Source organism: Poecilia formosa, unplaced genomic scaffold (genome assembly GCF_000485575.1).
Source record: "Poecilia formosa unplaced genomic scaffold, Poecilia_formosa-5.1.2 Scaffold231, whole genome shotgun sequence".
In the NCBI taxonomy this organism is placed as follows: Eukaryota; Metazoa; Chordata; class Actinopteri; order Cyprinodontiformes; family Poeciliidae; genus Poecilia; species Poecilia formosa.
This window is the reverse complement of record NW_006800170.1, coordinates 562,332-626,727: the sequence shown is the minus strand read 5'-3', so window position 1 is coordinate 626,727 and position 64,396 is coordinate 562,332. Positions and strand designations below refer to the sequence as shown.

General features: G+C 37.8%; 5 protein-coding genes and 1 long non-coding RNA gene across 15 annotated transcripts; 2 read left to right on the top strand and 4 right to left on the bottom strand.

Moving 5' to 3' along the window:
• Positions 1 to 7,613: 7,613 nt before the first annotated feature.
• Positions 7,614 to 13,655, top strand: grxcr1a (glutaredoxin and cysteine rich domain containing 1 a). The gene is made up of 4 exons (XM_016680046.1): positions 7,614 to 8,149; positions 11,345 to 11,584; positions 11,664 to 11,729; positions 13,315 to 13,655. The coding sequence occupies exons 1-4, from the start codon at positions 7,751 to 7,753 to the stop codon at positions 13,489 to 13,491; spliced, it is 882 nt and encodes a 293-aa protein (XP_016535532.1). The 5' UTR covers positions 7,614 to 7,750; the 3' UTR covers positions 13,492 to 13,655.
• Positions 13,656 to 14,396: 741 nt separating this feature from the next.
• On the bottom strand, positions 14,397 to 16,359 carry LOC107838249 (uncharacterized). The gene is made up of 2 exons (XR_001664317.1): positions 15,564 to 16,359; positions 14,397 to 14,935 (listed from the first exon to the last, which is right to left on the bottom strand). It is a non-coding gene; the product is annotated as an uncharacterized LOC107838249 (long non-coding RNA).
• A 2,428-nt stretch (positions 16,360 to 18,787) lies between these two features.
• Positions 18,788 to 30,535, bottom strand: slc30a9 (solute carrier family 30 member 9). 2 transcript variants are annotated; one of them, XM_016680064.1, is made up of 18 exons: positions 30,425 to 30,535; positions 29,862 to 30,004; positions 28,497 to 28,690; positions 28,321 to 28,366; positions 28,110 to 28,209; positions 27,824 to 27,916; positions 27,587 to 27,669; positions 27,068 to 27,126; positions 24,675 to 24,742; positions 23,680 to 23,838; positions 23,022 to 23,157; positions 22,879 to 22,918; positions 22,721 to 22,792; positions 22,391 to 22,498; positions 22,096 to 22,261; positions 21,057 to 21,186; positions 19,903 to 20,016; positions 18,788 to 19,803 (listed from the first exon to the last, which is right to left on the bottom strand). In XM_016680064.1, the coding sequence occupies exons 2-18, from the start codon at positions 29,959 to 29,961 to the stop codon at positions 19,759 to 19,761; spliced, it is 1,713 nt and encodes a 570-aa protein (XP_016535550.1). In that variant the 5' UTR covers positions 29,962 to 30,004; positions 30,425 to 30,535; the 3' UTR covers positions 18,788 to 19,758. The 2 variants fall into 2 exon arrangements, with proteins under 2 accessions (XP_016535550.1, XP_007568878.1); XM_007568816.2 differs by having other exon boundaries at positions 28,321 to 28,362; positions 28,493 to 28,690; positions 30,425 to 30,534.
• Positions 30,536 to 31,466: 931 nt separating this feature from the next.
• Positions 31,467 to 38,997, bottom strand: gsr (glutathione reductase). Of its 4 annotated transcripts, XM_007568813.2 has the most exons (13): positions 38,685 to 38,997; positions 38,138 to 38,306; positions 37,126 to 37,152; positions 36,946 to 37,034; positions 35,632 to 35,701; positions 35,310 to 35,457; positions 35,180 to 35,234; positions 35,000 to 35,099; positions 34,665 to 34,916; positions 32,753 to 32,864; positions 32,537 to 32,668; positions 32,265 to 32,398; positions 31,467 to 32,113 (listed from the first exon to the last, which is right to left on the bottom strand). In XM_007568813.2, the coding sequence occupies exons 1-13, from the start codon at positions 38,729 to 38,731 to the stop codon at positions 31,964 to 31,966; spliced, it is 1,485 nt and encodes a 494-aa protein (XP_007568875.1). In that variant the 5' UTR covers positions 38,732 to 38,997; the 3' UTR covers positions 31,467 to 31,963. The 4 variants fall into 4 exon arrangements, with proteins under 4 accessions (XP_007568875.1, XP_007568874.1, XP_007568877.1 ...); XM_007568812.2 differs by lacking the exon at positions 38,685 to 38,997 and having other exon boundaries at positions 38,138 to 38,449; XM_007568815.2 differs by lacking the exon at positions 38,685 to 38,997 and having other exon boundaries at positions 38,146 to 38,231.
• Positions 38,998 to 39,569: 572 nt separating this feature from the next.
• Positions 39,570 to 44,566, top strand: znf518b (zinc finger protein 518B). Its single transcript, XM_007568811.2, has 2 exons — positions 39,570 to 39,661; positions 40,094 to 44,566. Exon 2 carries the CDS (start codon positions 40,244 to 40,246, stop codon positions 42,695 to 42,697), a length of 2,454 nt encoding a protein of 817 aa, XP_007568873.1. The 5' UTR covers positions 39,570 to 39,661; positions 40,094 to 40,243; the 3' UTR covers positions 42,698 to 44,566.
• On the bottom strand, positions 43,188 to 59,981 carry clnk (cytokine dependent hematopoietic cell linker). Of its 6 annotated transcripts, XM_016680054.1 has the most exons (18): positions 59,622 to 59,981; positions 58,625 to 58,743; positions 56,581 to 56,621; positions 52,130 to 52,283; positions 50,169 to 50,221; positions 50,029 to 50,080; positions 48,699 to 48,749; positions 48,559 to 48,605; positions 48,440 to 48,450; positions 48,277 to 48,360; positions 47,934 to 47,958; positions 47,337 to 47,361; positions 47,175 to 47,259; positions 47,075 to 47,091; positions 46,905 to 46,996; positions 46,731 to 46,808; positions 45,974 to 46,129; positions 43,188 to 45,884 (listed from the first exon to the last, which is right to left on the bottom strand). In XM_016680054.1, the coding sequence occupies exons 3-18, from the start codon at positions 56,581 to 56,583 to the stop codon at positions 45,732 to 45,734; spliced, it is 1,086 nt and encodes a 361-aa protein (XP_016535540.1). In that variant the 5' UTR covers positions 56,584 to 56,621; positions 58,625 to 58,743; positions 59,622 to 59,981; the 3' UTR covers positions 43,188 to 45,731. The 6 variants fall into 6 exon arrangements, with proteins under 6 accessions (XP_016535540.1, XP_007568870.1, XP_007568868.1 ...); XM_007568808.2 differs by lacking the exon at positions 58,625 to 58,743 and having other exon boundaries at positions 47,934 to 47,955; XM_007568806.2 differs by lacking the exon at positions 58,625 to 58,743 and having other exon boundaries at positions 59,653 to 59,981.
• Positions 59,982 to 64,396: the final 4,415 nt, after the last annotated feature.

Genomic DNA, 64,396 nt, shown 5'->3' with positions numbered 1-64,396 from the left:
TTTCTTTGATAACCTACTTTTTAACCCTTGTGCGTGAGAGGACTGAGGCAACTGATACAAGTGATATGGGTGTGGACCCCATTTGTAAACACAAGGGTTAAGAGTTAACCAGACTCACTAGTAATCTATGATTTTTGATTGTTTGTTTATTTCCTGTATTCAACTTGGACATTGCACATAGGTCAATTTCTTTTTGGCAGTAGTCACTAGTCTACAAGAGACTCCAGGTTTATCTTCCACGCATAGAGGGCAGTATGTTTGAGGAGCAAATGCAAAACCAAAGTTCACTTATGGAGGACTGCAGCAAAAAATGTCATCTTAAGGTCACCAAGTCTGAATAATATCCATTGTACACTATCGAAATACCAATCAATTGTTTGGGAGTGATGTCGGAATCTAGCTTTTTCTTTTCTGACCGTTCATCAAAGACAAAATCAATCTCCTTCTACAGCCATCTCATTTTCCAGACCTAATTTCTGTAGAAAACCTGTGTGGTGAACTAGAGAAGACAACATAAGACCAACCAGAACCCTGAACAACAAACAAAAAACATAATACGATAGTGTCATAGTTAATTTATGCATTATATAACATTATGGATATCCAAGTTCTTATGAAAATACATACAAATAAAGCATGTGCATTTAGTTATGTCTTAAAATATGTACTCACTTAAACTTCTATGTTAATCTGTGCTTCAGAGCACTCTGGTGATTTGCACTTAGCCCTGTGTTGGTTATCTAATCTCTAATGAAGATAAGTAAGCTATCTAAGTAATCTTGGACTGCATACATTTCTATGAATTCCTATTAATCTTTAATGAATAAAATTGTTGGTTAAGCTTTGTTTCGACTAGGACATCAGGCCTAGTAGTAGTTTGCTGTTTTTTTTTTCCCATATAAGTGAGTTTAAGATGCTTTAAAGCAAAAATAAAAAAACAATCTACTAACTGGGTTCTGACAAAGCTCTGTGATTAGTATCCTCTCTACTTCACGTTTCCCTTTTTCTAGCAACAAGTATCTATTTCTGGTAACACTTTATTTGAAGGGGGTTGAATAAGACTGTCATGACAGTCTTATTCATGACTGTCATGAATAAGACTGGCTTCATGGCTTCATGAATAAGCCTTATTCATGAAGGCTTATTCATGAATAAGCCTTCATGAATATTTATGACTGTTGTCATAAAGCGTCATTCGGTAAATTGAATAATGTCACAAAGTTGACATTATTCAAAATGTCTTTGTTATGACAACTTGACATTAACCAAGAAATCATTACTGTTCAAACTTTACCTTTAATAACATAAAGTTACCTAATTTTTAAAGTGAAATCAGTAATTATTTTATAACAAATTTATATCAGTAATGATTTCTTGGTTAATGTCAAGTTGTCATAACAAAGACATTTTGAATAATGTCAACTTTGTATTGAAAGTGTCATAATTTACCGAATTACGCTTTATGACACCAGTCATAAATATTCATGAAGGCTTATTGATGTTCATGACATGTGTTATGTCATATTTATGATGGTGTCATGACAGTCTTATTCACCCCCCTTCAAATAAAGTGTTACCCTATTTTTTTGACCTTCACCTGCCTGGTGAAGGTCGTTGCTTATACATTAAACATGAAGTTTTGGAGAAAATGTTGCTTAGTCAGCCCCTTTTACAGATGATGATGCAAAACCCATAAATAAACCAATTGAACGATCTTTTCCATAGCATAACTCACAAAGTATAGTGCATAACTGCGGATACAGACCTGGATACAGACCACAATAGCAGCACTAAGCAGCTGTAAGCAGACACTGGTATCAGTCATTGTGTTATTATGTGATTACTGTCTGGAGACGAGCTCAGCAGAAGATGTAATCCACAGGTGATTTACTCTGGCCCACGGTTTCCTTCATATCCCCTGTCAGTGTGTCACGCTCTTGTCATGAATCGGCTGGGTGCTCAGTGGTCTGAAACTAGACACTTAAAAGATCTGCATGCAAAACCAGAGGGAGTGAGAAGCAACCACCCCATCTCTGCTGCCTCTCTGCTGTGCATTGCTTTAGCACTCATTCACATTGCGGTTAAAATGTTAATCACAGCTCTGACGCCATTTGTGCAGCAGCAGCTCCACTGCTGTTGCTTGAGAGAACTGCAGATACACTACAGATGGATTGTTTTTTTGCTGTTTTGTTTTGTTTTGTTTTACGATGCTTATGTTAAGCATTGTAAAACTCTGAATGTTCACCATCTATTTTTGGAAAACATTTAAGATAATCTACTTCCTTTCTTGAAATGCTCCTAGAAATCTTAAAGATTTGCATGAAACAGCCATAAAATCCAAAGCAGCCGTGTTTTCTAACGGAAGGTCAAGCTTCATCCCATCTAAAAATAATCAGCAAACACCAAAAACGTCCTTGCTTTCCCATTTGCCTGCTACAGAAACATCTCCTCTGCAGATTTCCTTTCTTTCCCTCCCCTCCACCTAATTCAACATCAGCCCACCACCACGGGGATTTGGCTCTTTAGCTCCCACCGTTGCTAAGAAACAGTGACAGGAAGCCTGCCTTTTCGACTATGTGCGAGTTGCTCTGGTTTTCTGTCTTATAGCATTCCCAGCCCAAACAATGACGCATTCAGCCAGCTATCCAGATTCCTACTGCTGCTAGTATCTGTGTCAGCTGTAAACAGCAGGAGTGATTTCATCAGCTTGTTTTACAGCTTCACCGGACCTTTTATGAGTCCGCTTCCTGGAAATTATTTATTTAGACATTATTGCTGCAAGCGAATTCAAACTCAAACCTATGACCTATTTTGTCTTCTTTTAAGCTGTCAGAAGAAAATAAATCAGCTGTAAATCTTTTGATAAATGCCACATTTAGGTTCGAGATCTTCAGATTTTCTCCAGAAGTTTTCAGAAGTTTTAGTGTAGGTTTTTTTTTTTTTTTCTAATCCTAGCAGTTTCTAAATTATATATCCAGGTTCAAATATGTTCACCTCCCACAATTATTTGGATATATTTCCATTTTTGTAGCCATTAACGAGACACTTTTCTGAGCAGAGGTCGTCTAAATGTATAAGTCTGGTGGTACATATCCACGTTTTAAAAACATGGTTCACTTTTAAGAAGCTTAATATCGTCCTGCCTCGTCCATCCTTAAATGCGTTTTCATGTGTTTTTTGATCACTGACGGCATGATGCTACCATTACCATGCTTGACACCTTGACTCCAAACATACTAAATGTAGCTGTTGTGATGGTCACTGAACCTTTGAGTATCTGTACTCATTTTTATGTGCTATACTCTTAAAGATGAAAATAAACCGATCAAATCCTAAAACAGACAAGTGGTGGTGAGGTGTAACTTCTCAACAGGTCAAGGAAATGTTTAAGGAGAGTGAAATCCTTCCATCAGTAAATAAATCAGAGTTATGCAGTTGAAAGGAATTTAACTGTCTGAGTCTCTGAGAACTGTCTGAGAATACTTCACCACTCTCTTTTAACCTCCCTTTTAAGTCCCTGCATCAAACGGTGATATAGATTGTCTCCTCCTTCTTTTAGCCTTTCTTTTGTCTCTGTATTACACCACCTGAGCCACTTTACTGCTGTTTAGAAAGGCAGCATTAGGAGGAGACAGTAGATTAAAAACAACTTTACTGGATCCATACTCAGATAGATTTTCAATCTGCTTTCAGAGAATTATGCACAAGGTTTTCTGTTTCTTCAGTGGCATGAAATAGAACTGAGAGTTTATTTAAAGTAAAAACAAACATTTTTTTTTCAACCGATCACAAGGACGAAACTCAGCTTCTAAAAATGTACATGACATGTCATCATATCTGTTTTCCCTTTTGCTTCTGAGTGTGTTTTTAAACTGAAAGATTCTTCTGAGGTGTTGAGAGAGGATATGCAACCCCTTAGAAATAGACTTCTTTTGCAAGGGACAGTTTGGGATGTTTTCTTTGTAAAAAACAAACAAACTAACAGATAGACCATATAACTGGTTTATTCAACAATTACAATTATACCAGAGGTTTTGGTTTATGCTTGAGCTACAGCACCTTCATGCCACTCGAACTGCTTCACATTGTTAGTCAAATCAGAAACTATATTGTATTTTATGGCTTGAGTTTTCAGGGTGATGTGCAATCATAAGTGCTCACCGTGTTTTATGCAATCAAATGTTTAATTTTAGCCTCATCTGACCCAAACATCTTCCACGTGTTTGGTATGCCTCCTATGTAACCAGGGGCAACAGCAAAAGAGGCTTTTTATAGCTTTCTATCAGCAATGGCTTTCTTTCAGGTACTCTTACAAAAAGAACAGATAATTGTCAAGTCAACACCTTCTCCAAAAACCTGAGCTGCGGGTGTCTGCAGGTCTTCCAGTTGTTTTTTTTTTTTCTAACGTATGTGCCTATAAGGGAGCAGTTTGCTTCTCTTTTCTTTAAAACACTCTTGATGGTTTATAAATCAGTGAATGGCTTGGCACCACAGTACAATAATGTTCTGTTGTCACAGTATCAACTTTCCAGACCACTCAGGTCTTCTGCTTCAATGTTTCAAACTTTGAAATGTTTGAAATGTCAAAGTGTGTCATGCAAATAAACTTGATTTGACTTGGTGATTTCGACTACTTCTCTAATTCATTCTCTTACCCAACCTGTCTATCAGTGAGGACCAGCATGTTTGCAGTTGACCTCATTTTGGGAGCATCAAGCTGAATAAATGCACCCGAATAACTAAAATCGCTGATTTTAGTTGTTAACTAATTGTTGACTACCCGTCAGATAATTATTTCAATTTATTTTTTTCTTTTTTCATGGGTTGATTATACCTTCAGCTAAAAAAAAAATCATATGATGTAAGCTTGGAGGTCTTGAAACAGAATATTTTCCCCTTTTTGTTTTTGCTGGTCCATGTTGTTCCCTTGAATAACCTTGCCGTCCATTTTGCCATGAATTACAGTTTCCCTCAAGCCTGATTAAACTAAGATGATGATCCATCCTTCTGGCCTGCAGCTGCATCTTGCACTCGTTTCCTACAGCTCTGCAGGGAGTGGCCGCTGGTGTAAGGTTCAGTTTTGATTGAATGGTATTCTGCCCCCTTGTGGACGCCGGCCTGATGTCGGGGAGGGTTGAGGAGGTTTAATGGGCAGCTTACTCATAAACACGAAGTCACCTTAGAGTCATTAGATCACATCTAATTCTTTTTTTATTGAGCTATGGTTCAGTTTAAGGGCATTTCATTTCCTTTTAAGATCTAATTTATTACAAATTACATTTAAATAATTATAATTTTTTTTCTGATGGGTCCAAATCCAAATCCTCCATATCGTTGCTCTGTTTACAGTCAAGCTGTCAGTCAGCACTAAAATTAAAAAGCCTTTCTGCATTAACCCCTGTCCTCTAAATTACTTCTTAAAGCACAGCTGCAGTAGCCTCAGAGGCCACATTAGCCTCACTTATGGGAAGGACAGGCAGATAAGCTCCTCAGGTTGCTCTCTTGTCTAAATGTGTTAAAGCGAGATAAAATGGCTGCTGGATGCAACGTGGACTGGGTACATTTAGCTGAACTCCAGATAAGGAACCCTTTCTGTCTGCAGGAGGCCAAACGAGATGGTGAGCCTGCCTCAGTGTTTTCATTTTTACCCAAAGCTGCACGGTGGCTTCACTGCTTCTGAACCATCAGTGTCAGGAAGAGAAAACATTCTTTATGGAAAGACCATAATTAGAAAGATCACAATTATTTTGTTGTCATGTATTAATCTATTAATCTATTCTACAGACTGATAAATAAGTAAATAGCTTCCACATTAACAAGGAAACGTCATTAGAGTGATTTTGTAACAGCAGAGAACTGGTGGCGACCCAGAGTCATACTTACACTAAATGTTGACTCATTTTAGAGAGAACAGCAACCAATCAGTCTCAAAGAATGAAGCATAAAGAAGCTCAAAACACATTCCCAGTAGAGTTTGTCTTTCTGTTTGGGGCCATAATGCTGAAATCTCGCTGGCCGATCATCAGCTGCCAGAAAGAGGAGGAGCTATCACCGCTCTAAGATGACATGTCACATCTCCAGGGACTCGCTTCATCACCTGTTGAGCAGAGCGTGGGCTCTCATGCAGATGCTGTCCTGTATTGTGCTTGTGTGACACTTTATATGCCCCGGTCCTGTTTGCTCTCCCCCAGTAACCTCAGAGAACAGCTGCACTCTCCCTTCAGTTGTATACTATTGAAGAATATCACCTTACTGTGAGTTATAAGTTCAGATACAAGGAGCAGCTTCCTTCACTTTAGTTTTCACATGAAAATGGAAACTTCCTACTTTAAATGTAAAAAAAAAAAATAAATTAAATATATATATATTTTTAGCAAAAGATAATGAGCTATACCTCATCAGTAAATCAAATATAATTGTTTTTGAAAAATTGTCACAGTTACAAACAGCCATTGTTAATTACAGACAGAAAAAAAGGAACATTACATCATTGGTTCCATTTCTTGAACACTCAAACAAGCCCACACCATCACACTACCACTGCCATGTTTGACTGTTAGCACCATGTTATTTTTCTAAAATATTGTTAGTTTTACACCAGATGTGATGGGGCAGAAACATTTTGTAAAAGTTTTGGGGATCATCAAGATATATATTAATTAAATCAGTTCAATGTATTTGATTTTAAATGTCTTCAATAAATAATTGAAAATAAACTGAATCTGTTATTTTTGTAAAGTGACTTAAGATCAGATTCTTTGTGAACTAGTACTTCACTGAATTTAGATAGGAAAGGTTGATAGAGCCGCTGCCTTGCAACAAGAATAGAAGGTCCTGGGTTCTAATCCCATGCCGAGGTATTGCTGCCTTGGCATGGAGAATATGCCATCACCATGGTGATGGCATATTCTCTGTTGCACAATCCGTAATTTAATGCAGCCAGTAGGCAAAGTTTTAACTATACTGATGATGTAACCTTCCAACCTTACCTTACATACAATGATCTACACCACCAGTGTGTTTGTGCATGGTTGTCTTGTGGCGACCTGTCCAGGGTCAAGCCTCTCACCCGATGACCTTTGGAGACAAACACCAGCACCCCCACGACCCTGCATGCATAAGAGGGTATAGACAATGGGTGGACGAATTCTAATAAACTTTCAGTTTAAAAATGTTCTATGGTAATCAATTTCCAACAAAACTGCACTCAAATTCAGCGAGTAAATATTTGAAATAAAGTAAGATAAATACCTCAATTTTATTGCATAGACAAATTAAAGGTGTCTGTCATGCAGCAGGAAATAGAAGTTGGCTTCATATTGGTAAAAGATTTAAAACTGCTGCATTCACACCACAAAATTACCTGAGATCGTTTTATAATCTTCTTTCAAGACAGCTAATTATTTGCTCTATTGATTTAAGGACGTAAAGTTTCTGTCAAAGCTTCAGTGAAAACTCCGTGAACTGTGATAAATAATTCAACGAACACTATCACTTTACTTGAGATAAACCTGCTGGGTTACCATGGTAGGAACGCATACATTATTTACTGGCTGAGTCAATGTGACTGCAAGGCAGCTTACTGGCTCCCAGTCGTTTTTAGATCCCTTCACACAGCGAGGATTAAACGTGGTATTAATCCATGGCAAACAAAATACCGTGTCTGAGCTGAATGTTCACCTCCGAATGAGAGGGAAGGAGCTGAACTGCAGTGTGCTGCTGGACCATGTAACGTGGCAGAGAGGTCGCGATGGAGGGGACAGTAGTGACCGCAGGACCGGAGAAGCCACAGAGGCGGGTGAGGTTCCGGGTGGCTTCAGGGAACAGTGGCCGGGTCCTTAAGGAGATGTTCAAAGATGAGGGGCCCTCAGACTCCCTGGATTCAGATTGCACCAGCAGCTCGGATGCCGAGCGGGCCAGCACCCCTTCTACATCTGGAGACGTCCAGGGAAACCTATACGGATTCCTGGGCTCGGAGCTGGACGACAGCGAGAGTGAGCCTGATGAGCTGCTCATGTACGCCGGGGCCACCAAGGACTGGACGTTCACCACCAAGAGGGTCAACATTCTCAGCAAGAACGGGACGGTTCGAGGGGTCAAACACAAAGTCAGCGCAGGTCAGGCGCTCTTTGAGAACCTTCCTGACGGTGTAAGTACCGGTTGGCCATAATCACATTATTGCCTTAGTGGTCTTAAGACTTTCTTTCTGAGCTGCATATAGAAGCTGCAGTGCCTCTGAAAAAAACATTCAAATGTTGCTAAATTACAACCTCAAAAATTCATGATATTTCATTTATTTTTATAATGGACTAACAGTAGTAGTAACAGAAAGTAATGCACAGTTGAGGTTTACTGACTTTTAGTGCCTTTTTTTAGAAAACAGTGTATTCGACCTCTGTTACTCTGACGCTCCTAAATAAAAGTGCTGATCAGGTGAGAGAAAGATTGACCTTTGAATCCTTCTGCAGGAGAAATTCTATGTGTATTGGAAGACTGGCACAGGGCATCACTATCCCCATGGTGAAACAAAGTGGGGGCACCATGTTGCTGTGGGGAGGATTTTCAATCTTGGAAGAAATTGTAGTAGTGGCTGAAAAATTGTTTAAGATCCAGGTGGAGGTTTATGTTTGGACAGGGTAATGAAATAAAAAAATAATAATATCTTAGAGTGGCCTAGTCAAATCTGATTTAGAATCTCTTGTTAGACCAAAAAGTGCTGTAAACAGATGGTCTTTATGACGTCTCTCTGAGTTTGAGCTTTGTTACAATAAAGAGTGGGCATAAATTTTAGTCTATATTAGCGAGACTAGTAGATTCATATCCTACTCAAACTACCCTCAGCAGCTGAGGGTAGTTTTACAAAAATATTTGACTTAGTTGTGTTTAATACAATTATTAGTTAAATTTTGTTACAGGTAGCACTGTTTATCTGTCACAAAAAAATTCCAACAAATGTACTGACGTTTGTGGTTTTAAAGTGACAAATTTGAAGTTGTAGCTGTATAAGTACTTTTAAAAAGCGCTTTTGGAGCGGAACCAGAACAAACGCTCCCAAGCTCACACAACAATTAAAGATTAATGATCCATTTCATCAAGTGTTTCAGGAGAAACTAATCAGGTTAATGAATTCAGCACTGCTTTCTAGTATCACAGCACCGTCTGCTGCACGTCACTCCAAGGCAACACTGAGCCTGTGTGCTCACTAACTGAATGATGTCATGTGAATGTCTGAAGCGCCCAATGCAAATTATTTATTTCAAACATATATTTACAAAAAATGGGGAAAAACCCCATTTGAAAAAGATGGTAGATATGTAATTATCAAAAATCCAGTTAGAAAATCACTTCATTTGGGTCAAATCATAGCCAAGGACTTCCAAACAAGGATAATGGCATTCAATTAATTTTGTTAAACTAACTAACTTGTAAATGTTTTTAAGGGCACAAACAAGGTCAGATTTAAACAACTATTGAATTCCAATAATTACATTTTTTATAAGTATAAAATATTTCATTACACAAATAAACTAATCTGCATAAAGAAGCTCTTTTTACAGTCTACACATCTGTCATCTGTCAAAGTCTGTTGAAAGTACAGCTGGCAAGCTGAAAGTCCTTCACTTCCTGCACAAGGAAGGTAAACCATGTTGTTAAAGAAGCTGCGAGTTGTGTCCATGCATTCTTATGTAACAATTTTGAGATGACATTGAATTAAAGCCATCCCAAGGGCTAAAACCACTACATTTTTTGAGTTAAAGCTGCTGATTTTTAAACATTTTTTAAAAACTGTCACCATGTTGTGAAGATGTCTGATGAAATACACAGCTCCCGGTCAAAAACAACCAATCAGAGCCAGAAGGAAGGTCTGTCAATCATCCTCGTGTACACATGGCTAAATGTGCTAACGGCAGAGAAACAACTTGCTGCTCCAGGAAAACCATTTATCCTCCACATCAGTGGCTATGCTAACTAGGCTAAGCAGAAATGGCAGCCTGTGTTTTGATGAACAAGCTGCAGCGTTGCAGAGAACACGGGGCAGGATGCAATGGGCGCATACACTAGTATGATTGATAGTGGTAAGACCCTCCTCCTGAGTCTGATTGGTTGATTTTAATTAAGTGGCCTATTTCTGGAGTTAGTATTGGTGATCACCAGAGGAGCTCATTTTCCCCCCACAGATTATATGTCTTATTACCACATAATGATAATTATAACAAATATGTCAAAAACATATATTTAAAAAAAATAAGTTATATACTGCAGTTTTAACCAAACCCAATGTCATAAGTGTTTTACTGTGCTAAGGAGGGAAAGAACTACACATTTGCTCAAGTTTTCTTTGGGGATGAAATTAAATATTGTATTTCATTTTGGAAATCAAGATCACAAAGTAACAGAACACAAGCTGCTTGAGATCCAGTTAGAAGTTATTTACCCCATCTGCTGACAAGGAGAAAAGGAGATGAACTCTAAAGATCTTTGACAGAAGTTGAGGGAGTTTTTCTATGTAAATTAGGCAAACCTGGACTTCCTTCTGCTGCAGGACCAGGATTTAATGAAGGTGACAGTGGAGGTGAAGAGTGTACGGATTTGACATGCTGCTGTGTTGGAATGAGGTGCATTTATACTGTGATATAATGAGTGGGAGATTTGTTTAGAGCATTTTTATTTACTTATTTTTAATTCAAAAACTTACTGATATGAAGCTTATTATATACCTTTTAACAAATAGATAAAGCCAGACGATGATGTTACAGCTTTATAAGCCTCTGACTGGTTGATTCACAACTTATGCATGTATTTGAGACACAGCTATGGAGTTCTGAGTTTTTAATAAGGTTAAAAACAATTCTCCAAAAAAAGCTTTTATTTCACTCTTCAGGTCAATCAAAAATAATTTCATCAGTCCTAAATAACCTAAAGCAGCAATCATGACTAGATTCAGGACAGCAAAGGAAGCATTTTATTTCTGAAGGGTGTTTTATGTTCAGATAAACACACACTGTTTACAATTCTTTAATTTTGATCGTTTCTCTGGGTTATAAAAGCCTGCCTTTTATGGGTTCAAGTTTCTCAGTTAGTTTTTGATGTGATATTGAATTCTCCAGATATTAAACGCATAATTTGGTTCCCTCTTTAAAAAATGTCTCAATATCTAAAACAACTCTCGATGAATGAACTCAGTGCTAAAGGCGAAAAAACCCCCAAACATGTTTACTTGTATTTTAATTAGCTTGGGGGGGGACAACAGTAACACAATCCATAGTGCAGTACAGCCAAGGAGCAAAGTTTCAACTTTACTCATGATGCAACATTCTCACGTTTCATTTTCGACTTTCCTCAGGTGCATTTACCTCTCGAGTTTGGACGCATAGTGATCTACACCACGAGTTTCCGTGTGGTGAGGACCACTTTTGAGCGCTGTGAGCTGGTCAGGAAGATCTTCCAAAACCACAGGGTGAAGTTTGTGGAGAAGAACATCGCTCTGGACAGCGAGTACGGGAAGGAGCTGGAGGAGCGGTGCAGACGTGTCGGTGAAGCCCCCTCGCTGCCAGTCGTGTTCATTGACGGACACTACTTTGGGGTTAGTCCCGCGTACTGCTTTGTAGCAGCTCCAGGCATCGGTCTCATGCGCGTCTGATGGTTTGCAACTTGTTTTGCAGGGTGCTGAGAAAATACTTGGCATGAACGAATCAGGAGAGCTGCAAGATCTACTGACAAAAATCGAGGTTAGGTTTCCCCTGCAGCCATATTTGAAAATTATATTATTAGTTATAGATTGTGGGCAAGTAGATGAACTAGCCAGAAGTGTGTTTTCCCCTCCAGTTTCAGTTTGATGCAGACAAACAATAAATAATTCGTTTGCTTTGAGATTTATTGGCATAATCATTATACCAGCAAAATGTCCATGTCCCAAAGCAAACAACTGAATTGAGTGCAAACAGGAACAATCAGCTCCTCTCACTCACTGTGTCATCAATAAAGCATGTGGAAAGGAACTAAAAATTTCATGCACATCAATATCCAGACATCTGTAATGGAGGGGCCGTTATTTATTGATTTTACACAATGCAATTGGCTCCATAGTGTGAACTACAATCCCTAAAAATAAATATTTCAGCTTCCCCCTCAGCTGTGGTTGGCCTTTCTCATCCTTTGCTTTAATTTTGAATTCAGATTCCCTCCAAAAAGAAACTAAATCTAGATCCAAAACTACAATGACATTTAAGTCATAGTTGTTGTTTTTGTTTTTAGCCCCCGAGGGTAATTAGAAGGGTGCCGCCCTGAAAGGTCATGCATGCAAAAATTAGCCTGAAACTGTCCAAAAACATTGGTGATTGTGTGTTTACAAGCATGAACACCAAACTATTTTGAATGTTAATTTTGCGAAACAACAGGAGACTGGCATTTCGGGAAATGCACTCATTTTCTGTGTAGTGGATGAGAAGAGGATCACAGTGTACTCTGTCTTTTAAATGTTAAACTAAGGAGAGAGGGGGGAAAAATTACTTCGAGGGCCTTGAAAATAATAAACCCCTTCCAACTTTTCTAATTTTGTCACATTTACCTGTTTGATAAACTTAAATAGTTCATAATTGTGAAATGGAGGAAAGGGATACTTTGTTTTAAATTAAAAAATAAAATACTTCCAAGAATGTGGAATTTTGTATTCCATCTTCTGAGTCTGTATTTTGAATATCTGTGCCTGTTAAAGAAAATCATTCCCCACAGGATGATACTGCCACTACCTTTATTTATAGTGGGGACAGTATGTTCAAAGCAATGCAAAGTGCTAGCTTTGTGTCCACACTGAGTGGATAGAAAACTAGACACACCTCTGTTAAAACAAAAACGTATTTGTTCAATTCAAATGAAAAACAAATTACAAACGGGCAATGAGAACGTGCCCTACCGCTTCCCTTCAACCTTTGTGTTGTTCTATCAAATGAAATCCCAATAAAGTACTCTTTGAAGTTAGAGTATGTAATGTAACAAAATGTGAAAAAATGTACAGAGTGTGAATACGTTTGAACAACTAAAAATGAAAACCAAATAATTTGATAGTCCAGTTTGCAAAAACTGCCTGAATTTAAAAACAATGAGCATTGAAAGAAATCAATGGCCTGCAAAAAGAGATGTAAAGTCTGCCTTAGAAAAAGCAACACCATAATTTTAAAGATTGCTTTTCACAGATTTGATTACATCTTGTTAAAAAGTTTTTCCATTCTTTCTTTTAAACCTGGACTTTATCTGCACTGTTGGCATTTGAAGCCTTTATCCAGAAACTAAAACTACATTTTCTCCGTCTCTCAGAGGGTTCAGCATCCCCAGACGTGCCAGACCTGCGGAGGCTTCGCCTTCATCCCGTGCTCAATGTGCCATGGCAGCAAGATGTCCGTGTTCCGCAACTGCTTTACGGACTCCTTCAAAGCCCTAAAGTGCACTTCCTGCAACGAGAACGGCCTGCAGCCCTGTGCTAGCTGCAGCTAGTGAGGACGGTGTGATGCCTGGACCAAACATCCCACTTCAGGACCAAAAACAGGAACCTGAAATGGACAGCAGCACGGCCAGTGAAACACGACACAGCAGGATCCTTTCTCCATGGCCATTATTATTGTGAAAACTGGAATTTCTAATAAAATCTGCAAACTTTCTGATTGTCTCCGTGTCAGTTGGATTTCCCTGAAACATATTTGATTTGTAAAAAAAAAAAAACATCCACTGAAGGGTTGTGAACCAGCTTGCCCTCTGGGAAACATAAGCTTGTTAGTCAGGAGGCGTCGTAATTAACAAATCTCTCGTCACTAATCCTATATCAGACACGGTTGGATAACAGTCACTCGGGACAAACAATGAAAGTCAAGGGCTCAATTTTCAGACAGTCGAAGGCAGCAAACTGGAACTTACAGGGAAGCTGTGCTCACAGGGAAGCACAGAAATGAATTCAAACAGTAACATTAAAAACCCTTCAAAAAGCTCCTTGTCGATGCAATGCTTAACCACCAAAAACAACATTTAAACCCTAGATTTTGTTGATACAATCTCATCATTGCCCAAGTTGTGCCTGGGCACACTTGGGCAATTCAATTAAAATGTGAAGCTCATATTTCACACAAATCCTTGTATGAATTTAGTCTTGATTTAACACAAACAAAAAACAAACAAACTTAATTTAGACTAAAGTCATTCTAATAATGTTTAGGCTCCATGTTTGTGTGTTTAAATGCCAAAAATAAGAATACTTTTAAAAATATATATATTTTCTCTAACTTGTTTTTTCAGGCCTTACAAGATCTTGTGTTCTTGTGAATGACTGTAGCTCTACTCTCTTGACCTGAATTCTTGATCCAGGTATTATTTGAAGATGCGGGAAGAATGAGAGCAAAAAATATAAGAAAATTTAAATACATTATGTTTAATTTTATTAACTGTTTTATATTTCTTGCTGAACATATCATGCATTAAAGACCATCTGTCCCAAAAATAAGGGAAACACAAAGTCCACATTTTCACACTGTGGACTTTGTGAAGAATGCAGGAAGAAAAATACAGTTCAGGTCATCAAAGGTTTACAGACATTAACTATAAGATACTTTTACAAAGGGACAACTATCGTCTGAGTTTCAAGCAGACTCAGTTTTTTTTTTGTTTTGTTTTTACAAATAAAATTATTCTTATCATCTATACTAGAAGTAAAGCGGTTTTAGGCGCAGCAGCGGCTGATTTCGCTTCTGCTCCTGGCCGGCTCTGGTTGGCAGCAAATGTGGGGTCCATTGAGGAAGCGCAGCGCAGCGCAGCTCTCTACGCTGTCATAGCCCTGTACAATGCTGCTTGAACATTATTAGACAAGGCAGCACCGTAAAGAGGCTAAAAGCGTAGAGCAGGGTGATGGTGATCAGCAAAATGATTCTCCTTCAAGATGCTCCTCTTCCCCCTGCGATTCAAGCCAGATAAGCGACCGTTATTAGAACAGTTTAATTACTGAAGGCTGGGTCTCTTCATTGACAATAAAAGATGATGACAAAAAGCTCGCAGCTTTAGTTTTGTCAGGTGTTATGAGATTCTGGGCTTTGTGATCACAGGCTGGACGTGATGGAGAAAATCTGAGGTTCCAACTGTGAAGGTTCAGTGCGCCCCCATCTGTGGGGTGATTGAGATGAAAAGACAGGAGAGGGGGGGTTGAAACACAAATGGAAGATGCATCGAAGATTTTTTTCCCCACCCCCTACTCAATCACATTTATAAAAGCCTAAAATAAAATGTATAAAGGGATAATAAAAGCGTCATTGTTAGCGCTCAGTTGCCGGAGATGGGATGATGTATGAGGCGATCAGCAGACCCGTGTCTCGACGCTCGTCTAAGCTATGATGAACCTGGTGATCCGGTTGCTATTTTTTTTCTTTTTTTCTCTCAATGAGCATGTATTGTGTGAAGATGGGGCGATATGATCGGAAACGAGATGGGCAGTGGCGGAGCTGACCTAGGAATGGGAAGACGAGACATGACACTGATGATGCGCGCAACACCCAGAAATGTTCAGACAACATTCAGTGGTTAAAAACCTGCAATGGTGGGATCGTCCGCACTGCGTCCGCTCTCCAAGGATCTGCGGGGGGGAAAAAAGGTTATTTCAGTCGAGTAATCGAGCGTGGTCCGGCCGCGGTGCTGTGCGTAATGTTTTTGAATGGTCGGTCAATGCGCAGACTGGTTGGAAATGACTGTTTTTATTGACGTCAGCGTACAGGCTAGTGCCCCCCTCTCTCATCCCCACAACTGCACCATCTAATGACTTTACATTCCAGTCAACCATCTGGGGTTCAAACAGGAAGCAGGCCCCCGATCTGCTAAAAGAGAGGCTTGAAATTTGACTTAAGGGGCCCCAAGATGTAAACATCTGCAGAGCACAATGTCACACAAACAACCAAAGATATTACTGATAGTCTGCAGGTGCAGATTTAACATGAGTTCGACAGTACAATATTGATTTTTCTCACTTTAGGCGCAAAATAACCCTGGACTTCTTGAAAGGGACCTATAAATACAACCCATGTTGGTAAAAGCTGAGTGATTAAAAAAAATAAAATAAAATAAAATAAAAAAAGCCTAAGCTCTAAGCTGAGTGTCAACTTACTTGGCTAAAAAGATGTTGCGTTTTGTGTTTGTGTTGCTGATATGGGTTGAATTTAGTGAAGAGGATTGTCACCCTTACAGAAAACACGCTGTGAAGCCAGAACCATGGAGCATGAGAAAAGTCATCATGGGGGTCTCAAACACATTAAAGTTGGGCTTAAACAGCTTAAACCCAACATTTAATATTTCAGTGATTTTTGAGAATAGGGACAAAACAGGTCCTATGGATAAAGCGCCAAATTTGAATAAAATATACACGAAATATAATTTTTTCAAATATATGACTATACTAACCTGGGTCATGTGAGCACAACAATGTATATTTTTCTTGTGTTTGCTGAATATTTTTTTATTTTAAACATTGTAGTCGGTGGATGATGCCTGTAAAAGCCCTTGTCCAGGAGCAGAACTCAATACATTATAATAGTTTAAAACAATTAAAGAAATACTAAAATTATATATTATGACAATTAAGTATAAGTAGTCATATAAATGATTATAAAAGTATCGATAAATTGAATTAAAAATAATTTTTAGATATTTTCCAACTCCGTTGAAATTTGTCCCTAGTTTTGGCAACACCGTCAGGCATGAGAAGAATGTAAAAAAATCAGGCATTATTGGGGGACACCAGAACTTCTTAGGACCCCATGACGTCGTCTTTTCTCTTTCTTTGCTAAGTGGGCTAGTTAGCTCTGGTTAACTTGTTATTCTTTAGTTTTTTCTTCTGTTTTATTCCTAAGTTGCTTGTCACATCCATGATGTGTCAATTCTATAACTGACAATTTTCAAAACTTTGATGAAATTTTGTGAAATAAAAGCTTAATTTTGGTAAACTGTAAAGATTTCATGGACCTGATGAGCTACAATATGGCCTCCTTCAGAATAACATCCTATAAATTGAGGTAGTTTGGCTTTTTGTCAACTCCGTCAGATGTCAACTCCATCAGAGTTTTTGTGACTCTTTCAGTGAAATTGTTATCAAATCTCACTTAAATGTGCAATTAATTCATTTTAATGTATTTTACATAAATTGCATTACTTCACATGTATCAAATTTTTCATTTTACTCACTAGTTTGTCGCCACCTTCAGTTCTGTGTCAACTCCGTCTGATGGACTTTTTGTTTTTTGTTTTAAATAATATTTCATCTGTTTCTTGACAAGCATTTGTCTGTAAAATGAGTAAAAATATAACTAATAGGGTATTTTGAAAATTATTTTATATTTATTTTTGTCAGATGGTGATGACAAAGTTCTGGGTCGGGTCGATTAAAAACGTAATTTTAAAAAAATGTTGCAACTGGGCGCCTGCACCTTAGCATCTTTACATTTCCTAAACATTATTTGTCATATTTGCATACATAAGGTTGAGAAATAATTTAAAAAAAATATATGGGAAAATTAAAACCCATTTTGTCCCTATTCTCAAGAATCACTGATTTGTGTCTTTCTGGACTTTAATAAATTCTTGCATATTATATGATGTTCTCCACAGGTTGCATTAGAGCCACATTTTAACTGCCTGTATAGGTTTCATTCCCTTCAGAGTTGGGCCCACAAGGTACCTAGGTGCCATCTACATGCAACCTGTGGTGACAATGTCATGGTCAGTTTTTTGTTTTTTTTGTTGCTTGTTTCAAAGTCCCAAAAGACTCACACATTAATCAGATGACTGTCTTGCATAGTTTTTACTAATCTAAAACATATGTGGGCCCCAAATTAATTTTGCTCTGGTTTAATAAACACTAAATGGCCCTGGGCAGATCATGGGTTTCTTTTATGGGTCTCACTTTTGGGTTTAATATAACTTATATCAGAAAACCAGTTAAGTACTGTGTAAACAAGGTAACAACTTCAAATTTACACAATCAATCTAGGGCCCATATAGGCCCCACTTTGTACTCAAGAGTTGTTTTGCATCAAATTAGTATCGGCGATTAAAAAGGACCCAACTTACACGATTGAACCACAGCTTGATTCAAAGTTCAAAATGACATTAAAAAGCTGACAATGACTTACACAGGCAGAACCAGTCAACATGTGCATTGGTAGGGGACTTGATGTACCTGAAGACCCATTTGGGTTTATTACATTTAATTCATATCGGCAAACTCAGTCGTACAATCTTTATAGATATAAATAGCAAATAGCCCTGTCATTCCGGTCACATGTGTTCTATTTTTTCCCTTAGATTTCTTGAATCAAGTTGGCAGTTTTACATAAGGTAAATATGTAAACTTGTAATCAGTGCACATATGGGTTCCGTATGCAAGTACTGACTGATTAATCACACAACTTGCATGAGAAATGTTACCAAAAGTAACAGAATGAAACACCATGATTCAATAAATTATTTCAAATTTATTCTAAGTCCTTCAGCAGCAGAAATATTAGTAAAATAACTAACTATTGACACCTTCAAAAGAAAAAAAATGTATATAAACCCATCGTCCATTCGTCCATGAACAGAGCCGTACGACTACGGCCCACCTCCTGAAGCAGAGAAGAAGCTTGTGGCAGGTGTTTCTGAGATGCAGCTGCAACTGTGTGCTGACAGGGAATTTAAAAAAGAAAAAAGAAAATGCGCATTTATGCTGAATTGTTTTCTCTTTTTAAGAATAGATCAGCAGACATACTAAAATGGGGATTGATTCTTTTTTTTTTTTTGATAATTCACTGTAGAAACAGAAATGATCTGTTGTCTGGAAACCTGTCAGGAGGTTTGCTTTTGATGAAATCTGGAAAAGATGAAGTGGTTTTGTGCTTTTTGTTGAAAAAGACAAGAAGGGCTAAATAATTCCATCCCCTCTGAGGGTTTAATCTTTGGAGCAATACATTCACCCGCTGATCATTTTGAAGCAAAAAAAAACTCTTGAAAAGAAACCGATGTAATAATTTCTGGGGATCAAATTGTAATCTTCACATTTTCATCTCTACCCGTATTATCATTTTTTTTTTTTAAATAAATAAAATATCACGAAGACATGATAAATTACTGCTGATTTTTTTTCGTCTTTTTGGGTCATTTTTCACTCCCACTAGAAATCAAATGAGAAACTTTACACCCATTTAATCAGATTTTTTTTTCCTTCAAGCATTAAAATCTTCTAGTCGTTCTCATTAACCTGCAACACTGAGCCATCTTCAAAAAGGCTTCAAATTAAAAGAAAAACACAAAACAAAACATTGACTAGCCTTTAAATATGTTCTGTTTAAATACGTAGAACTCGAGTTTCCTTTGCGCTTGTGAAGGAAACACTATCACTGTGGTTCACACGGAAGATTAACGCACAAGCGTAGTAACTGATACTGGTCCTGTTCCGAGTTTTGACCTTGCTAAAATCCAGACACAAACACGGAGGAATGTAAGCCAAAGCAAACAGTGGCTGGTTGGAAGGACTTCTGTTTAGATTCAATAAGATGTCTGACAGTCTTGCTCTCTGCTGACGAGCTGAGCAACTCCAACAATTACTGTTCAAACATGCTGTGTTTGCGCCCCGGGAGTGAACTGGTGTAAGACTTCAGGTTGATCTGTGTGGAGATGGTCAGAGTGGGAGGTGGGCTTGGCTTTCTTTATTCCTTCTGCTAAAGTTCTTTGTGCAGCGGGACGTTTCCCCAGCAGTCACTATAGTATCTCCAAGTCTACGTGGCGAACCTCTGGGTTACGTTGCTGCAAAAGGAAATAAAGACAGTCACAAATCTCCCCCCCTGAAATATTTTCTAATGCACATCAACAAAAAATAACTTCAACAACTTCCTCCCGCGCTACCTTCAGCTCCTTCTCCAGGCGATCCACCTCAGCCCCTAAAGTGTCAATGATGTTCTCGCCATGTTTCAGCATGAAGTTCTCCAACTCTTCAGGTGTTTTCACCTGCTGAATGTCCTGGAGAGACAAAATATAAGCAACGCCATGGCTGGGCGATCCATTTCACACCCTGATGTCTGCAGTAAACAATGCAAACATTGTGACATCAGGCAGTTTTGAGGTAGATTGAAGATTCCCAGATCTATGTTGAGACAATGTGGTAACACCGTTCAGCAGTGTGGTAGAGACTTCTGTCTAGTTAGGGCAGATGATGGACGACGGTAGAGAGGTCCTGGTTGAGTGAAAATCACAGATCTTTGCTTGGTAACTAAGAATGACAGTTAATTAAGATTTTTTTCCCCCATTATCAAACGTAATGGCCGTCTAAACTGTGAGCGTCCCTTAAACTGGTCACCGGCACCAGGACTGGCAGAACCTAATTGATTATATTACCAATAATATATGTCCTCCTTAACATTTTTTAAAAATCACTAAAGTTGTTGAATTTTTGTTATTTTTTATTTCACAAAAGTGTTTAAAAGCTTTCCTCCAAACTAATATTATTTCATCCCATTCGAAATTGCATTAAGGTTTGTACATGAGCATAAAGTCTAAACAAACTGGATTTAAAAACAGAACAATAAAAGTTGCAGTTAAACACAAGCCGTTCTAAAGTCATTGTTAGATTTTATGTTGAATCTTAAAGGAACAGATTCTTCTTTCAAACTCATGACTGAACAAAGGTCCATTTTTGTTTTCTTTCCCCCCCTCAGTCTCATCTGACATTCTGATTACTCACACTTTTTTGTTTGAAAATTTATAAGGGTTTCCCTCTATTTTTTCTTATTTAAATATAAATATTGTCATCTGAATACAAACATTTCTAACTTGACTTATTAAAATGGAATCTCTGTTATCCGGGGAAGTTAAGCAAATTAGTAAACCTCTGGCTAAGACAAAAAATCACCATAAATGTTTACCAAACATGTTTGGCTATCTACGGACAGAAAAACGGGCCAACAAAATCTGTGTCAACCATGAAAGGGAAAAACATGAAAAACCACAATCTTTTTAATAACAACAAAGTGATCTGCTGCAAAAAGAAAGTGAAAGCTTACGTTAAGGATTTGGTCAATGTCTTGTTTCTCCAGATAAGACCGTGTCACCACTCGGCCATCGAAGTCAACTTCAGCCTTGAAGCGCACTTTACTCAGTCCCATATCTGTGGCCTTCACATCATGGATGGCTCTGTGTGCAAAAGATACGGCTGTAAAACCTCAGTACAATGCAGGATTTCTGCCACGCAAATCACAATCATATGCAGAAAAATATCTGATGACCTATAATTCCTAAAGCAAAGGTCTACAAGGGCTGAATCATATAGCAAAGACAAGCAACAAACAAACTGAAGCTCAGGCGTTGTGTAGAAGCCCCCCGATAAGTCTGGCAATGCTGCACATATTCAGCTAATGCGATGAAGCAAAAGCGCAAAAGACTTCTCTGAGTTCAGCTCACTGAACCATCACCATATAGCGGATACCTGGCTAGAAATATCTTAGATTGATTTCCAGCAAGCATTACTTTTTAGGCCAAACAGCTTTGCTTTTACATCTAATATATTGAACCTAATATATTTCTGAATCAAGATTTGCCTTTGGTGATTTTTGTTAAGTAGAAGAAACACATGGGAAACAACTAATAATCAAACTGAGGGAAACTTTTGCAAATTTAATTTTATATACCCATATATATGTATTTTTTCAATTGTAACTGTAACTGCAGCAGGTTTAAGGTTCGTATGAGTCAAGTAATAAACTGGGTGACTGCGATTTTATGAAGTTGAGCAGAAGGTGCTTTTTATGTCCACTCCTCTAAATAGAGTGGATCATTTGAAGCCTCAATCCACACCACAGTTTGATGTCTTTGACTAAAGGTGGGCTAGTTACATTTGCTTTGACGACATCATTATAAAATTTTAAATCAGATGTTACGATCAGTTTTTCCAACACTTGAGAAACCTTTTTACAGAATACCGTTCTACTTGACTGACTTCTTGGATGACTGCTTTTTACTTCTACTTGAGTAAAAATATGTTGAAGTCTTGTGACTCTTACTTCAGAACGACTTTTTGGGTACTCTACCCACCTCTGCTCTTACCTCACAGCCGGGTCGTTCTCCAGGAACTCTGTGAGCTTCTGGACTTGCTCCGGCTGTATGGAGCGCCCCAGCAGGGCCTCGGTGTTGGTGTAGATCAGGAACGCCGAGACGGCGCCCAGCAACGTTCCCACGCCGAGGGAGCCCAGACTGTCATAGTACGGGTTACCTGGGACAAGGACAGTTCCATGTTGAAGTTTTTTGAACAACAGGAATTAAAACAATGACCAAATGGCTGAGGGTGTTTTATATCCGATATGAAAAATCACAATTTGGGAGATGATATATTTGTCTTCACCTGTGAGTGAGGTGAGTCCCATACAACCAGAAGCAATGATGACCCCCAACACGGCAGCAGCATCTTCCAACAGCACCACGTTGGTGCTGGGGTCTCGACTCTGCATGACTTTACACATGAAACATAAAGATTTTTACACAGCAGTTCATGATTCACATCATGTTTTCACCAATAAAAACTTTCGGTAACACAGAGATTTAGATAATTGTGGGAATCTGACAGAAACTTGCATTCTTTCACAAAGACAGTTGGTTGTATTTTCTGTGTGTACTAAACAGAAGTCACAACAACAAACTCTTTGTCACATAATTAAAAGCGAAATGTGCATACCATATTCATAAAAAGATGTCCCGTGCTTGTGGGCACTCTTCTTTATCTCATTAAATGCAACTAGTAAGGTGGCTGAGAAAGAAAAACAAACATGTTTCAATTCAAACTGTGAAACTTCAGCTAAAAATAATAAAATCTTATATTGTATCAAAACCAACCTCCTTCAGACACCAGAGAGCCCGCTAAAATACAGTAAGCCTGCAAAATTAACATGTGAAACGGTTTCTTTAGTCTATAAATTCTGACTTTAGAGAGTTAAGTTAGTATTAAGTTAATATTAGTTTTCAGAGCAGACACTCACCCAGAGCAAAGACTCAATTGGTTCTGGGTGTAGTAATCCCATAATGCCATGGTACCAAGAGAGACCTGCTCCCATCATAAAAATGCCCACGCCGCTGATGAGGGAGGCGATGTAGCGCATGTTTGAAAAGCCGTACCTGAAACATGGAGTCGAGACTTAGCCTACCAGCGTCTACTCAGTTACAAACACCAGCTCTGTCTGTACATACATACAGACCGTAAAGCAAAGTTCCTACAGATCACTCATTTCAAAATTCAACACATTTCCAGACCCAATTAATTTTGAAAATTAATGATCTGCAACAAGTACTGAAACACTCAGCAGCTGGACAGTTGCATTCAAAAGTTCAGGAAAGGTCAAATAAAACTCTTCCGCAATGTTTATACTGCATTTCAGGTACATGCTCAAATGTCCATCAGAAAGTCCAATACTCCTGACTTCTTGTGAAAGTTTCTTTTTTTCACTGTCACTCATTCAGAAAATATTCAAACAGCATATTTTTTTCTAGGGTGCAGACAGAGCATGCTTAGTGTTTCAAGGAATAAAACTCCTACAAAGTATTTACTCTTCACTAACATGGTAACTTAAAATTCTTTAATGGCAGATCAAGAACCACGGTTTTTTTTTTGGTTTGTTTTCGGAGAGGTGTGCTGCTTACGGGTGAATGGCGTCCGGGTTTCGGACAGACTGGCTGATTCCCAGGGCGAGCAGAGCCTGGTTGCAGGTGTCGGCCAGAGAGTGGATGGCCTCGGAGAACATACTGGCTGATCCGGTGTAGACCCAGGCCAGTAGCTTGAAGAAGAAGTTCAAGCCATTGCTGAGGACATAAATAAAATAGAGATTCATGAAGCCAAACAATCAAGTTTTACATATAATTTGCTAAATTACATATATGTACATGTTTTTTTCGAAGAATGCTTTGGAAACTAATCTGACACATCACTGGACCTCTGATGAATTTACTGATTAAATCTTTAGGTCTCGTGCGTCGTCCAGCTTCATGTGACTCCACATGTCCTCTAACACAATCTGACTAATCTAATAGGCAGCAGAGGCTCATGTGACGACAAGTTTCCAAGGTCCCACCCGTTTAAAAACAACCAGATGTATTGTTCTTATTAAACAGGGATATATATATATATTTTTTTTTTCCTTCCAATTCACAAATATTAAATTCTATATACAAAGTTTTCAAAAAGTCTGGGCTTTAACATAAAAAAATGTTTTGGAAGGACTCATTGTGATTTACATAATTTGTAATAGATTTGAACTAATTTGTGCATTAGTAAAATACTCAAAAAATGTGCCAGTGATTATGGAAGGAGATAAATAAATGCTTAGGACAACTTTGGGATATAGATATTTTTAGGAACCCCCAATAATGTCTGGAGACTTTCAGTACAACAGGGAGCTTTTTATGCATCATTTGTTTACATCAGACTTCTGCACCCATTTTTTTACCATAATGCTTTCTAAGGATTCGGGGTAACCCTGCAGACTGTAATTCAGCACCTGCCACTGTATGTGCTGCAGCTCAGACAATTCAGTAAATATGAGACAAATGCTCTATGAAAACCACACAAAATTCAGAAACAAGGTGACCTGGTAGGACAATAGAAATAAAACAAAACAACAAAAAGAAAAAAAACTTACATGCAGATGGCCACCATTACCACCTTCCCTGGACCTTGCAGAAATGTCGCCCTCTTGCCAGATCGGGGCTTAAGAAAGAGAAAAAATAATAAAAATACAAATGGTTTTCAAGGGATGATCTCGACATACCTGACATGCCTATTATAATAACAATATCAATAATATCAATGACGATATTAGACATTTTAAATAGTATTTTGTCATTGGGGCATACCATTAGCATTACATAGAGAAGAGCAGTGACTGCCTTGGCAGTCACTGCTCTTCTCTATGTAATGCATGGCAGGCACCTATTGTTCTACACCCAATAGAATATCTCTTTAATATTTATTATTCTTCCGTCACTGTTCTCGTACCACTGCAAGAAACCCCACAAAAAAGGTATCAAAACATGCGGCTTGATCCCGGCATCCAGGCTATTATTTTTATTGGGGTTCCGTGTAAAAATAGCGAAGTAAAGAGTTAAAAACGAGCGAAATTTCCAACTGCCGAAACGCAGAGTGTAACTGAAACCAACTGCCGCTTTTTTAGAGTGAGAAACAGAGTGGAATTTTGACCCCAAAATAATTTTGAAATCGCTCTCATGGCTGCAAAAATTGCTTTATTGGTATGAAAGTTGGTCATGACATTGATACGCATGCCTGCTCCCGTAAAATGTTTTCAAAATTTCTCTAGGGCTGACGGTTTTCTGTCAAGGTGCTTCAGAGCAAAATCATGTGACAGGGTAACCTCAGGCTCATTCATTTTCAGACTTTTCTGAAAAATTTCAGAGCTCAGCGCACACCATCTTTCTTTCATCACTGCTATTACTGTGATTGAGCTACAGATATGAATCGCGACACTAAATGAGACGACAAATAGCCCTCTCATATGCTTCAAACGGTTTTTGGATCGGCCTTACGGATCCTGAACAGGATGCAGTTGTTTGGACTGCTTTTTTTTATCAAAACTGACTGGGTGTCTCATAATGATAGAAATCTTTCTCCACCTTTCTGTCTCACACACACAGCAGTTGGCAGAGAATTAATCGCTATAGCAACAGAATACAGAGAAAGGCAGAGCTGCTGGTTTGGACTACAAAGACTCTGTAGTTATAAACATGGCGGAACACTTTAATACAGAGGGCAGAGCAGAAGGTCAGAACTACAACATGGTGGAACACTCAGTTATTACAGAGGAGGGCTGAGCTGGCAGTTAGAACTACTTGCTGTTTTGGGCATTATACATGTTTTTTTTTTCTCAGGATAGAGAACTGCTTTGCACAGCAAGGCAGTTCATTAACATTAGCATGTACATTAGCATTTCACTGCCCCCCACTAAAGTTAGCTATTAGCTCATTTTCTTATTAATTAGACATGCTTAGTATATTGAATGGAGCAAGTAAAATTAAAACAACATGGTTGTGTTGTTCCACATGCTACTGCCAGCATTTAGGCTAACATTAGCATTTTGGCTAATTTTAGCTGCATTAATTTTAACATAATGAATGGTACACGTACAGCTTCGTCAACATGCTTCTGCCTCTCCACAGGTTATTGACTACAATTTAGCTAAGCTTAGCATTGATGATTATTTTTAGCATCAGAACGCTGGGTTCCAACCGACGGGCACACTTTGGCATGCCCCGGTTAAATTTCTTCAGGAATTTTCTAGTTTTGTCTCTATTGTTCTCTCAAAGGGCAGCAGGTTAGATGGCTCCTCTGGCCAAACAAACCATCAGAGTGTAGAATATACCACCACATACCAGCCAGGTACAGCGCAGTCACTGAAATAACATCAGCACCATACAGCAAAGACAGGGGGCAACATGAATGTCACTGTGTGTAAAAGATGCAGTGACCTCAGTTATCGGGACAAAGGTCACTCAAACACAACGAGGCGTAATTAACTATAATACGGTGGAACAAATGTTACTGAATCTTAATGATATACATTAACATATCAATATCAATGTAGCTACTATTAACAGTACAGTGTCACATTGCAACATTTCAAAGGTGTCAATCTACCAGTTTATTTTTAATGTAGAAATACAACAGTTTAATGTGAATTTACAGCAGGTGTTTCTACAGAAGTCAAAATATAATGGATGATGGAGAAACAAATGGATGGAAAAACACAGGGAGAGAAGGATGGATGAACATATGATGACAAATGAACAAAGTGATAAACAAATGACAGACAAACAATTCAGAGATGGATTAAAAATGAACAAAAATGGATTAAAGTATATACAGAAAAACAATTTGACAGATGGATAAATTAACAGTTGTGCAAACAAATGGAAACACAGATGGATGGTTGGAGCATTTAGATGATGAGATAGGGAATAAAGTCAGGAATTCCACAAAAAAATAACCCCAAAAACAGTGGGACAAAAAAAAGGCTCTTACCTTAGTGTTTCCCCAAAAGTCTTTGTACTCCTTTAACAGCTGCTGGTTACGAAAAATATCTGCAGATAAACAAACAGGACAAACAAAAGCAAAAATTAAGCATTTTTTACAACCCCACAGCAAAACAGGGAATACATAACCATTCCAGCTGAGAGATGATCTGGTTAGTAATATTCATGATATAAATGAGAAAACAACATTTTTACCAAGTTTTCAAACAATAAATCAATCAATAAATAAAAAAAGAATAATTTGTGGGTTTTTTGACAATTTTGCTGCTGCAAATTGTGTGAATATTAGTGTGGCTATGACAGGTGTGACTCTGGCAGTTTACCTAAAGGTCTAAGTACAAATCCCAGCTGAAAAGTTATTGAAACCATTTCCAGTTGGGACTTTGAATAGTTTTTCTACCTACATTACAAAATAAACATATTTTGAGTATTTTTTTATGCAGCCTCTATGAACAGAGAAAACTTTGTGCTTTCAATTTATCCACAAAGAAACAAATGTTAAACCTACTCTCTTGGTACTCTCTCTCCACTTCTTTCCTGAGATTCCTCTCTCGGTCTAGAGCTTCAATGCTTCCCCACACATCTAGTGCTCTGATAGCAAGAAAAAAAAAAAAGAATATAATCATAAATCAACATAAGAGAAATATGCATGTAAATGCTGGTTTAATAAATGACTTGTTTGAAAAGATTTGGTATAATTCTCGTTGGATGTTTTGGAGGTGTAACATTAGAATTTTGCACTAACTTGGCCTCCACGTCTGACCGCAAAAACACAGTGAAAGCCTCTGTGTCGTCATGGGGGCTGCGCCTTCTGATCTTCCGGAGCTGCTCCAGATCACTGCAAGTACAAAAGGAGTAGGGCAAGAAAATTTAAAACAGACTAAAAGAAATGTCAGGCAATATTTTTCAAGTGAACTGCAAAAGCATGTTCAATTATTAACTTCAGGGGAATTTGTACAATTATTGTCGCACAAAGAAATGGAACAGTTTCCCATTTCCCATAATATTTATATACAAGACAAAGGAATTACCTTGGTTTGAGACAGAACTCATTCATCGCTCTGACAGCAGTGATAAAGTTGTTCTTAGTGTATTTGGCTCCATACTCCCTTTTTTTGAGGACAGCTCGAACTGTGTGCAAAATTAAAAGACCAATCAAATGACAAACTGATTTCAATCTGAATCAGCTACCAAGGGAAACAATTCAAAATTTGACAAGAACACGCAAATGTGACCTTTTACCTTTGACTTGAATTGCCTCAACTTTCATTAGTCCTTGCAGTGCTTTATTTATGGAAGTAAAGATATGAATAAAAAATAAAAATTAAGCTTAAACTTCCATAATTCTTTGATGTCTACCTGTAATCAGGTAGACATAAAAAAAATTAACCAGTGTGTTAATGGAAAAGTTTACCTGATGAATTTGTGGTGACTTTTGCAGCACCAGTCGCCACTCTCTCTGCTGAAGGGGAATCAGTTGATTTTGATTTTGGAGGACCATCTTTACTATCACCAGAGGTAGAGTAGTACTGCACCTTCGTGAGCCCCAGAGAGGCCACACGGGAGTCAGGAAGGCTGAGCCATAAGCTGTGTGTGCCTCCAATCTGCCAACCTGTGCAACACAGTGGCTCATTAGTGATAATATGCAATTGTGTGTTTTCTTTCCATAAAAAATTACAATGACAGTAAAAAAAAACAAAAAAACAACATCAGGCAATTAAGTGTGGATATCCAAAGACAAACTGAGGTAGAAACTCTCTCTGCTTTGTGAATATTTGTATCAATGACATCAAAAGAAGCCCAAGAAGCTTTTGATGCAGTCTCTGAAGGTTTTGGGTTATAAGAGACAAAAGTCTGGCCTGAACATGTAATATGGCTCAAACTATGTCTAACATGAAGCTTTAAACATTGTGACAACCCTCTGTAAAAATACCAGGTTTTTATGTTAAATAATTTACACAAAAAATGTAAATAACACATTTAAGCAGGAATTGAAGTGCTTTTACTGAAAAACAGGAAATAACTTTTTATATTGCAGCAAAATTAATAATACTAATCTATAACAGTATAACAACAATTTTGGAAAACAAATGCAGTTGTGATAATATCCTTATTCTTGTCACTTCTCTCTTTGTTAACAATGCTCCCAACTGTCATTGGAAGTATTTTGGTCACAACAATATGCCAGGTGAGAAGTGAGACTCCATGTATTATCAGCAGGCAAAGTGCAAGTATGACTGCATAACTGTGATATATCACTTTGCCCAAACATATGTACTATAGTTTGGATAATTTGACTATTGCTAAATAATTTAAATATACACACAATCTTGGTACTCATGGTCTTGGTACTCATTTTATCATTCTGCCCTTTATAGAGTACTACAACAAAAGCAAATGTCTAAAAATTATATATATATTTTTTTCCTGTAAGAGATAAAAGAACAACTAGAATTTCATTGAAAACATGCACAATGCGAGAGGAAAAAAATTCAGAAATAGGAAAAAGGTTAAGACAAAAGAGCTGATAAGTTGCCTTGTCGGTTGCTAGGGAGGATAAATCTTGAATCAACATCAACTGACAACAATAAAGCAAATGGAAAGAGTGATCGTGAAGTCTTCTAAAAGACTGATCTGAAATGATCTGAAATGAGTTGGTTTACATAATAATAACAATAAAAAGTCTGGCTAGGATCCCGTTGTTTTTTCCCCGACAGTAAAAAAACAAACAAACAGATTTAAAGTAGATATAACAGTAACAAGCAACTCATCCAGAAGCTCACCTCGGGGAAACCTATGAGACCACTGGGACAGCGAGGACCTGTGCTGCAGGGACACTCTGCAGAAGACATGCCATGGTCTGTGGGCCAGGCTGGGGAACATCCTCTCTGCAGCGGGGCTTGGTGTTGAAGTGCAGGAGTGTGCTCTGTAAATTCACAGATATCCCAGTCACAGTTGTGTTAGCATTACCAGCCTGCCAACTTAACCCAACCACCTTTCAAACAGATTAACGTTGAGAAATATCCTCTCAGGTTCAGATAGTGTCATTAGTTAGCAACGTTAGCGTGGCTAAAAACAAACTAACACGATAAACTAAACTGACAGTTATGGTAAAACTGAATATTTTTCATTTAACAGAAAAGTACAGCTTCTGCTTTTTGGCTAGCTCTGTTCTGCTCCGTTAAGCAAACCCGGTGGAAACAGAGCTACATAGCTAAGTAGCATGATCAGCTAACGTCATTAGCCTTGGAAATAACAGGTGCTCTTTAACATTTAAATTTCAGACTAAATTGAAGCAACTGAGTACCGCCTGCGTTTATAAAATATTGTCATAAAAATGAAATACCTTTTTACGGTGAAGATTGCTCTGCATAGTATGAATCCATTTTACAAATTGATCGTAACGCCGCTTCAGACATACGATGGAAAAAACTACAAACGCCGAATCACGTGACCTATGACATTTCAGCGAGGTAATCCCGCGCGAGTATGAGTTCATTGGGGAATCAAATGATGTCGCGATATTTTGCACTACGCTGTGGAAGGTCAAGCATCTTTTTTCTGTTTTTTGACATTCATTTTAAAGACATATTAACTATTATGTATCACAAGAGAAAGAAAACGACTATCAGAAGAAGATGACCTCCTTTTTCATTATCTAAAATAAGTATATTTTATAAACTTAGAGAATATGGAACTAGTTCCCTTAAAAGGTGACAATATTCTTACCTAATATAGAAAGTTTTAAAATGCGATCCAAAAAGAAGCTTGAAAACATCCACTTTCTTTGTAGTAGCATAGTTTCACACAAAAATTGTTATTTTTTTACCCCACTGAATAAATTGCACTGAAATTTACAGGTGTGAGATTATGCTACTGTCATAAAGTTTTTTTTTTTTTTTTATCTTCCAGCATTACACGTTTGTGAACATTTATGGTTATGTTTATTTGGCATGCAACTTAATATAAGATTCAGTTAAATCCAATCTGCTTTTATGAATAACTACAGCACATTTTCATGGGAAAGTCTAAGTTTTTCCTCCTTCAGTGTAATTTGTAAAAAAAAAATAGGAGTAAATATTGTAAATATCTTCACAGCATTATGTAATTGCATATAATATTTAACTGAAACTGTCAAAAAATGTGTTGACAGTTTTTCAGCAATGTGCACACCACAAAAGAGGAACTTTTTGCAGTAACTCTGTTAACGTAACTTCTAACAGAAGAAAAATAATGTGTTAAAGCACTAATAGAGTTCATCGGTCAGCATGAAGGGCGTGCTTCCGTCATTACCCAACCCAAATCAGTTGTAAATACAAAAGGGAAGGACTTCTTAACAGTGTAATAATAGAAAAGGGCGTTGTCGCCAAACAAGATAATCCCAAGACTTAAGAAAGAAATATGCAGGTTTATTGCATCTGTATAATACTACAACTGATACAGATCCTGACTTTGCATTAAAATGGTGCTCCAAAGGGCAGCTGTGGCTTTATTATAAATTACATAAATGACCGATAAGTCAAACACAAACACAAGGAGGTGTTATTGTTTGATTATTCAGGTGGTTTCTTGACAACAATCTTTGCACATTCATTACTTTCATTTCACCGTCATTGTACTGTATTTAGAGTGTTTAATCAGTCAAGGCCCACCACATAATTTAAGAGTCAAAACTGAATTTAAGGTTGTTTAGGTAAAAAATATAATCAGTGAAAAATATGAACACTGTTTACAATTAAGGTCACTTAAATGCAAAAAATTTAAGATTATGATCAATATCATGAAACAAGTCATCACTCTGATGAAAGAATGTCCTGGTTCTGGACTGATTGTCTGAAGTTTTTGGTCATATAGAGAAACAAATGGGGTGGGGACGATGTCTGCATCAACGCATCGTGACAAACTCCTCGGACGAGGTGGGGTGGATGGCGACAGTGTTGTCAAAGTCTGCTTTGGTCGCACCCATTTTGATGGCAACAGCAAATCCCTGCAGCATTTCGTCACAGCCAAGGCCCTGCATATGCAGGCCCACCACCTGCAAAGATGAGACGGTTCAAGTTAAAACAACCAACCAACCAACCAAACAAAAAAAAACAAAAAAAAAAAAAACAAAAACTGAACTTTGTGCCTGGAAAGTAATTAAAATAAAACAAAAAACGTGGTCGCCAAACACAGACATCTTGTACCTTCTCCTCCTTGCCCACACACACCAGCTTCATGATGCATGGACTCCTCCTGCTTGTGATGGCGTGATACATCGGCGTGAAAGATGTCTTATAGATCTTTACATTCTCCTTTCCATGGGATTTAACAGCCTCATCTGAGAAAAGGACACAAACAAAGAAGCATTTGTCATGCTGGTTTGCTTAGTGAAGCTAGGAATGCTGGGATATTTACCAAAATATTAGATAATAGAGAATGCTGGAAGTGAAATCATTTAGGATACAGGAGTAGTCACCTTCTGTGAGGCCCACAGTACCAATGGGTGGGTGGCTGAACACCACTGTGGGGATGCTGGAGTAGTCCAACTTGGAGTCCTTCTTGTTCTCAAACAATCTATGGGCAAGCTTTCTGCCTGCAGCAATGGCAACTGCCCCACAAGTAAAATAAAATAACAGTGAGCTTTAAATGACTTGGCTACGAAGCAACTTGTGTCGTTTTTGTTGTCTCCTACCGGGTGTGAGAAGAGCTTTGCCACAAACATCCCCAACAGCATAGATTCCTGGCCGAGAGGTGTTCTGGAATTCATCCACGATGATGTGGCCTCTTTCATCAGTGTCCAGACCCTGGCAGACAAAAGGAAGAGCACAATCACAGGAGGCAATCTTTAACAACAACAAAAAAAATAAATAAATAAAAATAATTTATGCTTTTTCTTGCCAAATTCTTTGGCCAACTGATCCAATTATTTGACCTGTTTTCTGTAGAAAACTGACTATGCAAAATGATGGAGAGACTGAGATAATGGGGTTACTGGAACATAGCTAGACTTTGAACCTTTACAGAGCAGAAAATACATTTATTTATATAGTGAAGTAAAAATCCCACATTAAGAAATAATAGAAATAATTTCTAAGCAAATTACCAATTGCACAGGTATGGGCACCACTACCCGTCCCTCAGATAAATGTAGGATATTTTAATTTGAAGTTTACTTTTCTTAGTTGATTAGAGTTTCTATGAACTTCTAATTATGTCACTTAACCAAAAATCAACACTGAAATGGTTAACAAGAAAAAAAATAAAAGGAGCAAACATTTGATTGATTTTTAAGACGTGGGGTGAACTGAAGAGGAACCTTGATAGGCTACACATAGGAGTATGGACAAAAATCACTATGCACGCTCCAAACTTCTGAAATGTTATAGGAGAGGAATAAGTGCTGTCCTATTGGTTAAGTTAGATGGTACAAAGAATTAATACAAGCAGCTCCAATAGTTGTGGTGAAAGCAATTTTGTTCAAAACAAAAGACAACAGTATTTTCAGCCTGCTCCACATTACTTTGGTGTTAGCAAAACAGCACTAACACTAAACTACATGACTACAGACAAGAAGTGCTGGCAGTGCAACATCAGAAACCACCACAAGGAGTTATGTTGAGCCCTTTGCTGTTCACCACTGCTGACACACCAATGCTATGTCAGCTTTAGAAGTAACCTTGTGATTAAGTTTGCTGATGATACCACTGTTGTCAGGCTCAATTCAATCAACGATGAGGCAGCTTATAGAAAAGGGACAGCAACTCACAGCCTCACTGGCACTGCCCTCAACTGGTCAAAATCTAAATCTCACTTACAGAACAGACCATGTTTCTATTGGAAATACAAAGTCAAACTCACAGTGGGGTCCCACAGGGGCCATTCCTTGGACCCACTCTATTTACTTTGGTCATGTCATCCTCCAATGAGGAATTTCATTTCAATGTTAGGTAGATAACATGCATGCAAAAATTATAACAGATGTTCCACTTTCATCATCCATTGCATCAGCACTCGTCATCTGTGTGGATAGACAACTTGGACCCCCTCCACAGAATTCCCTCTCATCATTATTCACCAAATTTGAGATAGGTTTGATCCTTATCTCACTTTTGAGACGAGTGGATGTATAGACCCTTGGTAGGCAGCTTCACAACATGAGACAGACAATCTTAGCATGACAGAAAGGTTTTAAAGAGAAGAGATGCCTCAGTGCCTTATCAGAGCACTGACTAAAAACCAGAGGGTATTTAAATAAAATTACATACCATAGTCATGGTTTGCTTACTTTCACTTTTGCCATCTGGTAAGAAATACCAAACCTCAAGATCAAGGAGTGCATGGTTATTAAGCAGTTTTTTCCCCTACAATCAAACTTCTGGGTCAAAGTACATTTGTGTAGAATGCACATTTAGTATTGATTTAAGCCCAGTTTCAACTTATCAATGTACACTTATCAGTGATTGATTCTGTTCTTATTAAACCAAATACAGGAAGCAAATATCTTCCTGTGTGAAACATCTTCTTCTTAGTAATCTTATGAAACATCGCTGTTTCATAAGAACTTTGTAATAAATGTGGCCAGCACTGCATGTGTAAATTGTTACCATGCTGCCGATGTTCAGCCCAGACGTGTTGGGCTGCCTTCCTATGGCCCACAAAAGGCACTCCACTTCCTCAATGGTGCTGATCTTCTCATCGTTCTTCTTCTCTGGGTCTTTGGTAACGATCGTCACCTCAAGACCCTTGTCGGTCTTGCTCACAGATTTCACCTGAGAGTTCTTCCACAGGTCGATGCCGTTGTTTTGGAGTTCTTTGGTGCAATTTGCGCTTATGAATGCATCAAAGTTTCTCAAAACCTACAGAGAGAGCATTCACAACTTGTAGCACGGACATACTTTGTAGAAACATCACTGTTTCATAAGTTTGGTCTGCTTCTTACCCCTGTTTGTCGAATAACAAGAGACGTTTTGGACCCCAGGGTGGCTAGGATGCCGGCCATTTCTACAGCAATATAGCCAGCGCCTACAATCACACTGCGCCTAATGAGGAAAAAGATTTTTATTTACAGACAACTAGTGAGGCCTAAAATCTTTTTTTTTTTTTAAATATAAAACCTTACTTTGGAAGGGTTTCGAGTTCAAAAAAGCCATCACTAGTAATGCCAAGACTTGCACCTAAAATTAGAACACAAAAATGTTTTAAATGTGAAATTTCACATCTTCAAAAGAAGTTCTCATCACCATTCCTACCTGGAACTTCTTCATCACTCAAAACAGAAGGCTGCCCCCCAGTGGCTATGAGGATGTGAGGTGCCGTCAGTTTTCTACCATTGACCTCCACAGTGGGCTCAGGGTCATCTGTAAACCTGGCGTAGCCTTGAATAGTTTCGATTTTAGCCTGGAAAACATCAGACAGAACTACAACATGAGGCCATGTTACATTTATTCATCTTTTTATTATGGGGGAAAATAAAATAAAAAATAAAATAAAATAAAAAAAATAAACAACAGATGAAATAATTCTAACGTGCCACAAAATTGTAGCCTAAACATTGACAGAAGTTAAACTCACTTTGTCCAGGTTGTTGCGATAAATCTGGTTCAGGCGAGAAACGTAAGCATCCCTTTTGGCCTTAAGAGTCCTGCAAACACAAATAAATAAGTTAATTGCACACTTTGTCCTGAGAAGTTTATGTAACAAATCAACCTTTGAGAGAAGACTAAATTTAGAACACTTAAAGTTTAATCAATCATTAACATTTTTACATAAAGAAAGTTTATTTAACCCTTTTTTTTCTGTGAAGTCAAACTGTTCACAATCAAAGGCTTTTAGAAGCTCTATGAAAACTGTTATGTTTTCTGGCTTATATGTGTGTGTATATATATATATATATATATATATATATATATATATATATATATATATATATATATATATATATGTATGTAAGAGCTTTTCACTTTGAACCGATAAAGAGTGTCTGCTTTTGAAATCTCATATCATTATTAATAAACCTGATGGAGTGAATTTTATCTAAACAGTGCTTTGCAATTATTTTTTTTTACAACAAAAAGCTAATTGTGTAAATCACCAGAAACTACTGGTTAAACTTTTTTTACATAAATGGGTGTGAAATGGTTTGATTACGACAATAAAAAGGAAAAAGAAAAAATATGTTTTAAAGTAACCCGGAACCTGTTTGATATTAAGTTAGAAATGAGGCGTGTGTATTATTCTCTCTTAACACGACTGGCTTAATTTATTAAACCTCTGTTAGTGTTGCATGTTTCCTGAGAGCTGGGAGGGATTTTTACTGTAAGGCAGTAGAACAGTAGCTTATAATCCAAACGGAGCACCTGTTCATCTCTCAGTCATGAATGTGAATAAAGGTGGAGGTTCGTGTTCATGAAATTCTTTTAAAACCTGTTGCAATTACATCTTTGCACAAACTTTGACTTTTCCTTACATATGTTGCAGAGCAAAGAATCAATGATAGATTTCTGATTTATATTTCTCAAGCTGTCTTTTCTTTTCAGGAAACCTTCCATTTCTTTTACTTTTTTCCACTCTTCAAAGTAATTTACATCAACAGCAGTGGAGTTGAAATGGAAGCATATTGAGGGAAACGCACCTTAAGTTTGCTCAGGTCGGGTAATAACACTCCTTACATAGACTTTTCTTTAACGGTCATGATGAGTCAGCTAAGCTCTGCTCAAACAGAGAAGTGGGCCAAAGAGACAAAAAGCAAAAGAGCATTCAAGGGAGGAGTTGTGCCTGTGAAAGTACACTGATTCCTTTCAAGAACTTCCCTCCAAGCTTTCAAAAGAGCTCATTGCAGCTGACCACAAAAATTTATCCAGAGACAGAACAGACAGTGAAACTTACTCCCAACTGAAATTAACTTTTTCAATTGCAAAGCCATAATCGCTGTGATCGTGCAGATACTCAGCATGAACTGCTGCATTCCACATAACCTGTGAAAACACAGAAAGATGGTTTGATTTCTAATACTTCGGGCTATTAGTCCAAACATGACCAATCACATGAGTAAGGGAAAGTAACTACCTTTTTAGGAACACACCCAACGTTGACCTGGGAAAATATCAAAACACAGCATATAAATGTAGTGCAATCTGAGTAGACAATTTCTAAATGCATGTAAAATGTAAAAGACAATATCTTTAAGCAATGTAAATTTATGTGTACTATAATGTACTTTAGAGTTTAAAGAACAAGGATTCAGTGTTGGCTTAAAGCAAAACTGGACAGAAAGAAGGAAATTATATCATGCTATAAATCCAAACCTGCAAACATAGGAATTTATCAACTGTGTGGAAATTGTTGAAAAGTTTTTAAATAAATTAGCAGAGACACCTCTTCAAATTAAACCGACAAGCAAAGCAAACAAATAATCTGGGCATTTCTACTTTTTCAATTTTAAATAAATTTACATATTGCTCAATAACTGGCATCCCTTATAAAATATTAAAGTTAATAAACTGCTACACAATTTACTTATTGGGGACTAACCTATAACTTTCACATTGCAAAAAAGACTGCTCTACCCACTGCCACAGTGAGCCTTAATGTTAATTAATTAAACTTAATGTGTTTTGGGGCAGTTGGATTGGGGTGATAAAATAAAATATACTGAACAGGGAGGGAAAAAAGCCTATTTGAGTAATTACGATATTAAAAGAATGAGCAAAAAAAAAAAAAAGCAGCAAAATAAAGTTCAACTTGTTTACTTAGAAACAGAAACAGCTTCCACACTATCATTTCCGGTTCTCACAGTTGACTTGTTATAATAATGTATTTAATGGCAGAAAATATAAGCAAATTCCCTCAGGTTAATTAAGAGATTATGTTTTATGGTGGGTTAGAGAGACACGCGGCATGCCAGAATGCTAGATAAAAAAAAGAAAAATAAAAGAAAGCAGAATAACTTCTCATTAGTACTAACATTCTTAATCACTGTGTTTGGATTGTCAGCAGTCAACAAAAAATGAGTCCGGAGAGTTCACATTCACCCTGGTGTATGTGTGTGTTTGTTTGTTTGGTTTTCATTTTTACTCACGCAGGTACCTCCGAGTTTGTGGCTCTCGATCACGGCGGTGTTCGCTCCGAGTTCCGCCGCTCTCCGAGCCCCGGCCAGACCTCCAGACCCGCCGCCGATCACCAGGAAGTCGAAGCGGGTCGTCTCCGCTGCCGATGCCCGGTTCGATGCCATGCGGATAAATTCGTGTCTGTGAGGAGTGGAGAAGATTAGCTTTCGGGCGGCGAACCAAGTCGAAGCTTTGATAACTGCTAGCTGGCTCAAGAATATTGCCATAACCAGGAAGCTGTTTCAGGGGAAAGAGGTAGGGGCAGAATGGGAGTGTCAAGTGAAAGCCTGTGCTGTGTCATTGTGACTTGCAACAATGGTGTGCAAATCCCAGAAACAGTTTCCACAATACACACGGTGAGCCTCACATGGGCAACTGTACGGGGGCTACTATAACAAAGCAGGTGTTATCTGCTGCAACTGTTCGATTAAATATACAGCTGTCGTGGAAATATGCTAAAACCAATGAATATTCATTAACCAGACCTATAAACTACCAGAAACACATAGCTAAACTCACCTTCGTAAAGACACACAAAGTAACCTGCGGATTTTTAAAAGCTGCATGATCCCATATGTTTACAAGGCATTTCGACCCATGTCAGCGAAGGTCACAAAGGGAACGTCAGAGTCTAAAACCGCACACAGTAGGGAAACTGTTTGCCTCTATAAATCTTTATAAGCTCATAGATAACGGTCTATTCGCGTTAATTTCGGTGGAAGCTGCCGACAGTAAAGCGTTCCTCCTTAACAGCACGTTGTTTTGTCGTAAATTTAGGTCCCTACGTAAATTCTACGCTGACTTGTGAATTGCCAATCTTTAGGAATCGCACTAGCTCAAGTCAGCCTGTTGTCAAGGTGATATAATTCAGACAAAAGAGAACCGTCAAAGTAAAAGACACTTCCCGCAAATACGCTAAAAATCACTAAAGTCACAATAAGTCTGATTTCTGTCAACTTGACAAACATTTATGATCTCAACCATAAATATTCAAGATTCTCAATAATACATTTTAGATCACGATGCAATTGAATTACGTGTAATTCAAAAATCCTCAAGGGGGACTAAATGTAATTTTTTTTAGTTTTTAAAATACGAGAACTTGCACATGTCTTTAGAGTTTTTTTTATCTGTCTGACTTCCTCAGTTCTAAATATAAAATATCGTGAAGATCAGTTACTTAGTTATTATTAACTCTCGTAAAATAAAATATTATTTTACTTTTATTTACTTACAATGTATATTTACTTGATAAAAAATGTAGCACTACACTTATCTGAGTACAATAAAAAACAACAACAACAAAAACACTCTTCCCACTTCTGAGATAGAAACGTCAAAAATAGTTATTTAGATGTCATGCTCTTATTTTGAAAAGAAGACAAAATTCTTTCCGGAATTGTATCCAACTGCTAGCTTTAGACAGCTAATGACAGGCTAACTCAGGGGGGATCCATTTGCTGTGGTGATATGCGTTAAAATCGCCCTGATCGAAGGTATTTTCACTGCTTTTACGATCTTTAAAACTATGTGACAGCCCATAAACTGTTTCAATACAGTCAAATCAGGTGCATGCTAGAGACTTGACTCATTTGAAAACATAAACATTGGGAAAGCGGAGCGTCGTCCGGGAGAAGCTCCTATTTGTTAGGGAGGGCCTTTTCCTTACGTTCAAAGCAGGCTAGCTTCTGGCTGCAGATAGAGAATGCTAATAGGAATACATGCTTCCAGTCTGATTAACTTCCTGATTACTGTAAGGATGTAATGATTTATAATTTTGTGAATAAATAACTGCAGAAAATGCTGCAATAGTTGTATGTGAGGGGGAGGGGCTATATGGGCCTTCTCTTCTTAGAGGCAGTCTTGGCTGTAAGGTTCACTGATTGCTGGGGGTGTTCAATCTCACTGTTTTCATCTGCTTCATACAGGCAGGGACTCCTCACTCATTTCTACATGACTTCAGCAGTGTGAATCCTCCTGTGGAACAAACCCTGGATGTCAGGTGAACATCCATCAACTTCATGGAGTGAAGAACTTCAGTTGTTATCGGTGAGGCCAAATGACCAGTGGAGTCCACCATGAAACCTGTGACCTATCAAAGCATACCGTCGTCTGTGAATGGTGTCCATCCGAACATGGCGCTAGAGCGTCTGCTGGGCACCTCAAAGGTGATGTACTGTGAGAAATGTGGATTTACATCCACAGACCCTGTGGTGTTCAAGACTCACATGATCGAGCACGGGACGAGGTTTTACTGTTTTTATTGCAACGCCATGTCCTTCAGTGAGGTGGAGTTGAATGAGCACTTGAAGCAGCACACGTCAAAGTATCCGTTCAAATGTCTCCACTGTGGACAGGGCTACATGAGGAAGAGGTGCATGTTGAAGCACATTGACCGTTTGCATAGTAACAGCATAACTCAAGTACCTGCTAAGTCTGGCATGACAAAAGCTCCGCCCGTTGCTGTCTCCAGTGCCTTAAGAAGTGCACCCACTGCTGACTCGCTGCTGCTGCCGCCTCCTCCTCGACCTGTCGTCCGGGTGGCTGTGCCGACCCCATCTGCGCCTGCTGCCAAATTGGGGAAAACACTGGACACAAACTTGACCAACACCACTAATGGCAACACAGAGCGCTTGCCTCATTTGAATGGACTCATTCAGCCCAACAGGGCCCTTACAGTGTCTCTACCAGAGGAGGTGAACATCCCCGCTGGCTGCTTGGTGGAACTTGTTGAGGTGAAAACAGTTAATGGGACTAAGGAACTGAAACTGAGGCTCATCTCGCAACAAGAAAACGAGTCTGTGATAAAGAACACAAAATCTGCAACTCTCCAAGACCCTGGTCCGGAGAAGCCGTTGTCGTCCACACTACATCACCCAAACACAATGAGGTCAGTAAGCGCTAGCATGTGCACAGGCAGCAGGAAGCAAAGCGAAACAAAAATGATGGCAAACATTGGCGTGAACCCTCCGAACAATCCAACGAATGTGGTGACTAAAGAGAAGGTTGTGCTGAAGAGGCCTTCGATGGAAATTATCAACCTGGAGTGTGACGCGGTCATCCCAAACAAAGTTTCCAAAACCATTCTCACTCCTATGCGGGAAGCAAATACTGGGATTAGAGTTACGCAGGCGGCACCTGTAAACCACGTCTCCTCGTCTTCAGGCGTCATGTCTGGCAGAGGTCCTATCAGGTTGAATGCCGGCCTGCATCCTGTTACTGTGGCAGCTAAAGTTTCACAGAGGATTGTGGATGAGAGGAGTAATTCAACTGTGGATCTCTCTAAGAGCATTCCACCCAGGAGGTTGTCCGACACAAATAATGTTCAAGAAGTGTCGGCACCTGTGAAGCTGGGAGCTAGGGAAGTCCGCCTCAAGAGCAACTCTGCTTCTAAAGAAGACATAGATGTAGTGTGCTTGGATCAGCAAAGCACACCGGCTTCAAAGTCTTTAAGATCTCCTGTTCCTCAAGCCATCAAAGTGAGGTCTCCTGCTGTTCCAGTCAATAAAGACAATCTCACAAATCAGACTTTTCCAATAAAAAGCAGTCTGATGAAACCCTCATCAATAAACACCCCTGTCCTATCTAATCACACAACCCCTACAATATCGACCTGTATCCAGGAAGTTGGATCTAAAAAGATAGGAAAAGATGGAGATGTCTTAGAGCCTCAGAGCTTTCCAGTCATCTCCTCTGTGTTCTCGTTAAGCGAGCAGCCAGAGGAAAGCCAAGGTCCAATTGAACCTCTGGTAATGGCTCTGAGAGGAATAGTAATGCATAAAAAACAGAGCACAAGTCAAGATCAGATCAGAAACGGCACAGATGAAAAGCTTAAGGCGCCAGCGTCAGGCCGGTTAATCCAGCAGGCTGAAAAAAACGGGGCCTTTACCTGTGATGTGTTACTCACAGAGAAGTCAACCGAGTGTGTGAAAGTAAAAAAGGAGGTTAACCTGCAGCCACCAGCACTGACACAAAACGACATTCACATCAAGAAGGAAGAAAATGGAGCAAGGATAGGAGACGCAAACAAATGCAGCCACAGTCCTGATTTAACGCCTTCCGCATGTGAAGATTCTAAGCCTGCTTCACCTGTGGAGAAAGCAAACGTTGTGGATAAAGTACAGCCAGCAACAGTTGGGAAAGGCAAGGCGGACGAGTCCTCCAGGTTCTTGACCATCTCGCTTAAACGGGTGCAGGTTGGCATCTGGAAAAAAAGCAAGAAAGCATTTAAGGTTCGAATATCCAGAGACAAGCGTCAGCTACCGGCAGGCAGCCTTGATGACTGTACAGTTATCTACCCCATGCCACTGAAGGAGGACCAGCTGGTCAAGCGGCCAGGTCCGAACCAGCCGGTGGTGGTGCTTAATCATCCGAAGCCCCGGGCTTGTGTGCAGAGAACAAGGGCGGACTCTTTTTCAGACATGGGAGCCTCTGATGTGACTCCAAAGTGCCAAATTTTAAAAATGAGGCTAAGCAAAGGGATCGGGCAGAGTTACGAAGTGATGGGATGTACTGTTAGAGACTTTCCCTGAATGTAGTGTTTCATCTGTGGACAGGAGTGTACATTTATTAGAAAAGTAGTGTTTGAAGTCTCACAAAAATATTAAGGCGGTTATTTTCTTAACGCAAAAAAATATGGACATCAATGTTGTAAATTGTGTTATTCTGAATATTCAAGTGCAATGCAGGTTGATGCTTTTATGCCCAGGAATTGGACTGTGTGCCACTGTAGATTCCATTAAATAATACAGAGTTCTAAGTACTGTTCAAGAAGCCCGAAAGTCCGTTTGAAGTATTAATACATGTATTTTATTTAAAACCAGTTTTTATCAGTGACTTTCATCTGACACAGACATGCAGCAACATGAAAATGGTTGAATTACAGGAGTTCATGTTACCTTTCACACAGAATATTCTGGATATATGTTATTCAGCATTGATAAAATATAAAACAACCTGAATCCAAATATTCAAATCAACAGACAAGTTATAAATATATCTGAACAATTTATTTATATTTTTATTGATGTTTGAAATTCCTACCATTAGAGCCTGTGAATTTTGTCCAAAAAGTCAACATCTTAACACGCCAAAGGTGACATGTTTTCACCATTCAGGCACTCCATGATTAACTCTGTGTTTGGGAAATATTCTGTGCTTCTCAAAAGGTCATAGGTCACTGGTGAGTTCATCAAATGAAACGCCTCAATGAGAGCACTGCTGTAAGGTGTGAAAAGTAAAATTTAGACCTAGACTCCTTTGTGTGTTTGTTTTGATGCTTGTTTGGTTAAGTTAATCATCACTGGGTGTTACAGGTGGAAGCGTCTAAGAAGTACTCTTAGACTTATGAGAAGTGTGACAAGAAGTGTAATAGTTGTGTTTTATAACTTAAGTGTTTACTACTCTGTCGTCCATTCATTGATGGTAGCATTTTGGGCGTCACCAGATGACAGGAGGTGATTGAAGGCCTTCGTGACTGTAGGGGAAAGTAATAATTTAGACTTAACACTAGATGGGATGGAGGTAGATGTGGTAGAAAAGGAAACGATTGGCTGGCTTTTTCTCTAAACTTTCCAGGTTAAAAGTCTCCATCACAGTGCATTACTTTATCTTACCATGTGTGAATTACCACAAAAGCTCTTGATTTTTGTGGACACGAACTAAACAAATCCCTTCGTGTTTTAAGTTTCCCCATCTTATCTCACGCAAAAGATGCAAAGTGTGACAGAGAAACGGATTTAGTGTAAGAGGAATAAATAGACCCACATGTTTATTTTTTAAAAGCTTTTTCTGTCTTGATGATGATAAATGTAATTATTCTTGAGTATTTCAAACCTGTTGTATATATTTTCTCGACATTTTAACTTGCATAGTCTTTTGACCAGATCAGTTTCAGACTGTATTGCTTCTTATGGCAGCACTTTGGCACCTGTTTGTTATATAACCCTGTCCTACAAGGTGCTAGACCAATGATTACATTCATAGTTTTTGGTTGCCCACGGACGATATTTATGGATGTTTTCTATTTCTTTTTTGTTTGTTTGTTTGTTTTTTTGTTATGTTTGCCATGTTTTTGTAAATAGACCTAAATATATAGACCCTATATGTATGTAAAATCAAATAATGGTGTTCATACTAAATAGAGAATGGCCACCACCTCATATCCCTCCTTACGCTGCAGTATCTGAAGCTGCTGTGCAGTCATTGCTATAAATTATTTCAAAGAGTCAGAAACATTTTACCTTGCCTTTACATTACTTCTCATTTGTGCTAGAGTTAGTCATCATGTTGTCCAAATGTGTTTTTGGTTTTCATACATGCTCAGTGTTCATTATTATTGTGTTTTATCCTTTTATAACAGTTGTGTAACTCCACTTTTTCTAATAAAAACATGAGAAATATATTAATAACTGAGATTTTCTGTTTTCCTCTGCAAAAATGTGTTACATCAGCTTCTAATTCACACTGTTTGCCCCCCTCCCCCTCCAGCACACTCCTGTGTTTGCAAATACCAGACATGAACTCTAGGAATATCACAGTTAACGATGTACGGAGAGCTTGCACAGACTGGTGAATCAGTGTTCATCGATACACTTAATGGCTTTTACTTGCTCTATGAAAACAACATAATGTTAAAATATAAATTTAACGCCTTTTAAATTAAATTTATTTTGTGGTGATTAGTCCAGATGATGTCAAAATATGGTTGTAAAAATCTAGAAAGATTCCGGCTTCTGGAAAACCTTTGAAAACATGCACAGATCAACTCTGATTTTTTTTTTCTGACATCTTGTGCAAGGTCACTCAACTGTGGGAGGTCTTGATTGCAGTTAGCAAAAAGGAGAAGTGCACAGGAACATTACTTCAACATTCCTTTATTAGAAATGAAACCCGACCACAGTGAACCAAAAGCAAGATCCACTGACCTGCAAAGTGGGAAACTGAATCTTGTGATACCTTAATACTCAATTTAATTATGTTCTAGGTAGAAGTTGAAACAGTGGGATTTAACAGTTGCCCACAATGACCAGATTATTAGTCAGACAAGCTAAAAGTTATGCAATTATTTATATTTATGCATTTAAACACGAAGAAAACTTCTTTAATATTCAGGTTTGTGCATGTGTTTGAATATTTATTGGGATTCAAATTGCCAGAAGCGGAAATAACTTGGTTGTTACTTCAGCTATCACTAGATTTCAAGTGTTTGGCAGCCATTTTGGAATTTGAGCTCCAGGTTAGAGCGAAGACTGTCTTTCCCTGACATTGTGAATTCAGAAAGCCTTCCTGGTTATTTTCCCCAACTTCAATCTTGGCAAACTGTACATACAAAAATGGAGGCAAATGAATAAGAATGATTTTTATTATCATTATTAGCAACAAATCATATACCAACTTCAATGTCATCATAATTACTAATAGACATAAAATGTGCAACCGAAGACAACCAGGTCCCAGTACTCCAACCTGAACAACACCTATGTGCAATATTTTTCTCAGAAATTTAAAAGTATTGTGGGAAATAGCTTGAGATGAAAGCATTTTCTTGGCTGGAAGATGCAGACATTACTGTAGGAGCTGTACAACATCACTTTTGGTGATTGGACATGTCAGCACACAGTTCTCTGGGCATTTGCTGCTTGCTGTGTTTCTCCCGCTGACGAGTGTTATTGGAAAAATGGAATGGAATTTGATGATTCCTGCGACAGACTCAAACATCTAGAGAAAAACAGGGTGTGAGTTGCAATAAATTGAAGGCTTTCGTGAGTACAATGTCTAGATGTTATTTTCTGAATTATTATACGTACATCATTTGATCGTTGGCCTGTTCCAAGTGCGTACTTCCTGAGCGACCCAATAAACCGGATTTTTACATTATAGACTTTCTTCTCATGAAACACGACCAACACCAAGGGTTCACTGTTGGTGTTATTGGAGCAGTCACGAACTAAATATGCCCCGTCCTGTCATCAGAGTTGGTAAAATAAGAAAATAAGTTCAAGTTTAAAAACATTAATTAATTGAAAACCCAGTTAAAGGTTTCTGTGTTACATATAAAGTTAGCCGTTAACTTTTTGACTGTGACTTCTTATATCTTGTAAAGTCACAATCAACATGTTAGAGCAACATTTAACAGCACAGTGACACACACACCCACCCACTCTGTTACAACAACTAGAACCTTCATTGTATTTTATTGCAATTTTATATGCTCAACTAACATACAGCAGTGCGCAATTATAATGTATACGGTAGGACTTTCTAAATCTTCCACAAATAATAATCTTAATAGTGTGGTATGCATTTGTATTCAGCCGCTTTTACTTTGATTCCCGTAAATAAAATCCAATAATTTTTTTTTTTCAATTTGATAAATTGTATTGACTGAACACAAATGGTCATCACACTTTGTAAACTTTTCTGAAAATCACTTATCAGTTTCTTAGGTAAAAATTATCACATACATTTCCAATAAAATGCACTAAGATTGTGGTGCAGGGTGATAAAATGTCATAAATTATGATAGGGTCATGAATATTCTTACACATTGATATATTGAGATACCTTGTTCACCAGGTGTAAGGCGTGCTCAGCGTCTGTGCGATTACATTGTCCAACATACCAGTCTTCCTCGCAGTAGGTCTGCAATAACAAATGAGCTCATACTTCAGTTGTCAGCTGTTATTATTAAATGTAGGACAAATTCTGAGTATGAAATGGATGTACAGGATGGCTTACTTTAGGCTTGTCCATAGGAACAAAATCATTTTGATCAATGTCTTCTTTGGTTTGAGGCCACTCATGGTGATGACGTCTGGACCCCATCCCTTCTTCCAAAAGATGGAACGCGTGACTTATTTAACCAACTTGTAATAACGATTAAGATGATTTCTAACATAAATACTCACCTACATGTTGATGTGACCTGAAGTGAAACATGAAGCTATTTAGAAATTACATTCAGCATCAGTGAATAATAGTAATGAATCTGATAATTAAAATTCCCACCTAATTTCTAAGTCATGAGTCTCCAAATCCAAAGAATGTCGTTGATGGTTCAGCATGCCTGGAACATCTATAGTAGACTGTGGACCTAAAAGGATATTTATGATAAGTACAACGGCCCAAATCCTGTTTTCATGATTTTCATAGGTTATTTTTAAGCCTTACTTCTGGCATGTGATCTGAAGTCTGCCTGGGAAAATAAAAGAAATAGAAAACAAATGATGCAGGTTAAAGTGAAATCTTAATCTATCTCTGAATTTATGTTTTACATGTTTCTTTCAGGAACGACCCTTTGATTTATCTGAGGATAATTTTATTTATTTGCCTTGAATGTTGGAGGATTTCTTATTACTTTTTTAGAGTAACTCAACTGTTTCTAATTAATTTGTGTTAGAAATCTTAACTGATTTTTAAGTAGTTTAAAAACCAGTTAAATTAACTGAATTTATTTTTACTGCTTGATATGGATCTAAAAATATTAAATAAAAAAAAATAATAAAATAAAATAAAAATTAAAAAAATAACTAATAAATAAATAAATACATTGTTTGCCATTTTTATTTCTCTCAAAAACCCAATGTAAAACAAAGAAGAAGAAGAAAAAACTAAACAAAAAAATCATATATTAGTCTGATTGAATTAATGATTTTAGAAGTCTGGCTCTTTGAAAGTAAACTTCAGATTAAAGAGGGCTGGCTCACGACTTTTGCAACCTATGGGAAAACTGGCTAGGATTTTAAAAATAAAGTAGGTCACACTTACTTTTTCAGTGTTTCTCATTTGTCTACTGAAACCAAAAGAGCATAAGACATCAATAGAAAGTGTTATTCCACATTAGCTGACATTTCACCAACCAGCAGATGGCGACATTGCTATACTGTACAATCAGTGTCAAACTGCATAAGGTCCTGCATGTTTTAGTTCTCTCCCTGGATCAAATGATGCCTCATTAGAAGGCCAAAGAAGAGCAATGACATGCTGAAAAGGTCGTTACTACCACCAGGGAGAGAACTAAAACATTCAGGATGCCGGCCCTCGAGGACCGACTTTGGGCACCACTGGCATAAGGTCTTGATCAAGTAATGGCATCGTGGACTGTACTTACTCACTCCTGCAGGTTTCACGTACAGCCAGCCCAGCAAGGTTGTTGGATACGTCCAAGGGAGAAGGTGGGAGTGGTGAAGAACTTCTGCAAAGTATAGAGTCTTTATAAATCTGCTCAGCTGAAGTTAAGGAGGAAGACTTCAAGTAAATATTTATTTAAATACCTGCGAGAATGCTGTCAAATTTGAAAAAAAAAAAAAAAAAAAAGATGGAGAGGAATCATGTATTTAACAAGTCCTAATCAAAACATTAAGCATCAATGAAAAAAAAAAATCTTTATTACACAGACGTTTACTTGCTCTTCTGGCTCCACAGGTGGGGGCCTCCTATCTGTGAAAGCAGCATGTGAATTTGTTTGATTGTTTGAGGTTCCTGTATTAACCAGAGCGATAACATGTTTTTTTAGGTAATGAATAGTCTTACCTGGTTTAACTTTTCGCCGTCCCGGCTTTATGTCTCTATTTACAACTGGAACTGAAGTTCAAAAGCAGAAACAGCAGAAATAAAAACCAGATGTTAAAGCACAAATCACAGTAATTAGTTTAAGAATGAATTTACAATAATACCACAGGAACTCAAATATCCTACAAAGTTACCTCTTAATATACCTTTTAGTTTCTAATAACTAAACTGCACCAATGAAGAGAATGCGAACACTTAATCTGGCCACTAAACAATCCCTTTGCAAATTGACTTTCTGAATTTGTGTCACATTTTTGTCACATTTTACTTCCTCAATTTGAAATTAAATTAATGCAGGATATTTGAACATTTGCTTAATTAGGAACAGGATTGTTAAACTAGAAACTGGTGAACGTCACAAAATAGATGGCATCATGAGGAAACAGAATTATGTGGAAATACCGAAGGAACATCTAAAAGACATCAGCCAAGAAATTAAAACTCAGGCGGAAATTGGTTCTCCAATGAACAATGACCCTAAACATGCAGGCTAAGTGGTTACAAAGTGTTTAAAGACAACGACGTCAATGTTTTGGCGTGGCCATTGTAAAACCCTTATCTCAATCCTAAAGAGAAGTTGTGGGCAGATCTGAAAAGGTGTGTGACTGAAACGGCCTACAAACCTGACTGAGTTACATCAGTTCTGTCTGAAGGAATGGACCAGAACTCCAGTAAACTATTGTGAGAAACTTCTGGAAATAAGCCCTAAATGTTTGACCCAAGCCATATAGTTCAAAGGCAATGCTGAGGAAATGCATGAAATGCATAAAAATATTCATATTCTTTAAATGCCACAATAATGGCTAAATGCCATTATTGTGGCATTTAGCAAATAGAAATTATTTTGTTAATTCTCACAGGAAATAAAACAAGATAAGTTTAGTCTGATTTAACTTTAGACAGTAAGGAAAAAAATTTTTTATCTTTTGTGTATGTAGTTTTATTTTCAACTGTACAACCAGTTACAAAAAAAGGGTTTCAATCAAAGCACACCATGTGTTGAAATGCCATGCTCAAATCAAACTAAGAGCTTATGCCAAGGCTTTAAATCTTAAACTGGATAGGCACTGGGCAAATATTCCCATGTCTAGACGTTCAAAGCTGGTAAAGACATTTCTGAGAGATCTATGAACTCTTGACTCAGGAGGTCTAAAAACAAACTCAGTGATATACAATCCCAATAAAATACATTGATTTCTGTTTCTGTAACATGAAATGATTTTAAAAAGCACAACATGTAAAGTAATAACCATTTTCTATATTTACCAAAGCATAAGACTGTCTAGTTTACCTTTGTTTTGAGGAGTGTCTCTGGGTGGACATCTAGGAGGAAGGGGTCTACGCTGATTGATCGAAGAGCAGAACAGAGCATTCAAAAGCAGTACAGTGGTGCAATTGAAGTAACTTATAAGCAGTGAAAACAAGGCTTACAGTGGAGACTGATGACAGGTTCTGAGCAGCTGATGGCCACTGAACATCCCTGTCTTGAAGGCAAATAAAAATATCATCATCATATTTGCATAGGTAATGGCAGAAGTTTTATTTGAATTTTAGTTCTTATCAAAACCATGTAACTTGGTCAGCGCCACACCCGGTTTTGCGCAGAAATAAAAAAAATATATATAAAAAAAATCACTCTGATTGCCGACGGAGACCGGCGCGAGTGTAAACATTTGAGAGACGCATCGGGTACATGGTTGGAGACATGCAGCTGTGAAGCCCTTGGCTGATAGCCACATCCATAAAGGAGAGAACAGTCTGTCTGTTCCCATTACTCTTTCCTCCTCCTCCTCGGCTCCTGGATAATTGTAATCTCCTGCAGTCTGACTCAGCCAACAGATGGCCCTGGAGACCCACTAGCAGATCATGCTCACTCAGCATGAGCTCTCAGTCAGAGCCACACTCCTCCCAGTCTCACCATGCATTTAGCCAAGCTGTTTTTACTTCTTCTTTTTGCAAGAACTTCTTTCAGACTCTTTCTAATTATATGCACAACCGCATACTCAGCCCCTGAGTCTTGGCTAAAGCGTAAAGTACTACTTTAAGCTGCTGTCACGCTGTTTCTTATCTCGCCATGTATATTGGCTTCTTTTTTTTTTTTAAACATGTGTAATGTGGGCATGGCAGAAAAAAAATCCCCCATAATACAGGGGATTTTTTGGGAAGATGAACTCAGCTTCTTGAATTGTTTTGATGTGGTTTTTGAATGTGCAAGGATAAGTTGTGGAAAATTCAGATATTTTATTTATTTTCTTAATATTAAAGAATTAATTGACCATCTGGGAATGAAACTGCAATGCTTCCCAAATTCCCCCAAACAGTTTGATAATTACTAGCCAAATGAATGTTCGTGTCAAGCTTCTGTTAGGTTCATTCACAACATTTGAGTTGAAATGAGGGTACATCTGATAATGTACTCTTTGGCTATACATAAAAAAAACACAGTTTTCTTGCATGACATCAGGAAATCAAAAGAAATTTGCCAAGATATGAAAAAGACAACTGTGGACCTTCAGACGTCTGATTCATCCTGATGCCTTAAGATGTAAGTCTGAACAGGATGGAAATGTCCAGTCTAAAAACTGAGCAGGAAGGAGACAGATCCTGTGTCTGAGAGATAAATTGTATCAAAGGTAAAAATAAAAGACCTTGTGAGCTGCTTTATTCACAGTGAAATGAGTCCTTCCCCGTATTGGTGAACTTCCCAAAACACATGGCATCATGAGGAAAGGACATCCTCAAGAATCCCAAGGCAACAGGCAGGATGTTAAAGGATAGGAAGTCTGGGCAATAAGTGTGTCCAAAATGGACAATGAACCAAAACATACTAACAAATTAGTTACAGAACTGTAAGTATGCCAAATTGAGAGAAAGGTGATGTGCAAACTGGCCAAAATTAAGTAATGAAGTTTAATATTAGATACAATGTTTGTACTTGTATTTTTAGCGATCTGTTAGATTCTCTATGTTGATTTGTTCAACAAATATAAGCAATAAAATCTATGGCAATGTATTAATCTCTCTTAAATTGTACTTTCACTCTCCCTGGAAAGATCAAGAATTCTTCTTCAGACTTGTACATTTTTATTTGACAAGATATGAGATGGACTTCATGTTAATAAGCAGGGAGAGCCACTGAGTTATGGACTTTAAAGTCAAGCTAACTCATAGTTACAAAAAAAGGAGAGTACCCCAAACGTACACTTGCATTTTGGAGAAACATATTAAATATTTCAGTTTAATTTACACTTCGAAAGTCATTTTCTATAAAAAAACAACAACAACAAAAATCATGAAACTGAAATGAGAGCCACTAAATCAAATGAGATTTAAGAGGAAGTGAAATAACGCACGGTAAGATGAGGGTGTTAAATGTGCATCTCTGTTCCTACCTGCATACTCTCTCTCATCATTGATAGGCCTCGCAGGAAATATGCGCACACTGTGCACTTCCTCCTGGTCATCCACCACATCATACTCGGGCTCCATCTCGCCTTCAAAGTCACCACATGTCTGAGCTCTGTTCCGGTCTTCTCTGAAGCGATCCTGCAAACAGAGAATCACAACTACTTTATTCGACACTTATTTCTTGAAATGGTAGCCTATGGTCTTAGCACGCTTAAATCCTTCTTATTACAGTGCAGGTGCAGTAAAATATTCTGAGCCATTGCTTTTTCAGATCTAAATCTGTACTTATTGAAAGGTACAGGAAGTTCTGAAGTGTTGCAACACAACAACTCGCTTGTCCGCCAGGGATTTCCTTTTGTAAGCTTTTGATTCATATTGACTCACTCTTGCATTCAGCCTAAGAAAAGTCTCAGCATTCTGCTTCACAGCGTTAAATAATGAGCACATTGTTTTCAGTCAGAAAATAGATTATGCCTCAGCATTTCAGACTAAACAACGATGGCATAGCTGGACAAATGCATTTGATTGCGACAACTACAACAGTAGTCCCAGAAACCATCATCAAAGGAATTTATCTCAGTTGAAATTCTTTGTGCTTTCACATGAAAAACTACATTGACACATCAGACAAGATTGATTTCGCGCTCTCTCTCTCTTGCTTTTTTTCTTTCTTTTTTTTTTGGGGTGAAATTTAACACTTCCTCTAGTTCTACACAACATTAGGTGTGAAGAAACGTTCACACATGATGAACTCATCCTTTAAGATATTGCTTTACAGACAAAAATATCTACTTCACTTTGTTTATATTAACCATATTTGTTATCACAGCTGCAGTTAATTACTTTTGAAACTATCCAGAAAAAAAAAAAAGAAATAAAAAACATCTACTGGTGCAGTAAACAAAGTCATTGAGATTCATTAACTTGGCAGGTTTAGATTTAAAAATATTTTCACTCAACCAGTAAATGTAGTTTTGATTGAAAACATGAAAAATACATCTCAAAATATCATAAAAAAGTCTGATGAATATGTTTTGAAAAAAGCGGTTTGTTAGTTTTTTTTCCCCCCCACATTTTATTAAAACATTTAAAATTCACTTAAACTCCTGATGTAAGTGAAATTGAAAACTCTGTACTGCCGTCACAGGAGTCAAGGAATTTTTATAACTGTTGACCAGCTTTTAAAATGTTTACACTGGTATTTTGACAATTCATCATTTTTTTTATTGATGAGCTCCAAGTATTTGCCATCATCCTAATTTTTCCAGCTTCTATATTAGATTTAATATAGGAACATATTGGTAAAATGAAAAGATTACATGAAACCTAATCATTGCATGGGTATTAATAACTTCTAATTGCAGAATATGTATAGACTGTTGTACATAAAGTTAAAAATGACAAAATTCTGTAACAGCTCACAGAAATCTCAAGTTTTTTGTTATAGGAATTGAGATAACTAACTTACATTTGTGACAAAAATGACAGGAAAGCATAATCTATAGGTAGATGTGGTAAGAGAAAAAGTCTGCAGATGCAGGAACGTCTCACAAAGCATCCTGACTAAAAGTAACCTTGTTCAGTAAAGTATATTAGTTATTCTGAAAACCTGAGACTGCATGTATCCTGAGGAGAGATGTGACTATTTATGAAGCAGGTGTCATCGTCAGGTCGAGGTTAAATCACCCCTTTCCCTATTTGCGTTCCTAATAAACCATTTTGCCATCATGTACTTAGACAATGGTCATTCCGTTTATTTTTTTTATTAGGTATTTTTGCTAATCATTTAGATAAATAGCTATGGAAACACCAAAATCAAATTTTAAATTAATTTACTTTCTATCTTTAAAATCTGTTTTTACATTTAATTCTAATTAGTGTTCAGTTGGATCCCTGCTGGGCACATTAATGCAAATATAACTGGTGATGAATCAAAACCCATGTACTCTATTGCAAAAAATCTTGTGCAAGCCTAAACCCTATTATTTTCTATGGAGTGATTAGCTTTGATTATACCTTGCCAAACGCACAGTAGCCTACCTATGCAGTTTCCAACATGCTGACCAGGGATATAAAACATGCTCTTTGAAGAGAGGTTGGAATAACTAGAGGGATATAAAAATGAGGCAATTCTGGAGTTTTTCAAACATTGCGAGCTTCGTGTGTCAGAGTTTTGTGGCGTTGTTGGAGGCAAAGAAGCACCGAGACTTGATTTTTACAGTGTAAATGCCAGAGGTTTCACAGTTTAATTAGTTTCTCTTCATAGTGTCTTTTGCTGCTGTCAGTGAAGCAAATATTGAACCGTTAGCTGTTCAATAAAACTGGGTTAAAGGAAAGAAGTCCCCTTTTCAATGAGAAGACCATTTTGTTCTGGTGTTTGTAACTCCAATTAATTATTTATCCTCTATTTTGTGCAATAGAATGTTATCATGTTATGTAGTAAATTTAGTTTGTTGTGAAGCTTGTGCTAACCTAGCAAGATATTGCTACTAGTTAGCCTGCTAATACTAACATTCATGGGTGATTTGCTTGTTGATGGATAAACTATTATTCATATATTAAATAAATATTTTTTTCTTTTGTGGGATTTTTGTTCATGACATTCAAGCTGCATTGTAAACTTCTTTTTTAAATAAATGGCATTTCGTTATTATGAAAGTATTAGTCATTATGAGCGCCACTCAGTCCGTACAATTTGTTTTCAGAATGCCTGTCTTAGAAGTTTTGGGCTGAAAATAGTAACCGGAATATTCCGTAATATTAGAATAATTTGGAAAGTTGGACAGTCTTCTTCACCTGAGTCAATTTTGAATCAATGGCTGCCAAGCATATCCAAGCTGCTATAATGTATAAAATGTTGTAAATTACCCCATAATTGTATTGTTATTGCTTGGGAAAATAGCTAAACTATTTGCCGATTTGGTTATTTTCGACTTGCAATGGGAATATTATCAAAATGAATGAAATAAAAACGTTATCAGAACATTCTGATATATGGGTTCTAACCTATCAGGCAAACTCAGCTGCATAAGCAATTTTCCAATCATTAAAAACCTCTACATTGGCCACAAGAACCAAAACATAGTAGAACAAGAACAAAGTTAATTCAGGCCAGTGAATTTCTTGCTTTAGAAAAGACAAGTCCAGAACTCTCTTCAAGTCCATGCCTTCGGAAATGTGCAAGTGATGTAATTTTTAATCTTGCATTGTGTGTTTTTATAAATTAAAATATAGAAAGCCATCATAAACAAGCTTAGGCTCTAAATGTTTTGTGATGTTCTGTATCTGATGATACTAAACACTGATCTCTATAAAAACAATATATGCCTTTAATGAACTCACGCACACTTTAAATTTCTGATTAATTTACAATGGGATTTAAACATATCATGAGATAAAAGCTCACCCTAGATGATGATAAACCCATGAGAACGCTCAAACCAGGGCTTCAAGATAAGACGCTTGTTCAAGCCTTGCCATAACCTGATTTTCAAACTAACAGAAAACTTTTTTCTTTTTGAAATCACAATATTAATGTTTCTTTTTTATATATATTGAGGTTGCATCGTGGCAAATTTGTTAGTGCGGTTGCCTTACGACAAGAAGGTTCACGTTCTGCATACTGGCATAAGCTCTTTCTGTCAATGAGTTTCCATGCTCTCTCTTGGTTCACTTCAGCTTCTTCCCACCGTCCAAATAATTCTTGTTAGATTAACTGGTCCTTCTATTTCACCCTTTGAAGTCAGCTGTTTGTCCTGTATGTTGCCCAGTAATTTAGACCTATGCAGTGTATACTCTGTTTCTCATCCAACTGCAGCTGGACGCAGCCACCATTGAATGAATGGATGGATTTTCGCATAATTCAAACGAGTACTCGCTTCTGAAGTGTTTGAACTAACACCACTAGATATAGAACAATGTGCAATAAAAATGGATAGTCTTGTAGAATAAAAATTAATACCTGTGTTATGACAACTGATAAAGTTCAATGGGCCTTTTCAGCTAAAATCATTAGATCCTGCTGTCCATCATCCCCATTATCCGTTCCTCAGCTCATTGAAGCGCCACATTATTAGGGGCACTCAACACATAATTATAAAGAATTGCAGTACTCCATCCCCTTATATTTCACATCTTAAGTGTTTCAATAATTGAGAATTGTGGACACAGCTCCAAACAAACAGAAAGAAGCCAGAAACACACGACTGTGGACATGCTACAAGTTTGCAAAAATGTAAATTAAACATCAGGACAAAAATCCCCAAGACAGATGCTGTAATTTTCAGTCAATACACCAGAAAGAAAAAAAAATCCCTATGGTTTCTGTGTTATATTTACAGAAAATTAATAATTTTAAAAAGTTTCAGCTGACTCCAAAAGTTCCCCCTTGGGAATATTCATGTGGAACCAGAGTTACTGGAGCACCATAACTCACCATTATCACAGCGAACTCATAGCTGCTCCTTCTCTCGGCGGCTAACGAGGGAGAAAAATAGAAATGAAAAACATCATTAGTTGGGTGTTCTGCTAAAGAATGTGTCCTTCCAACTCAGTTTGTTCTTGGATTTGTCTTCCTCAACAGTCAGACATGCAGAGGAATGGGGTCTTTAGAAGCAGCACGCTGCGCTGTTTGTGGTTCCCCGCTGCTTTCGATGGGGGTGCAGTCTTTGCTTTTCACATCAGGAGGAGTCTGAATTACATTTTTTGTTCAATTCAATATTTTTTTTCATACTCAAATATTGGACAGCTTCATTAGATAATTTGTCTTGTTAAAAGTATAAAATCTTTATCTCTTGTTTGATTATAATTTAACATAATTTCACACATATTTTCTTGGTGTTATATATGTCACCAGGTGGAGCTTTGAATGATTTTGTCCTGATGTTTTTTTTTTAAATTAATTTAGCACACAAAGTGATCTTGTGAGCCTTCAAGTATGATGCAATGTCAGCATGTTAATTTCACCACACTCTACTTTAGATCTTTCTAGAGCAATACTCCGTCTAATGTACCCAGTTTCTGATGGTTTTTTTTAAACTTTAGAAAGATGTTTCTTTTTAAACGTACACATTTCAACTTTTGCATCTGTTCAAAGAGGCTTTTCTTCCAAATTTAGAGCGATTTCAAAATGAGGCTTAAATAGAGCTATGGCCCACTAATGGTCACAAATCATTTCCCAAAACATCACAGTTTATTTCAGCACTAATTGATTTCACCTGGCAGTCGTGAAAATATATATTCTTACATTTGTCATTACTTGGTAGAGTAATCAGACAGACCACAGATTCAAGAAGAAAACGTTTCTTGTGCACAAAGAAGAATAGCGACTGACAGAGTGGCAAACGTTTTTCTAGCCTCCTTATTAGTACGTACGATATGTCGAATAATTTAATCTTAAGATAGGAAAAAGTTATTTGACCCTGATGAAGCAAAACACATATTTATGCTTTAAAACATTTGCAGATAAAATTCCTTAAGATTTGTTTTAGAAACAAGCTTTTTATTAAGAATGAACAAAGTCTTTACCTTAAAATTAGCTAAACTGTGGTGGCAAACAAAAATGTCTAATTTGGCTTCCAAGTTTTATAATGCCTAATTTATTGGTCACTCGAATAATCACAATAAACTAATTTGAACTAAGCATCAGTTGGCTTTATCTTGGTATACTACCATTTTGAAAATGTATGGTATAAAAGCACGTTTGTCACACGTTTCTTATGACTTAAAGATTTTTACTGAAATGCCCAGAAATTATCTAAGAGACTTTTATCCAACTGGTTGACACATACAGAAAAGCACAACTTCCCTTTCCTCAAATGTTGCTGTGCACTGCAGATCAGCTGCCTGAAAAAGGGCTCTACTTTTTGTTTTTGTAATTAAGAAAGTTTAACAGTTGGGAAATACTTCTCTTATATCTTAGTCCAATCAATTCTGTTGCCTTTTAATTACTATTTCATTTATATTCTCACTCTGTTGTATAATTTCACATAAAAATAATAACTTGTATTGTAAAAAATCTTGATACATTTTATATATTTTGATCATTTTTGTTTTATTAATTAATTATATTTAAAAAAAAAATTTCATTGCATTGTATTCTCACTGGAGCTTCTAACTCTGTAAGTGATACGAAGAATTGGTTCATTATTTAAACTCCCCTTCTCTGCAACTCCCAGGTTTTAAATTCATTTAGCTGTGTGGACAAGTGAAACAGAAATAAGGAAAGAAAACCAACCCAAAATAGATGCTTGGACAATTTACCAACAAAAACTAGAAAATGCCAGCAGACAATAATGGCCACCGGCTTGCATTTCTAAGTCTCAGTAGTCTCAGATTTGGCACAGAGGTACAACGCTCAGCGGGAGCCGCCTGGCTTCTTCACAGAGCTTACTGAGACACAGAGAGTGGGGTGAGATGAGGTGTATGAAAAGAAGGAGGGATTAAGTAGAAGGAGTTAGCATTTGAGGATGAGGACTTACTCTGGAAAATGAACTCTGGCCTCGTGGGAATGGGTGCAGAGGATTTTGTTGGATCATAACGACCTGACCTCTCAAGGATTGTTGACCTGGCTTTGCTTTGTGTACCAAGAAAGCATCAGCTGTAGAGATCCAGTAAAGGTTCGGTCTCTCAGAAATTATAGTAAGGGGATTCAAAAAGGATGCACTGTGGGTAGAAGGAATATGAATAATGCTATGTTGGTAGAACATATCTGCATATGCATTAAGAGAGCTACAGTTAAGCCTAAGTTTATTTAAATCCATGGCAGATTTAGGTTTTAAGGCAATCTTTTTAATCTTGCCCCTTTAGTTACTGGAAGGTATAATGATGTTTTGGAGATGTGCAGCAACTTGAATCTGATAGCAAATCTGTACGGCATTTAAGATTAGGGTGATGGCAAGGAGGCTTTCCAAATGTAAAGATCTGAAGCTCATTGCTTGTCATCAATCATCAAAATATCAGTGAAAAAAGCAAAAAGCTGGTCAGCAGTTGAAATGGTTTCCATTATATTAATGATTTCCAACAAACATACCTTTCTTAAAATGTAAATAAAAATGGTTTATTTTTTTCAAAACAATTCTCCTTTTACATTGTTTTGATACCATTCGAGCGATTTTGGTCTCAACTAAGGAAAAATCTTTTCAAATATAAGTGTGACTAGAATCAGTATTAGATTTGTTTTAATGAATCACAATTTGCTTTGGTTTAATATAGTTATATTATGAAGCTTTAAATGCAACACAGTTGCATTTTGTTTTGTCATTTAACTACATTTCCATACAAAATGAAATTACCATGATGCACATATGTGAGATTCTCAACTTCTGTAGGGAATCTTTAAAGTGTTTCCCATCTCTCCAATCTTTTTCATCCATTTTTAACCCAGACAAGCCTCTCTTTCCTTACTTCAGTTTATAATTTTGCAGAAAAACACAGTTCGAAGAATATGAAAAAAAAAAAAAAATTCAGTCTGCCTACCTTTTCTGAAGACTTGAACAAAAGTGCACACCTGCGTCAGCGGGTTTCCAGCAAACTCTGCGTCTTTGGTTTGTATTCGACTACAGAAATAAAAAGTCTGCAGTTTTTCTTCTTCTTCTGCCGTTCACCGAACAGCAACACTCGAGTGACTTCAACTTTTCTGTGAGTGACGAGCAGCCCACTGCAACCTAAAATGACTTCCTGTGTGGCGGCTTACTACCAAACTATCTGAGGTGTGTTTTATACATTGTGTACGGCTTCGTGAGCTGTGTTCTGTGAAAGCATGGCATTTCTCGCCGTGTTAAATGCTGGCAGTGAAGAGAATGAGCAAAATATTCATCAGAAGCATTGCTTTTCAAATCTGCGTCTCTCTATTGATGACCATCTTCTTTAAAAAGAATCAGTAATGTTCTGTTTTTGACACCTTGTTCTTACCTTGTGTGCATCATTACTTTTGCCCAACAGCCAGTCACAGAACCGATGTGTTAATCAGAACATTACTTCTTTAAATCAGGGCTATAGCAGTATGTCACAGCATCGGTTATTTCTGTTGAGGTGACATTTCAGCTTCTGCCTTACTGGCTACAAAAGGAAGCAGGGTGACATTTGCTCTTCGCTTTTCCATCTGCTTTTATATCTGCATCAAACAAGAAGGTGAACCCAAATTTGAATGTGTGACTGCTTTTAATTAAAGGTTAACCTTTCAAAGCGACGTTACTCTTCAGCGCGATCGTTTTATTTCAGAAAATAAACACCAAGTTAGGTTGTAAACGGCTCCAAATAGGTTTTCATGTAGAGATTTGTAACTTCAGAAAGGAGTTGTCGGTGAAGCAGAGACTAAAAAAAACAGGCATAAAACTCAGCTTTGAGTTGTTTGTGAATATTTCACTGGAGCTGGATTTTTATATCTGAGAATAAAAAAGCTAATATATTGATGATGTAAGAGATGAAGTGGCAGACATTACATATTTTTAAGGAAACGTAAACAATAAATGAACGTAGTTCCATTTGTAATGTTTGGCTCAGTGTTAAAAATCTAATACTGAGCGAAATCACTTCTTAATTCACCCATCCATCATCTATAACTGCAGGGTGGGCTAGTCATCATCTACAAAAAAATAGAGTACAAATGTATCTATTGTTGTATTGACTTGTAACATCTCTTAACTTGGACCGAGACAATCCAAACCAAAAGAAAGCAGAAAGCAGTACAATTTTACTGAATGTCTGTACATTTTATACTTTTATAATAATTTAACAACATGTGAAGAGGTGTACTCCAGCTGGCAAATATTTTTGAGTTCACAAACGCAACTTACAGTGTAAGAAAAACTAAACTGTTTAGCTCCGCTTCTACTGTGTCTTACAGAAGTTTAACTTCGAGAGAACAGTTTGAGGGAACTTGTTAACGTAATGCAGCATAAACCTGCGTTATAGGTGCAAATGTTGATGCGTGGCAACTCAAGAAAAGTCGGTTTCTGAAATTAACCATTTTGAATTATGGTTACTTATATGACTCTGACATATGTAGTTTGTTGTGTGTTATCGGTTTATTGAGTAATGTATATGTGCATTACTGCTCAAAAAATAAAGGGAACACTCAAATAACACATCCTAGATCTGAATGAATGAAATATTCTCATTGAATACTTTGTTCTGAACAAAGTTGAATGTGCTGACAACAAAATCACACAAAAATCATCAATGGAAATCAAATTTATTAACCAATGGAGGCCTGGATTTGGAGTCACACACAAAATTAAAGTGAAATGTTCCCTTTACTTTTTTGAGCAGTATATATGCCGATTTCCTTTTACTTGACATCTTTGTCTCTGATCACTATGTTGCATGAACTAGACGCGATCTATCCTCCCTTTTATTTCCTAGAGTGAATTATGCAAATATGTTTGTAGAGCAAACCTTCCCTGCCACTGCAAGGCAATCAGACAATAAAAAGGACTGAAATAAGCATTTATATGGAAATACGCTAGAATTCTTTTTATAACAAAAAAGAGACCAAGCAAAACATTTTTTGAGAAGTTTTGGGTTTAGTTAGTGACTTCTGAAATGTTTTTGGAGGGTTTCTGTAAAGACATTTGACCACTTCTTTACAATCACTCTTCTCTGCTTTTACAAAGCAGAGTTGTTGTAAAGAGGTTGTATGCAAATTCCTCTTCCTGTCTGCAGTGGGTGTGAGGCCAGCGCCTCTTTCCTAACAGCGAAGCAGCACTAGCGCACAAGGTCAGCTTCTCTCCTGTGGTTTCTTCTGCAATGGTATAGCCTGACTTCCTGTGAAAGATTACCATCTCGCCTCTCATATTCTCACTGATGCTTATCTTTTGAGCCGCTAACACCAACTCCCCAAACATCTCCACCTCTCGGCCCCCAGTGACAGCTCCACCGGCTAGTCAATCTGGCAGGTCACTCTGTGTCCTCAACCTGCCCTCCTCCCCACCACCCCCAGGCTCATCCTCGTCCCAACAGCCAAAAAATGAGCCTGCTGTGTCCTGGACCTGTCAGGAAGAAATAGGATCCATAGCCCCACTCTGGGGTGTTAGCAACACAGAGGTTTAAAGTGGGAGAAAAGCACATCTCGTTGATTTTTTTTGCACATCAGATTCTGACAGAGGTTAAAGAAAAGATATTCAATTCCCAACTCCGTAGGAAGTGTGCATTTAATCGCAGTGGTAAACCGCTGAGGCAGTGTATATCAGTTCCCTACAAACAGAAATAACCAGAAAGTGACGCTAACTGCGAGCTGACATTTCCTTCAAGATACATAACGGCGCCTTAGCAAGTTGATAAGGATATCTTTTTTTTTTTTTTTGAGTTTCAAATAAGCATTTATCAGTTTGTCTTCACCTCAAAAGAACATAAGCTGATGGATCATGTGGCTTTTTTCTCAAATAAACTGCACTTTAAAGCACCTCATTTGTCTTGTCAAGTCAGAGCATCTGCAGTCATCTAAGCAGCTCTGTGACGCAAACAGCTTTAAATGTTCTTGTCACCATGCTAACGTGTCGGCGTCTAGCTGTGGCTTTGAAGGCTGAAAAAAGTTCACCACCCACCCTTCAACTTTCAGCTGCCTGTCACAATTACCGGAGATCAAGGCTGAATTTTTAGGGAAATTAAAGTCAACAGGATAAAATCAGAAAATTTTAACTTCTTTTTAGGGTTGAACAAGGAAACTCCCATGTAAATAAACCAAACCAATTCAACCACATTTGGGCAAATTCAAACAATCCCTTTTCTACTGAACAAAAAAAAGAAAAAAGAAACCTGACATTAAGTCAAACTGTCAGATAGATAAGCACGCAGGGGGGAGAAATGAATGACATCCTCCCTGATGAGCAAGTGATTCAAGCAGTGTGAATAATTAAAGCCCCGAGCTGCGATAGGAATCTGTAGACGCTCGCCTCGGATAATACTTGAAGGATATCAGAGGCTTTTGGTGCGAGGAGGTGGCGGCTGAGACGACATTAGTCACCCCCTGCGTGCCCCGGGCAGCCGTCAGGACACTGTGCTGAAGGTCAGGAGATGACGGATGGCCAGAGATGGGTGCTGCCTCACCCGCTGAAGTTGGCTAGAAAATGAATGTCCCGTACATGAAATATCATCCCCGTGGAGAGAGATACCTGATCGGACACTGCAGTAATGTGTCACACCTGTATGAACTTTGTGAAAAGATGTGGTCCATCAACATGACAGAAGGCCAGTGAGATGGAAGAACATAAAAAGATATCTGTTTAGCCAAATAATCATTCATTTTATTGTTTTTAGTCATTAACATAGGACAGTGTCACAAGTTATTTTTCCCCCCAAACCCAACTCAAGTTGCAAGGTTTCAAGAGGCAAGCTCAAGGTAAAGTCCCAAATCCAGTATGAAAATCTTTACTTCAAGCCATCCTTATACAAAGCATTTCCACAATCACATCTCTAGTCTTTTGTGCCAAGTCAGGTCTTTTCCCCAGAGTTAATTTCTCAACGTTTTAGTATGGAGTTCAAATCCAGTCTCAAAACTATTACTCCAACTTTAAGTCAAGCCATTCAGCCCAAGTTGTAGTCTAGTTTCAGTCCAGTCTAAAACAGTCTGGATTTGCATGCTGATTTCTTTGCCTGCAGGGATGTTAATGCTACCTCCAGCAGTCATCAGGTGAGAATCTGGATACCACCTGGACAAGCTGTCAGTCCATTACAGATATAGTCAAGTCTGAAGTCTTTGTCTTTTACAATGAACTTGAATCTGTTTAAATGCTCAAGATCTCCTCTCTGATTCGTGTGCTGTACTTTAAAAGGTTACTCTGACTGCTTTGTGCTACTTTTGTGCTGTCTTTTGCTTCTCTCATCCGCTGGTTTCTCTGAATCAAATATCTCTCACATCAGCTGTAAAAAACACTAAGTAGTTCCTTTTTTTTTTTGGTTATTTTTGACAATGAAGCCTACGCCGAAAATAAGAAGAAGTGTTTAGTGAGTTTATACATAGATTAATAAAACTAAGCTGTATTTTGTTTCGGCTGACAATCACTCTGCTCTAAATATAAACTGTGGTAGACTCCTCAGCATGCAAAAGTTAACTGAAGCAAGCATCTGTATGAACTAAACCACAAACCTCGCCATCTCTGAGCACTGGTGTGGTTTCACTATCTGCTTGTCTCTCGCAGCCTTCCTCCATAAAGCACTTCTTTTTAATGTTCGCAGCTTTTTGGTAGAGTCTCGGAGGAACTCTGTATTCAGGTCAGCTCGCGACCAGAAAGATTCTTTGATTATTCCTTATT

What these genes read in the sequence shown, in the direction of transcription:
- grxcr1a (XM_016680046.1), top strand. Translation starts at nt 7,751, where the DNA reads ATGGAGGGGACAGTAGTGACCGCAGGACCGGAGAAGCCACAGAGGCGG. An exon ending in TTGAGAACCTTCCTGACGGT is followed by an intron (nt 8,150 to 11,344) that starts GTAAGTACCGGT and finishes GACTTTCCTCAG; the next exon opens with GTGCATTTACCTCTCGAGTT. An exon ending in TTGACGGACACTACTTTGGG is followed by an intron (nt 11,585 to 11,663) that starts GTTAGTCCCGCG and finishes CTTGTTTTGCAG; the next exon opens with GGTGCTGAGAAAATACTTGG.
- slc30a9 (XM_016680064.1), bottom strand. Translation starts at nt 29,961, where the DNA reads ATGTTCCCCAGCCTGGCCCACAGACCATGGCATGTCTTCTGCAGAGTG. An exon ending in TGAGGCAATTCAAGTCAAAG is followed by an intron (nt 28,210 to 28,320) that starts GTAAAAGGTCAC and finishes TTTTGCACACAG; the next exon opens with TTCGAGCTGTCCTCAAAAAA. An exon ending in GAGAACGACCCGGCTGTGAG is followed by an intron (nt 21,187 to 22,095) that starts GTAAGAGCAGAG and finishes TTTTGCACACAG; the next exon opens with AGCCATCCATGATGTGAAGG.
- gsr (XM_007568812.2), bottom strand. Translation starts at nt 38,392, where the DNA reads ATGGCAATATTCTTGAGCCAGCTAGCAGTTATCAAAGCTTCGACTTGG. An exon ending in AAAGTTAATTTCAGTTGGGA is followed by an intron (nt 35,702 to 36,945) that starts GTAAGTTTCACT and finishes TTGTGTTTGCAG; the next exon opens with GACTCTTAAGGCCAAAAGGG. An exon ending in TTGTTATTCGACAAACAGGG is followed by an intron (nt 34,917 to 34,999) that starts GTAAGAAGCAGA and finishes CTCTCTCTGTAG; the next exon opens with GTTTTGAGAAACTTTGATGC.
- znf518b (XM_007568811.2), top strand. Translation starts at nt 40,244, where the DNA reads ATGAAACCTGTGACCTATCAAAGCATACCGTCGTCTGTGAATGGTGTC.
- clnk (XM_016680054.1), bottom strand. An exon ending in ACCTGTCATCAGTCTCCACT is followed by an intron (nt 50,081 to 50,168) that starts GTAAGCCTTGTT and finishes TCGATCAATCAG; the next exon opens with CGTAGACCCCTTCCTCCTAG. An exon ending in AAATGAGAAACACTGAAAAA is followed by an intron (nt 47,362 to 47,933) that starts GTAAGTGTGACC and finishes TTATTTTCCCAG; the next exon opens with GCAGACTTCAGATCACATGC.